The sequence below is a fragment of the Nicotiana sylvestris genome, chromosome 8 (genome assembly GCF_000393655.2).
Source record: "Nicotiana sylvestris chromosome 8, ASM39365v2, whole genome shotgun sequence".
Lineage (NCBI taxonomy): Eukaryota > Viridiplantae > Streptophyta > Magnoliopsida > Solanales > Solanaceae > Nicotiana > Nicotiana sylvestris.
This window is the reverse complement of record NC_091064.1, coordinates 74433611-74505699: the sequence shown is the minus strand read 5'-3', so window position 1 is coordinate 74505699 and position 72089 is coordinate 74433611. Positions and strand designations below refer to the sequence as shown.

Genomic DNA, 72089 nt, shown 5'->3' with positions numbered 1-72089 from the left:
ACAAGCTGGTTGGAGTAGGGAAAGACAAGAGAATCCGCATGAAGTTGTTCATGAGGAGTTTGAAAGGAGATGCATTATCTTGGCACATCAACCAAGATCCTAAGAAGTGGTCAAGCTGGGTAGGCATGGCATCTGATTTTATGGATAGATTCAGGTTTAATATAGAGAATTCACCAAATGTGTTCTATATACAGATTTTGAAGAAGAAGCCCACAGAGACGTTTTGTGAGTATGCTACTCATTGGAGGTCCAAAGCTGCTAAGGTCAGACATGCCTTAAAAGAGGAGCAAATGAACAAGTTCTTTGTTCGGGCTTAGGACCAGTAGTATTATGAATGACTGATGATGATCGAGAACCACAAATTCTCCGATATTATCAAACTAGTTGAAAGAATTGAAGAAAGTATCAAAAGCGGTATGGTTACAAACTTCGAGGCCTTGCAAGCTACAAATAAGGCCTTACAGTCCGGTGGTGTGTCCAAGAAAAGGGACGTAGGGGTCATGATGGTTGCACAAAGGACCAAGTCTCCCCTTAAATACCAAACTTATCCAACACCTCCACTCATATATCAGCCAACCCCAAATTACCAAGCACCTTCACCCTCATACCAAGCTCCGCCACCAACTTATCAGTCACCTCTACCTCCTACATATCAGCCTACTTCACCCAGATACTCCCAACCCTCTCATGTCTATCAAACTTATAATGCTCAACCATCCCACTATCAATCACCCCATGCACGCCAAAACTTCCCTATACCTCGACCTAATTTTGATCGCAGACCTCCAAAACAATATACAGCCATTACTGAACCTATCGACCAGTTGTATGAGAGACTAAAAGTCACTGGTTATGTCACCCCCATCACTGCTGCAACCCCTAAGAACCTTTCTCAGTGGGTTAACCCAAACAAATCCTGTGCATACCACTCCGGCATGAAAGGGCACACCATCGATGAGTGCCGCTCCTTGAAGGACAAGATACAGTCCTTGATTGATAACAAGATTATTGTGGCAAAGGAGCCCGCTGAAAATGTCCGCAACAACCCTCTGCTAGACCATAAGGGCGGAGGTATTCACATGATTGAAATAAAAGATGACTGGGATCCCGAGGGATCAATCGGGTTGATCGCAAAAGGTGACGACCCAAAGAAACCAATAATTACTCTCAATCTAATCATAGTCAAGATTCAACCGTCTGAGGGTGCTGAGGTGAATATCTTTGTACCACTTGAGTTTGAAGCAACATCATCCGCAAAGACACCACCACCAATTGAGGTTGAATTCGTGCCTCTGGCAAATGCACCCGCACCATTTGAGATTGCAATTTTGCCACCCAAGGCGCATGTTCCGTTCGGAGTGAGGATAGCCACGCCGATCCCAGTGGAAATGTCGACCATGACACCATTCCATACAAAGGTTGTACCCTGGGACTATATAGCCGAGGCGAGGAGGAAAGACAAGGTCAGAATTGAGGAAACTGTCGCAGCATAGGGCATGACAAGAACTGGTAGAGTCTATACCCCTGAACATCTAGTTGAATCAAGCAAGCAGGCCTCCAATCAGCCACCTATCATTGAGACAGGTCCAGATGACCTTTGGAGTAAGGTTCAGGCCAAGGAATATTCAGTCATTGACCAGTTAAACAAGATGCCAGCACAAATATCCATTCTCTCTTTGCTGCAGAATTCTGAGGCGCACAAGAATGCTCTGTTAAAGGTGCTGAGTAAAGCATACGTACCAAGCAACATCACTGGCGGGGAAATGGCTAACATGGTAGGACAAGTGCTGAAAAGCCATAAGATCACCTTTCATGAGGATGAGCTACCACCTGAGGGGCTGGGGCACAACAAAGCACTGCACATCACCGTGCAATGCGAGGACTATTTCATCACCAGAATCCTGATCGATGGAGGTTTCAGTCTCAAGATTTTTCCGCTGGTAACACTCAAGAAGTTGGGTAAAAGACTACACGAGATAAAAGATGGAGCAATCAATGTGAAAGCCTTCGATGGTTCTTAGAGGTCTACCATTTGTGAAATTGTTCTATGCTTGCAGATGGGACAGTTCGATGTTGATTTCCAGGTGATAGATGTGCCAGCGTCTTACAACTTGTTGTTGGGACGGCCATGGATTCATGTTGTTGGGGCCGTAGCATCAACACTGCATCAGGCAGTAAAATTCAAATGGAATCACCAGGAAGTGATCATTCACGGCGATGATAGCAACCCTATATACAGTCGTCGGACCATTCCGGCGATCGAGGGAAGAAGGAAGTTAGATGGAGAGACTTACCACCACATTGAACGGTTCAATGCTATTGACAAAGACAAATGGTGGGATAGCAAAATTGAGAGTATACTGAATTGGAGTGGGTACGAACCTGGCAAAGGGCTCGGCAAGAACCTCCAAGGAATCGCTAAACCCATAAAACTCAAGAAACATGGCACTACCTTCGGTTTGGGATATGATTACACCTGAGAAGAATTCAACAACTGGTCGCCACCATGGTGTGGTCCTTACTATCCACTAGAGCAGCCAATACCGCATCTGAAGCAGACTTTCCAATAGGCCGACATTATTTATGGGTCAGATGAAGAAGAAGTGCTTACAGCGGTAAAGAACTTGTTTCTGGAAGACAGTGATATGGATTGTTGTGATGTTCTCGAGGAGGAGAGGGAGGAAGGCCCTTCCATACAGGCTGTGAGCAGAGGGGCATATCTCAAGAGTTGGACCATCGGGACAACCAAAGCCCAACGAGCTTCAGGGTAGCAAGGCTAAAACAAACATTATTCATTATTTTATCTACTAAATGATTTCCTTTTCGCATTTTTTAATTCCCTCAATAAGATCTTCGATGTTCAAAGCAGTTGTTCAATTTATCAAAAGCATTTCTGATTTTCTTATGAATTAATATTTATTGCTATTATTTTCTTTCCCTACTAATACAGCATTACTATTACTTATTTTGATGAACTAACGATTGTGACGCGCAATGAGACAACGCAACAGACAGACATTGATTTAGAGGAAGATGACATACCTGATGAGATTGTTAGAGAATTTGAGAACTTTGAGAACAGACCTATGTCCAACCTAGATGAGACCAAAATTGTCAACCTGGGAGATGCAGAAAACGTCAAGGAAACACGAATCAGTGTTCACCTATCGCCATCAAAAAAGAAAGAATACACGGAATTTCTAAAGGAATATGAGGACATATTCTCCTGATCGTATGATGACATAACTGGTGTGAGTACATATATTGTGTCTCACAAACTCCCAACCGATCATACGTGTCCACCGGTAAAGCAAAAGCTTAGAAAGCTCAAACCTGATATGAGTCTGAAAATCAAGGAAGAAGTCACCAAGAAGGTCAAAGCTAAGGTTCTCAGGGTAGTAGAATACCCGACATGGTTAGCCAACATTGTGCCAGTGCCAAAGAAGGATGGGAAAGTCAGAATCTGTGTCGACTACCGGGATCTCAACTAGGCCAGTCCGAAAGACGACTTCTTCTTGCCAAATATACACATCCTGATTGACAATTGCGTCAAGCATGAGCTACAGTCATTTGTAAATTGTTTTGCTGGTTATCATCAGATTTGGATGGATGAGGAAGATGTTGAGAAAACGGCTTTCATTACACCGTGGGGAGTGTACTGTTACAAGATGATGCCATTCGGCCTAAAGAACGCAGGGGCCACCTACATGAGGGCCATGACTACCATTTTCCATGATATGATACAAAAGGAGATAAAGGTATATGTAGATGATGTTATCATCAAATCTAAGAAGGCCACTGATCACATAGAAGATCTGAGGAAGTTCTTCAATAGATTGCGGAGGTACAACCTGAAACTGAACCCCGCGAAGTGCACATTTGGGGTTCCTGCAGGGAAATTGCTTGGGTTTATTGTGAGTCGCCGAGGAATAGAACTAGATCCATCAAAAGTCAAAGCCATTCAAGAACTACCACCGCCAAAGGGCAAGAAGGATGTGATGAGTCTCTTGGGAAGGCTCAACTACATCAGTCGATTCATAGCACAGTCTACAGTTATTTGCGGGCCAATCTTTAAGGCGTTAAAGAAGGACGCTGCCACCAAATGGACCGATGACTGCCAAAAGACCTTCGACAGAATCAAGGAGTACCTATCAACACCGCCAGTCTTAGTTTCGCCCGATCCAGGTAGACCCTTACTACTCTACCTTATAGTGTTAGATGGAGCTTTCGGCTGTGTTCTGGGACAGCATGATGAAACGGGGAGGAAGGAACAAGCCATTTATTATCTCGGTAAGAAGTTCACCGCATACGAGGCCTAGTATTCTCTATTGGAACGCACCTGTTGTGCTTTGACTTGGGTAGCTCAGAAGCTGAGACATTACTTCTGCGCCTATACTACATATCTCATATCAAGGATGGATCCTTTGAAATATATCTTTCAGAAGCCCATGCCCACTGGCAAGCTGGCCAAGTGGCAAATCTTGTTGAGTGAGTTTTACATTGTTTACGTAACTCGTAAAGCAATCAACGGACGAGCACTAGCAGACCACCTTGCTGAAAATCCCGTGGATGGAGAATACGAACAACTAAATACATATTTTCCTGATGAAGAGGTATCATTCATAGGAGAAGACATCGCAGAATCTTATGACGGTTGGAGAATTTTCTTCGATGGAGCGGCAAACTTCAAAGGAGTTGGCATAGGAGCAGTCCTAGTATCAGAAACTAGTCAGCATTATCCGGTGTCTGCCAAACTCAGGTTCCCATGCACCAACACCGAGTATGAAGCCTGCATCTTAGGACTCAAAATGGCCATTGACATGAACGTTCAAGAGCTACTAGTAAGTGGAGATTCAAACTTACTTATACATCAGGTATGAGAAGAATGGGCAACCAAGAACTCCAAGATACTCCTGTATCTGCATTATGTACAAGAATTGAAGAAAATGTTCACGAAGACAGAGTTCCATAATGTTCCCAAAGTCTAGAATGAGTTTGCCGATGCATTGGCTACCATGTCATCTATGATACACCATCCAGACAAGAATTTCATTGATCCCATTCCAGTAAAGATCCATGATCAGCCAGCTTACTATGCCCATGTTGAAGAAGAAGCAGACGGAAAGCCTTGGTCTCATGATATCAAGGAATATTTGGAAAAAGGAGAGTACCCAGAGCTTGCAAATCCTACTCAGAAATGCATACTTCGAAGAATGTCCAACAACTTCTTCCACAACGGAGGAATCCTGTATAGGAGGACTCCCGATTTGGGACTATTAAGATGTGTTGACATGAAGGAAGCATCCAAGCTACTAGAGGAAATTCATGTTGGGACCTGCGGTCCACATATGAATGGTTTTTGTCTTAGCAAAGAAGATACTCCGGGATGATTACTTTTGGATGATTATGGAAACAGACTGCATCCAGTATGTTCGGAAATGCCATCGATGTCAAATACATGCAGACATGATAAAGGTATCTCCAAATGAGCTTAATGCAGCAAGCTTAACATGGTCGTTCGCCACCTGGGGAATGGACGTTATTAGACCAATCGAGCCTGCCACTTCCAAAAGACACAGGTTTATCCTAGTAGCCATCGACTATTTCACCAATTGGGTCGAAGCAGCATCTTACAAAGCAGTGACTAAGAAAGTCATGGCAGACTTTGTCCACGACCGCATTGTTTGTCGATTCGGAATTCCAGAGTCAATCATTACCGATAATGGCTCCAACCTCAACAGTGACTTGATAAAAGCTATGTGTGAAACTTTCAAGATTAGACACAAGAATTCCATAGCCTACAGGCCTCAGATGAATGGAGTCGTAAAAGCCACCAATAAGAATATCAAGAAGATATTGAGGAAAATGATAGAAAAGCATAAACAGTGGCACGAGAAGTTATCATTTGCTCTATTGGGGTATCGCATTGTAGTCTGCACATCAACCAGGGCAACCCCCTATATGATGGTTTATGGTACAGAGGCTGTCATTCCCGCTAAGGAAGAAATTCCTTCCCTAAGGATCATGCAAGAAGCTGAGCTCGACGATGCAGAGTGGGTAAAAAGTCGTTATGAACAACTATCCCTTATAGACGGAAAGAGAATGAATGCAGTTTGCCATGGACAACTCTATCAAAACAGAATGTCCAGAGCCTTCAACAAAAGATTCAAGCCGAGACAATTCACACCGGGGCAACTGGTGTTAAAGAAAAATTTTCCGCATCAAGATGAAGCCAAAGGGAAATTCTCTCCCAACTGGCAGGGTCCATACATGGTTCACCGGGTTCTGACAGGAGAAGCCCTCATACTTGCAGAAATGGATGGAGAAGTCTGGCCGAAGCCGATCAATTCAGATACAGTCAAGCGTTACTATGTGTAATCTTTATGATTTCCTTTTATGATGTAAATTAAACTACACCTGACCTGATTCCCATTTAAGAGGGGATACGTAGACAGCCCTATGGGTTCGGTCACAACTCAATTTTGAGAAGGACCCTCAAAATTCTGAAGTAATTTCAGCCGATTGTCGCACAAGCAACAGCCAGAAACGTCAACCCATTAAACTGGGGCAGAATTTTGAGGAGGACCCTCAAAATTCCGTAGCAAGAGAGGTTGCAATATCCCAAACCACTCATAGTCGTCGGTTCATCTAAAAGTTATTTTTAATTATACAATTGTGTCATACTTTTACAAAATCATGCATGATTAGTATCGAAACTGCTTTGTTTAGCAACGCTACCCCAATGATACAGATGATATCACCAGGTCAAAGCCGAACAAGTCAAGCAAAACCAGCAGGGATACAAACTAACCCCCTACAAAACTCACAATTTTTCTTTGGATGAAGGCACTAGGATTGCGAAATCTTTAAACACACTATATACCCATGGGACAAACATCGATTGAGAATACGACTCTCCGAATCGTTGCACTTGCCAATATTTGCTATCAGCATGCACAAGTAATGCTCCGCAGTCACAATGCTCCTAATAATCACAATGCCGCAATCTGTTATCAGCTAAGAAAACTATACTGTCATTTTCTATCTTATTTCTTGCATAAGGCTACCATTCTGCCTTCCGAGACTAAACGCTTTCTCTATCTATATCCGCATTGTATAAGGCTACCATTCTGCCTTCCGAGGTTAAGCTCTACCTCCATCTGCATTCACATTGCATAAGGATATCGTTCTGCCTTCCAAGGTTAAGATCTACCTCCATCTGCATTCTCATTTTTTGCATAAGGCTATCATTCTGCCTTCCGAGACTAAACGATGTCTCCATCTTCATCCGCATTGCATAAGGCTACCATTCTTCCTTCCAAGGTTAAGCTCTACCTCCATCTACATTCACATTGCATAAGGCTATCGTTCTGCCTTCCAAGGTTAAGCTCTACCTCCATCTGCATTCTCATTTTTTGCATAAGGCTATCATTTTACCTTCCGAGACTAAACGTTGTCTCCATCTACATCCGCATTGCATAAGGCTACCGTTCTGCCTTTCGAGGGTAAGGTCTACCTCCATCTGCATTCTCATTTTTTGCATAAGGCTATCATTCTACCTTCCGAGACTAAACGCCGTCTCCATCTGCATCTACATTGCATAAGGCTACCGTTCTGCCTTCCGAGGTTAACCTATACCTCCATATCAAACCTTAATCATTCCCGTAGACCCATCACTCACCCCGCCCTAAATATTGCATCTGTTTTTGAAATATCTTCATCGGCACACTCCGCAAGTGAATCCTGTAAAACCAGAGATATGTAGGCAGCTCAGAAGCCATTGTGCGGCCTAAACCTCTTCAAACCATTTCGCTCGGTCAAAATTGGCCATCATATCTTTACCCGACAACTCTTTCATCCTTCCCGTGTAAAGAGGGGCAGCTATTGATACCCAATTTTTTCTTATATATTTTCAATATGCAAAATACTTTCAAATTAGCATATATATGCATATATAAGCATGTCCAAGCATTTTATTATTTTCCCATAATTTTTTAAGGATTTTAAATTGATTTATTTCCCTTTTTCATCCATAAAATCCCCAATAATTATTTTTCAAAATTATTATTTTGGTAATTAATCTATTGATTTTCATATTTATGCCAAAAATATGGCGAAGGTAATTTATACATATTTTTACAATTTTATTTAGTATTTTTAAAAGCTAAATTGCATATAATTGCAATATTAGCCCTTTCAAGATTTAATTAGGTTTTATACTTATAAAATGGGGTCTTGTATTTTTAAATTATTAATTATATGTTATAAATTATTTTAGCTTCTTAAATTAATCTTCAGAAGCCATTTACTATTTTTTTATAATTTAAAAGGGGAAAATTGGCTATTTAAATAACAGCCCATTTGTATTTCAATTTTAGCCTACATTGAACCCCAATTCCCCGACCCAATTTTAATTTAAACCCGACCCTTGCCCAATTAAATCCTACCCAAACCCGGATCCCTACCTACCCCTTTTAATCTAGGTCGTTGATCATTCAGATCAACGGCCACCGTTTCACCTACCTAAAATAAACCCAAATGACCCCCTTACCCTAAATCATTTCCACCAACTCGCCGCCCTTGAATCCCCTTCCTCTCGAATTCTCTCTGCAACCTCACCTAAACCCTAGCCGCCGCCACCCAAATCCACCCTAATCCCTTTCAACCCCTGCCCAATCCATGGACTCCCATGGATATTTGAGATGTGTATTCGTCTCATATGTCTCCTTGTGGCCTATTTTCGTGATTCCATGGAAAGATCTCAAAGAGATCTAATCCAGATCCTGCTCTACTTCTGTCTATGGTCTTTTTCCGGCTATCCATGGCCGATCGAGTCAGATCCATGGCTTTTCCGCCTAGATCGATAACTTTTCGAAGTTTTTTCTCACTTTTCTGGGTTCTCTGAACCCTAACTTTTAAGATCTTTCAATTTTCTTTCAGATCTATCTTAGATCTGTGTATGTTATGAACCTCTTAACTGTTTTCCTCAAAGCTTTTCCGATTTTTCAAAGCGACCCTCCGTCTTCAAAAAATTAGGGTTTCTTAAATTCTTTTTAAAGATCTCTTCTCCGATTTTCAGTGTTGTTTTACTATGTTTAAATGATTTGCTTATGTTTTATTCTATCTGGTTCATCGTGTTAAAACCCTAGGTGTTTCTGGTTTTATCCGATATTTGAAACTATCTAGGTTTGTTTTGTATGTATACTTGTTTCGATTAAGTTTTTTGTGTTTAGATCCTCTTCTTTGTTGACTGGTTCAGAGTTCTTACCATTTTTAACTCGACTATTGTTAAAACCCTAATTTCTTAAAGATTTTCCTCACTGATTACTATGAGTTCTTTACTTGTTTCTGACTTTCTTTACCTATTAGACTGGTTTCTTCACTTTGGTTTTACATGTGAGCCATGACTGCTTGACCTTGCTGATTACCATGCTTTGAATAGTCCTTAGCCTATTCATGTCATTCTTGTATGTTTATGTTCATCTAGTTTGCTCCCTTTTGTCAATATGATTGAACATGCATGTCTAATACACCTATTCATTCCTTTGTATTTATATAATGAAGTGCAGAATCATGACCACCTCTTGATTAATCTTGATTTCCTTAAGTGACGGTTTAATTACAGGTTTTCTTATAAACCCTAATTTTAATCGTTTGTTTAAGTGATTGATTCCTTCCTTTATTTGTTGTGATATTTCACCCTACTGAATTCTTTCCCCAATTAAGTATATTTTTTTACTTAGACTCAATTATTTACTCTATACTTTTAATATCCCCTATATGGTCAGAAATCAATTTTTCTCAAATTGGTTTTCTTTCCTTAATTATTCCTGTCAGTATCCGTTTGAACAGTAATTCCTTGATTAAAGGAAAGTGCTCGTATTAATTGATTTTGATTGTGATTATTTCCATGTTTGTGTTAAAACTTTACTTGTTACCTTATTCTCTACTCATTTTCAAAGCTATAAATACCCTACCCTCTCTTCTTTAAACACACGAACAAACTGAGTTCAAAAACACACACTCACACACTCAAAACTCTCTCTTTCTTTACTACTACTTGTACTACTGCTTTGTCTAGCCGGCTGAAAGCCAAGGCTAGACTGTGAAATTCTACTTGCTTTACATTTATGCACCTTGCTTTCTCTACTGGTATGTCCTAGTTAATTTTAAAGCTTCAACAACAACATGTTTCTTTAATTGTTTCAGTTTCTCTCATTCTTGTCTACTTCTGCTTGTGGTTCTTCAGTCAAGTTACATTACCAGCATGTTATAATGTCTCCCCTTCCCCTTTAGATTTATGCACTCCCCTATGTGTGTTTCAAGGCCTACTCTGTCAGTCACTTATTGTGTACTTGCCAGCCCAAGTCCCTATCCCTTCAATATGCTTATGCTCTTTCTGACTAGCCTGTGATCATGTCAGTATCAGCTATTGTTGTGCATATCCAACTAGTCCTAAAGACCCTTGATGGAGTTATGTGTTTACAGTCAAATATCTGAGTGCCCAAATCCCTTGACCCCCTTGTATGACTACTGATTCTGTGTGTGATCCCATCTTGGGAGTTTGCGTTTTGTCTACTACTACAACTGCTTTCAAATCATCTCTGTTATTGATTACTTTCAACTCAGTTTTTAAACAAACTCTTTTTCAAACTATGTCAAGCACTCTCACCTATACTCTTAGAATTTAGGGTTCTGCCCCTTTTGTGTGAGCCTTGCCTTGGGACCCTTGAGCTCCCTCTGAACTTGGACACATAAGAGCTGGCCCTTCCACACTGCACTCATTCTGTTTGGTTATGCAAATATGGGTGTGAGCACTGCCCAGGATCCCTTGAGGTCCTTAGGTAACTCTAACACACCCAGATATGAGAAAGGCTTTGGAATAATATTGGCATTGAAGTGGTTCATTACATAACTTAGAGAGAAAGTCAAGATCAGGCTTCCTACGGTTGTAACTTCTTATTTTTGCACTTCATTTGTAATTCAAACATTTGGCCTGTAATAATTTGTAAACAAGTATGGGGTTGTCTAGTGAAAAGGGATGGAAAATATGCATGCTTTAGCTATCAAGCATTTCAACTGGCAATAATTCTATGTGCAGAACACCTAGAATGGCATGTTTTAGGTAATAATAAGCTCCAAACTATCTTAGCAATTTTGGATCATTACTGAATACTGCTTATGCCTAGGAAAGCCTTAAGTAATTACTTAAATAAAACTAGAGTTGCCTTTGTTTAATTATCAACTGCTACAACCAGCAGGCAGGCCTAATTCGGACTTCTTTTCTGAGTTATCTAATGAATCTGGTTCTAACTCAAACACCTTACTTTAGGATTTTAAAATTCAAACCTTAACTATGTTTAAGTCATGTTATTTATATGCATTATTTGTGGAGGTATACATGAGCCTTCTAATTGCTTATATGATTCCCCTTCTAAATGCAGTCCAACTTGTTTTGTATATCGTCTTAGAATTTTACCTTTAAACCTAAGAGTCAGCTTAGAACCTCCCTCTTATAGGAATAGGAGTCCTAAATTCCTCCGAGACTGACAGGAATGGGACGGGTAACAGCATGCAATAGAGGTCGAGACCAATCCTCGCTTTAATACCTTCACGAGGTGGGAAGGTAGATATGGATATGATGACCGGTGCGCTAATACCACGTGTATCCCCTCTTCTGAGGAGTGTCATACCGGGTATTTCATTGATGTGATCCATTACAAACAAACCTAGGACCCCTTTTACATTCACAAGCATGTTTAGCTTATAACTCTTTTCAAAACCTTGCCTTTCAATAATTGTTTTCAAACGCTTGTGTATTCAAACTTAAATCCCCTCTTATTTGAGCCCTACTTGTCGACTTGCTACTTGCACAAATTCACAAAAAATTATCTGGCCGGGAACCATACTAGTGGATCCTGAAGGGTGCCTAACACCTTCCCCTTAGGATAATTTCAAGCCCTTACCCTATCTCTGGTTATCAAACATATTTGTACCTTATAGGTGCCCTAACGCACTTTAAAATTGTTAGGTGGCAACTCTTCAAAATACCCAATTCCCAAAAGGAAATGTGTCATTACACCCCATGAATGTCGAAACCCGGACTACTCTCCGCGGAGGGAAAAAAGGGGGGCGCGACAAACTACCACCTTTTTTATTTGTTTTACTTGTTCTATTTCACCTTTTTCTAGCAAAGCAAATTTATTTCTTGCTTGTACTGGGGCCTTAGTATGATGTTCCACCTTAGTAACTTCCTTCCCTACTAACTCTTTACCCTTCACCTCATTATTCTTCTTTGAATTTTTCTCGACTTCCTCCACTGCTTCACCAATTTTGTCCTCTTGTAAGGCCTCATTATTGTTCTTTCTACGATTGTCTCTCACTCATGTCCATTTCCCATTAGGATAGCCAACTACTTTGCCACTAGTTAGAATTTTAAGAGGTAGATCAATATTGTTCAGCTTTTCTTTGTCTTTTATCATTGATTGCACCGTCCTCATTTGGAACTTCTGGAACTAATTCAGGATGTAAGATCCTATAGCCTTCTTCATAATGTCCTTGCAACTTGCACTCCTTACAATACTCATGTAGTCATATTGGATTTTTACCCATTTGTATTTTACCTCTCTAGTAGCTTCAATAAGCACTTGAATTTGTACTCTCTTAGGCAGTTTTGCAAGCAAATCAACCTCCACTTTCACACGGGCACAACTAGGTCTAGTCTTACTGTGAGTAGCAAGATCAACATATAATGGCTTTCCCACGGCAGAAGCTAATGAGAATGTTTACCGTGAAAATGGTAACAATAATTAAATTTGTTAATGGGATTCTAAAAATAAGTGATCTATTTTATGCTAGTTGTTAGAGCAGATGGTGCTAAGAATATGAAGTTTAACGACAAAATACAAGCTAAAATGGGGTAGTAATCAAACCGAGGGGCTTGCTGCCCTGGCTTCGGACTGGTCGATGGAGGGCCTCGAGGTCGATATCTTGGCTCGATCTCGAGCTATCGGGGGTAGTTGGGAATGGGATAACAGTTGGATGTGATCAAACAAGGCTCTTTATGGCCAATACCAAACAATAAATAAAGAACAAGTATGAAAGCTATAAACGCTGAGAGTGGCCTCGAGCCAATAAGGACGAGCAAGTTAGATAGAAAAGAGAGAGAGAGAGAGATATTATTGATCTGGTGGAGAATAGTTGTAGCAACATCATCCCCTTACAAAGTAGTGTAGGTTCCCTTTATATAGGAGGGGAACCCGGTTACAGTACAACATGCATTAATTATAAAGTATGGAGATGGGACAGCTAGACACGACGCTTCGACATAGGCTCTGGATAGGCCGGCTCTATTAGACTTAGTTGTGTACCTTGGGAACTTCCCCTTTCGTTCTATCCTTAACCTTCGTCTTCTTTGAGTCGGGCCTCGACGAGCCCCGAGGGAGGGGACTTGGTCGCAGCTCCACGTCCTCGGGGTCTCGAGGCATTCTTCTGAAATGGCTTAATAGAGAGAAATTAAGTCCTTTGATTTTGCCGCATATAGATAGTCTCTGCGTTTCCCAAAATGGAGCGATGGGAAATTATTTTGACACCTGATTCCTCGAGCTTCTTATGGTGACGTCATACCAATGACGCAACCTGTGGCGCGAGCTTTTGTGGCAAGCGGGGTTTCCCATGGACTTGTGCATTTTGACATCATTCAATGCACTGCTGATTCCCGTTCTCCAAGGTGAATGTACTGTTGTCGATTCGGTTCCTCAAAAATGCAGTAATTGCGTCTGTCGGTTAATCTTCCAAAACCTCGATGGCCGTGTCGTTACCCCTATAAATGGGGGTGCCTTGGCTTATTTTTTCTATCCTAGTACCTTCGTTGGCTCATTTTCCCATTTCTTCTTATCATCTTCCTCTATCCTTGAACACTATGTTTGGGGCCCATGACCTCAAGGTCGTTCGGCAGAGCTCCCGTAGCTGTGTTGTGGGCTATTGTCGAAGCTTCCCTTTGTCGAGCATGACCATGCTATCCTGTCACTGCTGCGGTCATTGTTATGTTTGTTGTTGTTGTTGTCGTTGCCCCGAGATGATGATGGACAGGGAGTCGATTTTCCCCTTTTATAGACAGTCATTCGAACTATGCACCGTTGCTCACTCTCTTACCTAGGCCTGGTATGGCACTTCATCCCTTGGGTTTTTCCTTTCCCAAGGGATAAAATGGCACTACCAGCCGTCGAGGCTGGGGCCCACCGAATCTTCAACCTTTGGCTTTGGCAGGCCATGTCTCTTTTCTCTGCTTCCTCTGCATCCCCTCCTTTTCCTCCTCTTCATCTTTTCCCTCGGTGGGGACCCCCCAGAGGATTGAGCTGGGAACCTAGAGGAGGTAGTGGTCGAAGGAATCACTCTCGAGGATGCGTGCTCGAGGGGGCGGTGCTCGGGGATGCTGATACCGGAGATGGACCTTCGAGGATGGACCGGGCTCTCGGGTTTCATCACATGTACATCCTTCTGTTCCTCTGTTTTTTTGTAGAGATCCTCTGTAGTCTTTTGTAATTGTATGTAAGGACCCTTCGAGGGCTATTGTACATGGATATTTATGAATGCAAAGATATTTCCTTGATTTCTGTTTTTAATTTTTGCCCTATTGTTGTATGTTCTTGTGTGCTTCGAGGCCTTTGAATGTTCCCCTTTGTTGTTGGCCGCTGACATCTAACTTGGATGTGAGCGTTCTTTCCAATCCTCTACCGATTGACATGGATCTTTTCCGAGCCTATTGTCATACCTCAGACCGAGCCTGAATTGATCTGATAGGCTCGGGTTGTCGGGCCCTCCGAGTTACGTGGAGATAGTATGCTGCATTTTGGAGCTTTTGAGAGTGGCATCCTGAGCAAAGGTCAGCTTCAGGTACGTGGGGGTCTTCTTTGAACTTGATGCAAATAGGTAAAGTGTAGTGGATAGACTTCCGTTGAGGGGTTGCCTATGCTTAGGCGATGCCTCAAGCCCTCCTAGAGCCTTCATGATTGGAGCTTCACGCGCTTATTTTTCTTTTTAGAAAGGGAAACCATGAGATCGGGTGCCGCCTCGAGTTAAATGATGGCGTTGAAGGCTTCCCGAAGCCTGACTTCTCTTTTGGCGGAGATCCTCGAGGTCGGGCACTACCTCGAGACTAGAGACAATATAGTTGACTCCTTGAGGCCTAACTTCTTGTCACTGGATGCCTCTAGGGTTGGGTACCGCTCTGGGATCTGTATCGAGGCTGTTGGCCTCCCGGGGCTTACTCTGGATAGGCGAATCGTCGTTGTTTCCTGCATATATGTAGGGTGGATTTTGTTTCTTTGGGAGATATCATTATCCTGGATAGATATCCCTCCGCCTTGGCATCAGATTCTTCGTCTCTTCAGGCGCAAAAAAGCATTGGAGCACGTCTTTCCCTTAGTCTATCAATTCTACCATAGCCATGGCAGCTACTTCGGGGCCGGGCCGGCAGGGAGAGGAGAGTTCCACTCCCAACGTTCAGGATCCGTGGGTGTTCACTCTGAAGACTGTGTTTTTGATAAGAGAGGAACATCTAGAGATGGTGAGGAGATATCGCGGATGGAGCGAGGGGATAGCGATGCAGGTGCTTTCCCCGGATGAGAATGTTACGGACTCTGCTGATGGATTTTTGAACGTATACCTATATCCCTTCACATTTGTCCCCCTTGACAGGGTCTTGCTTGATTTCTACTTGAAGTATCGGGTTACTTTGGCACAAATACATCCATCGTTCTGGCGAGTGGTGTTGATGATGAGGTTCTTTGCGGAGAAGGCTGGGCTTGAATTTACGCTCAGCCACCTCGTCAAGCTATACCGGACCTTTCATCACCAAGGCCTGTTAACCTTGCGGTGCCATTCGTCTACAACCTTTGTTGTTGATGACAGAGAATATGGGGACCAAGAGTGGGTCAGTCGATTCGTCCGGATTTGTACGGCTAACATTATACCCGTGGAGCTCTTGCCATTTCCCGAGGGATGGAATTACGCACGTGAGTGGGGTGTCTTGCGCTCCTTTTGATTTGATTTTAGTAAAAGCCAGTTGGATAATCGTGTCTCTTCCTGTTTCGCAGCAACTTCATGGACGCCGGGAGAAGTTCTCGATCTACCCGGCTAGGTCCGGAGGTTGGTGACCCATTCGACTTGCGATAAGCGTAGGTGGTGAATTGTGTTCCGTGACATATGGGGAGCGAAATACCAGGGTATGCGCGTATGCTGCTCCTACCTTAGCCTTCATATATTTGATATGACATTTCCATCTCTCTTTTGTACTGACTTTGCCGTTGCAGGTATCGGGCGGTTTCTTGGGGCGAGGTTGTGCTCCTCCGGAGAGGGGAAGGAGTCACCGGCCTCCGAGCTGAAAGATGATGGCGATAAATAGGATTTGCACCCGTAGTATGATGGAGCTTTAAATGGGGCTCAACGGGCCCGTGTCTTCGAGGAGAGGACATTGCCAAAGCTTGTTGTTCCCGGAGTGTTTGATTCCAGAACGGTGGTTCCTCCAAGCAAATATGCTTTGCCCGGAGTAGGTTCTTCCGGGGCCGAAGGGGCAGGATCAATAGGAGTGTGCTCTGCCTTCGAGAAAGTCCGCCGGCTTCACTTCATGGTGAGTTTCAGCGCAGTCCTTCTGTATTTCGCATCTTCCTTTCTTTATCAAGTTTTTCTTTCGCGGGCCTTTGATAGGCTCAGGTCAGAGATGCTCCATCATGGGGCCAGGCTTCAGAAAGCTCTAGATGAGGGTGAGTCCCTTAGGTTTCTTAGCGAGGAGAAGGGGGGTTGAATTGATGCACAGGCAATATGAGGTGTGTCGGAGCTCGAATTATGAGAGCTATTTGATAGAGCAGGTAACCTTCCATAGTACACGCTTCGCTCTTTTTGACCCTTAAGGTTAACCCATTTGCCTATCTTAGCTGCAAAAAATGACAGAGGCCTAGGAGTACCTTAAGGGCGAAGCCGACAGCGCCAGGAATGCTTACGATGAATTGAGGGCTCAGGTGTAGGCTCAAGCTTTAGAGGAGAGAAGCGCCTTGGCCAAGGTCCCTACCTTCGAGGCCAAACTCCGTTTGGCTCGTGACAATGTTACAGTTCAAGCAGATATGATTGGGAAGCTCGAATCCGATCTCTCGAAGATCCGGGCTAAGATAATTGATGCCCGAGCTAAAGCAGCATTAAGTCGAACTAAGGCTTAGCAGGAGATGGCGATTCATATGAAGGATGATGTTGATTCCCAAGCCGAGTTGAAGCGGGTCCTCCTCGTGAGAAGTGGATTGAGGAATATGTTCATTGCAGATCCCGAAGAGAGGTACTCGAGGAGATCGGTGCTAGGGGCTTCATTCTCTTGGAGGAGTTGGCTCGTGCTAGGGTGGACGAGCGTGATGCTCGGTCCTTCCTTGCTTACGTCACGGAGAGCGAATCTAGGGCTAGCAGGATGTATCCTTTTGGAGCGGAGCATAGATTTCGCCAATTTTCCATTTTGTATTTGATATTTGCAGAGCATGTTTGTAGATGGAGAGCGCACTTTTTGCGTATGTAAATAAGAGAAAACTTGAAGTTTTATCTCTTTTGTATCTCTTTCTTTATTGCTTTTGACCAAGCAGGCTGGTTTCGGTGTCTGGCGGGAGCCTTGTGGATTCGGAGCTTACTAGATAGGCCCGGAGGCTCTTAAGTGCGCTTTCTAACGTGAGTAGGCATTAGGGCATTTGCACTTTGCCCAGCTGTTTAGGCCTAGTCTTCGAGTTGGGCCTTAATTCGAGCTTACCTGACCTCCGATCTCCCGCGCCTGCATGGGCGGATAGTGATTGTCCTTATTCCTTTCCCTTAGGCATTTGTGTTGCAACTATCTCGGGTCCAGTCTCCGAGTCGCGTTACGACTCGAGCTTTAATTGACCCTCAAGTTTTTTCGTGCCTGTATGGGTGGGCGACGATGGTCCTTGTGCTTCAGATTGAAGCGACCTTTTAAGTGTGTGGCCCGTAGGCTTGTTCGGCTGGCGACAATGGCTCTTACGCTTTTGCCCGTAGGTATTTTGTAGTTAACTATTTTGGATCTGGTCTCCAAATCAGGTTACGACTCGAGCTCACTTTAATCCTCAAGTTTTCAATTTTCAGGCTGGCGATAATGGCTTTTGCGCTATTTGGTTGTTGAGACCTTTTAGTGTGTGGACCGGAGGCTCGTTTGGCTGGCGACAATGGCTCTTACGCTTTTGTCCGTGGGTATTTTTTAGGCTTTGTTTTCCTCTCGTTAAGTTCTTTTTGAAATGATTTTGCCTGACCCGTCGTTGGTTCTGAAAGAACCTCGATTTCAAGTCGTTAGGGGTGATGTTTGAGCTCCTTGTAAGGTTCTTAGCTCGTAGGCTGAGTAGCTCAAAGCCTTGTGTTTTTGGAGCTGACATGGTTGAAGCCCATTTGCCTGTTGAGGGAAACCTATTTTAACTGGTTCTTTTCAAAGTATATTCGAAGTAATGACCTGCGATTTTGTTAGCGACAGTCGGGCGTCCCCGAGTCGCGTTAATTTGGCTGGTGCAGCCGGTTTGACCGTAGTCATATGTGTTTGGCTGGAGCCATTTTTGATCTCAAGTGAGAGTTTAGGCATCTACATCGAGGGTATGCCCTTTTGGGATTCTTACAAATGCGACGTATAGCCTAAACTTTGGGATTGAGTTTTACGCTTGTAGTAAGGTCTTACAAAATTTTCATGCATGTTGAGGTCTTACAGTTTGTCATGCTTGTTGAGGTCTTACATTTTGTCATGCCTGTTGAGGTCTTACAATTTTTGTTGCTATGTAGAATAGATCTGGTTATACCGAGTCTGCTTGCTCGGGGTCTTACAGCCTCGGGTTTTCCAATGTACGGCGATTGGAGATAGTCTCCGGTTCATTGAGTTTGCTTCGGCTCAAAGGCCGTTATTTGTGAGCTCGGAGTTACCTTGTTGGGGCTTTATGAGCCTGGAGTTCCAACCCTGGGGTTGTGCGGGAGACAAATTATTGACGCTAAGTCTACGAGTATTTCGGGATGCATTTGGTGGAGGGATCCCTACAGAGAGTATGCTGAAATTCCCTTTCTTGGAGTATGAGATGCTGAAAGATATTCTTTTATTGCTTGGCGTAAATACATATCATTTCATTGTTGTGAGCTCGATCCATGCGGGCGCGGCTCCTTGGACCGTTTGGTCCAGTACATGATTCCCTATTGAGGCTCAGTCTGTCGTTCTCCGGCCCTTTCGAGCAGACGGCGCCTTCAAGGAGGGGGGTGTCCTTCATCGTTTGATTGCATAAGAAGGCCTATGATCTTGTCGGTTCCTCCTCAGGGGTACGTTGCTCCGCTAAGCACCTTGCTGGCGAGACCCTCTTTGGGGCAAAAGTCCGGCCGAGGGGAAAGAGCGCGGTGGTTTCTATTAAGGCCTTGAGGTCTACGGGTAGAGTTAGAACTTTCGAATGCCCTGACCCGGTGTCTGCATACAGGTTAGTGAAAAATAACGAAGGAGGGAGGTAGTTTTTCTTTATCGCGGGATTTGTAAGCAATGTTCCGAGGTTTGGTATATTCCTGCTGTTTTAGGGTGTGGATTCTAGTACAACCCTCCGCTGTGTTTAATCGAGCTTGGCCGATGATGTGGTTCGCTTACCCTTTGACTCTTTCGAGAGTGGAGATATTGGTGCTGGCGATGCGTCATGTGATGCGGGATTTCCCCTTGTCGCGTATTACTTCCTGCCGACGGTTTTAATTCCTCCCCTTATGTGGGATTTCGTCCTTTTGGCGAAGTGGAGGCGGACCTATCCTCGGGTGATGCACCCGTGGTCGTCTGGATAAGGCGTTTGTGCCTTGTACCTCCTTTGATGATATAGAACTCGACATTCCGGTCTGGGCCAGTCATGTCGTACTGAGAAAATGGTCTTTCTCCTTGTCGTAGCGATCGCCGTTTGGAATCTATTAAAGATTCAATAGGTGGTTTTGTTTTGACCCGGCGGTCCGAGCCGCCCCATCATCCTTGGCTCGTCAGTGCTGATCAAGACACCTGCACTCATGTGCACATGTTTTATTTAAAATGGATCGAGTAAGGAAGAAGGTTACCAGTACGTCATTGCGAGGTCGAGATGAGGTTTCGGTACCCTCTTTGCTGAATGTAAGGGCGTACTTCCATTCGTTCCATCGGGGGATGAGGTGTGAATCCTCGTAGCATTTCTTTCTCCCTTTGCTCGTCCCTGGATGCGTCGGGCTTTCTCATCGTTGTTTCGATGGCACCGGCTCGTGCCTTTATGGAGGAATCTGTCGGTTCGGTTGGCAAGTTTGTGGGGTCGGGCGCTAGGTTATGACGCCACATCATGGTTCCTTTCGAGAGTGTTTCCCCGAACCTCTTCAATAAGACGGGCTCGATCTCATTATCTTTTGGGTCGTTGCCTTTTCCCTCGCACATATAGGTGGTGATGTGTTCGTTGGGATATGAGGTCCCGCTGTACTTTGGGGGTTCTGGCGTTCTAGGCTTCTTTGAAATGGGTTTCGGGGCCGCTTTCTCGGGGAACGGCGGTTGCACAAACTTCCACGAACCTGATTCGATCCTTTTGGAGAGATCCCCAAGCATCTTTGCTATGGCGGGGTCTATTACCGATCCATTGTTGCTCGATCTCTCGGGTACTTGCTCGGCGGGGGGAGCTGTTTCCGGCGTTGCTGTACTGGGAGTCTTCGGATGGCTTTGTAACTGAGCAATGGACAACTGTTGTGCGTGCAACATTTCAAAAATAACATGAAGACTAACTTCCTTTTCTTCCTGGGCTGGGGTCTTTTGGGCGTCCTGTTGGTCGCCATGTTGTACGCTTCCGTCGGTGCGCGAGGTTTTGTCGGCTCGCTGTGCGTTTTGCAAAACCGCGTCCGCTGGAATCGGTCCAGGTGCATTATCGGGGTTCCGCGATGGCGCGCCAGCAACTGGAACAGCCATACTATTTTCTCCGTGGTTTTCGAGATTGTCATTCTCGACTCTGTTTACCGAGCCAGGCATTTTGACCTGAAATCAAGAGATCTTGGACAAGAAAAAGTGTGAAAGATAACTTGCGTTTTTTAATGAAACCAGCAAGAAAATAATCACTATTATTTTTAGCCCCACGGTGGGCGCCAAACTGTTTACCGTGAAAATGGTAACAACAATTAAATTTGTAAATAGGATTTTAAAAATACGCAATCTATTTTTATGCTCGTTGTTATAGCAGATGATGCTAAGAATATGAAGTTTAACGACAAAATACAAGCTAAAATGGGGCAGTAATCAAACCGAGGGGCTTGGTGCCCTGGCTTCGGACTGGTCGATGGAGGGCCCTGAGGTCGATATCTTGGCTCGATCTCGAGCTGTCGGGGGTAATCGGGAATGGGATAACAGTTGGGATGTGATCAAACAAGGCTCTTTATGGACAATACCAAACAATAAATGAAGAACAAATATGAAAGCTATAAACGCTGAGAGTGGCCTCGAGCCAATAAGGACGAGCATGTTAGAGAGAAGAGAGAGAGAGAGAGAGAGATTATTGATCTTGTGGAGAATATTTGGAGCAACATCAGCCCCTTACAAAGTAGTGTAGGTTCCCTTTATATAGGAGGGGAACCCGGTTATAGTACAACATGCATTAATTGTAAAGTATGGAGATGGGACGGCTAGACGCGATGCTTCGACATAGGCTCTGGATAGGCCAGCTCTGTCAGACTTAGCCGTGTGCCTTGGGAACTTCCTCTTCCATTCTAGCCTCGGCCTTCGTCTTCTTCGAGTCGGGCCTCGACGAGCCCCGAGGGAGGGGACTCGGTCGCAGCTCCACGTCCTCGGGGTTTCGAGGCATTCTTCCAAAATGGCTTAATAGCGAGAAATTAAGTCCTTTGATTTCGCCGCATACAGAGAACAAAGATTCCTTGACAAAGAAGGTAGGTGGTGGTGTTGGAAAGGAAATCCAAGCCATAGCAATTGAATTTTCTTCATCCGGATTAAACCAAATATCATATTTCAATGGTCGCATTTGATATTCATAACCATCCTTAGCTTTGACATAGTAAGCAGCTCTAGACATAACATTCACATAGTCGTCTAATAATGTGCATCTAATTAAGACATGTCTAAAACATAACAAATCAATTTGGACTTCACCTTTAATCCCACATTAACTGGGAATCAGTTTACGTAGTTATTGAATTTCTTACTAACCAGTAACCATACGAGAACTTTCCCACGACAGAAAAGTCCAAGCTCTCAATGCTATTCATCGTCTTCACCTCCGAACTTGTCCATTGAATAAATGGTTCACCATATAGAAAAGCGACATGCTTGATGGGAATTGAGATTTATGTGAGTTTTGAACTAGACGTGTGGTGCATGGGAGCATTTAATGAAGTAGGTTTTAGAATGTTTGAATAATTCAAGGATGGATTAGAGTTTGTGATGGGTTGTGCTTGTTGGGAATAGGTTGTGAAGGCATACCAACCGTGTAAGAGAGCTAGCCACCGGCCGGCGAGGCCATGGGAGGGCTCGCAAAGGGTATCGCCGCTTGGATTTATTTTATTTTATCTTAATTTAGTAGTTTTAGTTTATATTATTTTTATTTCTTTTGTAGTAATAGACTTTTCAATAAATCTTCTTGGATTTTCTTTATTCTACAGTTCTTTTCCGAAGAATATTTTTGTGTTGAACCGGGGAACCTTTCCCTATGATGAATGACGTAACAACTTTCTTAAGGGAATTAGTCTTATTTAGTTATATGGAGACTTTTGGATTACTTGGTACTAATAAAATTAGTCTTTTTCATGTGGGTTGTGAACTGACAATACCCCTTCGAAACTTTGTGTTGTGAATTGACAAAATAAGTTACATGGGGTAAAATGATTGTTATGATAACTTTTTGGCTCGTTTTGTGACTTTTTGTCAACTAGTTGGCATGATATTGCTCTAATTGTTCGTATTAAGAAGTAAAATTAATCCATCTTGACTAGTTCATGTGCCATGTTTGTTGGGTTTTGTTAAAACATTCTTGTGCTTACTTTTATCATCTAGAACTTGCCCGGTTGGTCTTTCAATGCTAATCTTAGCTTTCTTAAGCATTTTTTTCCGTCAATTCAGCAGTTGCTATTAAGAGCTCAAAGGTAACGGAATGACCGGACATCTTATCCCCAAAATAAGCTAGCAAATCAATAAAAGTATTGAAATTGGCAAAAAGATATTGCAAATATAGCTATTAAGAGAAAAAGGATATGAGAATGACAAGAAACCTATTAAATACACAAAGGCTGCACCTAATGTCTATACTTTCAACAAAAGCTTCCTCAAACTAGTATGGTTCACAAGGAAACTGTTTGCTCATGGTGACAGAGAAAAGACCTTCAAAGATTGGAGAACCTGCAAAATCACAAACGGAATTTACTTCAGCTGTCAATTCCAGAAGAAAAAAAAAAGATGAAAATGCTCAGTCTTGAGTGAGATCAACAATCATAATCAAGACCGTAAATTTGTCCCAGATAGAATCAGAGCCTAATAATCAATCATAATATCATATGAAGGAAAGCTCCTAGTCTTAAATAACAGATGTCAAGAATAAGCTGATCTATCCTGTGGAAATTGTGGAACATGAAACCAGTGCCTAAGCTGATCTAACCAACAACAACAACCCAGTATAATCCCACTTAGTGGGGTCTGGGGAGGGTAGTGTGTACGCAGACCTTACCCCTACCCTAGGGTAGAGAGACTGTTTCCAAATAGACCCCCGGCATCCTTCCCTCCAAGAACTTCCCACCTTGCTCTTGGGGAGACTCGAACTCACAACCTCTCGGTTGGAAGTGGGGGTTGCTTACCATCAGAGCAACCCCTCTTGTCTATAATCCCACCTAAGCTGATCTAACCAATTTTAATTAATCATTTTTCTTGCTCAAATTGCCAATCAATGAATAAGTACCTGATACTTTGGAATAGAACCAATCTAAACAGAGACCAGAATGACCAGTTCTCATATGGCCTCAGCTCTCTTTGATGTCTTCAGAGACCTTAGCTTGGATGATGACTTAATAGATTGTATTAGAGGGACCTCCTCTTCGTCATCTTGTTTTTCTTCATCTGCGTCCTGGTCAGATCCACAGATTGATTCCTCGTCTTCGCTAGAAGTGTGCTTGTTAAACAGCTTTTTTCCTTGTAAGTTCTGCCTCTTAGGAGGACGACCTCGACGTCTCATGGCCGAACCTTCCTTACCATCTATAAAAGAACTCACATTAGCCGTCAGTTCCAACAGATCCTATCATTGGACAATACGAAAGTAATGGGCTTTTATGACATTCATCCCTCTATATGATCAATCAACATGATAGCAAGCAAAAGTCTTTGACACCAACACCATGCTTGATGTATAAAAATCAACCCTGCCCATCGTATCTGATTTCACTACCTTAATTTCTGCAATCTTCGCATAGACTACTGACAACTTCGTTCCAAAAAGCAAATACGGTGAGTCAAGAGATGAACAAGAAATTTTGACAGTCAGCAAGGAAACCTCAGAAACAACTAATTATCCACAAGCAAGCCCAAAAGTATTACACCACTAATACCACCTGATTGGATGGCCAATGTTTCACCCCCAATACCCTTTTAAATGTAAAGCTGTCCTACCAAGCACATGTTTGACATCCTCATCTATAGATAGTTGACACCATCAGAATTTCAATATATTTCAGAGATTCAATGTTCAGCTCCCTTATGGAGCAGTTTTGCAGAAATAGCTATTGGCATACATTTTTAATGCAAGATGAAGTGACTTCAAATTCAGGAGATTCTCTAGTAATTAGAGCCGGAAAGGTCTATACAGATCATAGGCACAAAAACAGGAATTGCTGAATGTGCCTTCTTTAAGGAGTGGACAAACAAATTGTGAGAGTTTGCTCCCAACAAAAAAGATTGTGAGTAATTGTGAGACGACATAAAGGAGAAGTCCACTGTTTGTACATCATTGCAGTGGACAAATGTGCATCAATCCTGTGTGCTAGAGCAATTCTTTACAATAACGAGTGATGCCAGCTAACTTAAGAAAATAAGATGACTGGAAGCTGGAAGTAGATAACATATATTAGACTGAACAACTTTCAAAGGCAACATACTGCAGGAGAAGTTGGGGAGGAAAGATAAAAGAAAAGGTATTTCAGTGTGAAACACTGCTAAAGTCTACTAAGTAATGAGAAGAGTTCATTAGCACCAAGTCACGCTTGGGACTCTACAGGGTCTACGGAAACTGCTCTTTTGGTTGGGGAATACGGCTGTAAAATTAGCTAAGATCAGTTCAAGCTACTTGGTTTTGTTTGCAATATAGGCAGACCGCTCGCTGAACCGAAATCAGTTTGGTTTTTTCCCTTTGGGCCTCAATTTAACTTCTAGTTTTTTTTTTCCCTTTTGGTCTTCATATCTCCAACTAGCATGAAAGTGCAGAAACAAGTTCAGTTCCGTTGGAAGTATTACTTTGGTTGATACACACTCAATTGCAATGACTTGATGAGAATTTATCAGCATCTTCATTGTTCTTAAATGTGAGTTCAAAATCTTAAAGTCCTTTGCAGATACTAAAGGTCATGTATCATGTGGTTTCGTTAATTCAACATATCCTGCCATGAAGTGCCACCGATATTCAAAGGTAAGTTTTATAGAGCGGTGGTTAGACCAGCCATGTTGTATGGGGCTAAGTATTGGCCAGTTAAGAACTCATGTATCCAGAAGATGAAAGTAACAGAAATGAGGATGTTGAGGTGGATGTGCGGACACACTAAGATGGATAAGATTAGGAATGAGGATATTCAGGAAAAGACACGCTTGACCCCCATGGATGACAAGCTGCGGGAAGCGAGGCTCAGATGGTTCGAGCACGTTCATAGGAGAAGCCTAGATGCCCCAGTAAAGAGGTGTGAGCAGCTGGCTTTGGTGGGTACGAGAAGAGGTAGAGGACGGGCTAAGAAGTATTGGGGAGAGGTGATCAGGCAGAACATAGCGTGGCTTCAGATTACCAAGGACATGGCCCTAGAGAGGAAGTTGCGGAGGTCGAGCATTAAGGTTGTAGTTTAGGAGGTAGTTGTGCATATCTACGACACATCAGAGTGAGGCTAGTCTGATAGGATTTTGTCTTAGACTATTAGTGGTTAATGTCGTGTTCACACTGCTCTTTTGTTTCTCATAGTGTTAGACCTTATCTACATGTTATTGTTTTGCTTTTCATATATTTTTTGGTTCTTGTATTGCTGTTATTTTTTATATGATTTCTGATGATGGTACTGATATATTGACTCTTGAGTCGAGGGTCTATCGGAAACAGCCTCTCTACCGCTCGGGGTAGGGGTAAGGTCTGCGTAGACACTACCCTCCCCAGACCCCATTAGTGGGATTTCACTAGGTCGTTGTTGAAAATGGTGATAACGATACTGTTATTGAAATCTAAAAAGTGTAGGGTTGCACTGCTAAACTTATTCGGCAAATTGCTTAGGAACTGAATCATGTTGTTCTGTTGTATAAAAATGTCTAAAACTCAATTTCATTCCTCTTAACTGTTCCCAATACGCATAGTTTTGATTGATGAGTCGCCAGCCGATGTTAACGAGAAGCTGGGAGTTTGGAGACAGACTCTTAAGTCTAAGGGTTTCAAGCTGAGCAGGACGAAGACGGAATACCTGGAGTGTAAGTTCAGCGCTGAGCCGGGGGAAGTGAGTGTGGATGTGAGGCTTGAATCATAGGTCATCCCAAGTAGAGGCAGCTTCAAGTACCTTTTTTTTTGTTGGTTTGTTGGTTTTGTGGGGGGGGGGGGGTCGGCGAGGATGTCACACATCGTATTGGGGTAGGATGAATGAAGTGGAGGTTAGCATCTGGAGGCTTGTGTGACAAGAGAGTGCCACCGATACTCAAAGGTAAGTTCTATAAAGCAGTGGTTAGACCGGCCATGATGTATGAAGCTGAGTGTTGGCCTGTTAAGAACTCACATATCCAAAAGATGAAAGTAGCAAAAATAAGAATGTTGAGGTGGATGTGCGGGCACACTTAGGAATGATGATATTCGAGAGAAGGTGCACGTGGCTCCCATTGATGACAAAATGCAGGAAGCGAGGCTCAGATGGTTCGGGCATGTTCCGAGGAGAAGCTCAGATGCTCCGGTAAGGAGGTGTGAGCGGCTGGTTGTGAAGGGCACGAGAAGAGGTAGAGGGCAGCCTAAAAAGTATTGGGGAGAGGTGATTAGGCAGGATTGGGCAAGGCTTCAGATTTCCGAGGACATGACACTTGATAGGAAGATGTGGAGGTCGAGTATTAGGGTTGTAGGTTAGGAGGTAGTTGAGTCTTACCTTACTTTGTACCTTTGTAAGACTGGTCTGGTAAGGTTTTTGTCTAAGATAACTAGTGGCAATATTGTGTCTTACTATTTCGCTTTTCAGTGTAGGCCCTATTTACTAGTTATCTCTTTTGCTTTGCATCTTTATTCTGGATTTCATATTGTTCATATTTTTCCTATGATTTCTGTGGTGATACTAATATTGTCTTCTTTTGTCTTTTTATTTTCTTGAGCCGAGGGTCTTTCGGAAACAGCCTCTCTACTCCTTCGAGGTAGGGGTAAGGTCTGTGTACACACTACCCTCCCCAGACCCCACTAATGGGATTTTACTGGGTTGTTGCTGTTGTTGTATATATTCCAAATTTTTCAAGTTTTTAGAAGAAAAAAGCCAAAACATGAAATTTCATCCTGAACCAAAAGATGCCTTAAAGAAATGAACCTAGTAAAAGTTGAAAATTTAGGCTAATTCTGTGTAAAACCCCGTAGATTTGAATCTTCATCATGCTAATTAAGGGCCTAAGCATGTAATTAAAGTGTTACAAAAGTGTTAACAACATTACATGATGCAGGTGATATGATCGAGACATGAATACAAGTGTTTGAGATAGCTTGAAAGGTATTGAAATTGAAGTAGTGGACTAGCCAAAGGAAACCAAAAATAGAAGTTGAAAAAATGAAATTAAGCATCAAGGGTGTCTCTTGATAGTCTCGCGCCGCGAAACACCTGTCCTGCCCATCATCAGAGTCTCGTGGTGGCATCGCGACGTTACGGGACCTCATCTAGGAAAATAGATATTGCAACCTCGAACAATACAATTTGCCAATTTGGCATATCGTAAGCCATACCGCAAGGGAGGGGCTTCGCCGGGACAATGGCGTCATGCCCAAGGAAAGTGAATTGTGGCAAGGCAAACACGCGGATGCCCATGACTATAAACCGACAACAATAGCATGGAGAGAGAATGAGAGGTTGGTTTTTGAGTTAGGGCTTGGAGTTTAGAGTGAGAGCTCGGCCAAGGGATTAATTCCACATTTCCATCAAACAAGATTCTCAATTCTCCCCAAGAATTCTTCAAAGTAGAAATTTTCAAGATTTGTCTCCAAGAGAATGAACATTGTTGGACGTTAGAAGTGTCAGGGATTGAAGATGAATAAGCTAAGGCTAAGGTAAGTTGAGGCCTAACTTTCTTGTGGCGCTTTCCTCAAACTACATGATCAATAAAGCTTTTAAATATGATTTGAATTGCTTTCTCAAAATATATATATATATGATTTGAATTGTGGACACATGCTTGCCGGGAAGTGGGTGGTTCTCGCACTTCAAAAGCATGGTGCGACAGACAATTACTTCCCCACAAGCATGGTTGACACATGCTAGAAGCTTTCAAAAAGAGCTATCTAGTTGACAATCGAATTTGTTAAGCAAAATCATTGAAGTGATTCTATAAAAGTTGCATGATTTACATGACACTTTTTTTCCATTTTTTTTGGGAAGGTAAATATTTATTATAATAGTACCAAGATGGTACTATATTAAAGATACAGAGAACACTCCAAAATAACAAACACTCCCTACACCACACCTAGCAAATCCAAGAAATCCATAAACTGATACAAATCCATTAAGGAACCACCCTTGCACCAATAATATAAATTATGAATACCCCAATGGTACATAGCATAACATATTAACAAATAGGCTTTATTGTTTTTACACCAGAAAAACTAAAACCAGCCCTTTTCTATCTCTTTCTCTGCAGATGACCCCTTCTCTCCCTCTTTTATTTCTCTTTTAGAACTTAGAACTTCCCTTCTAGTTCTCTGCATTTAATCACTTTTCTAAAACTAAAAAGGGCATCAAGCAAAACAAAGAAGTAAACGATAAACTTAGTAGAACCCCAGATATAGGAGAAGCCATTTTCAGAACTGTAGCTCAAACATGTAAATTTACCAACTTCACACAATAGCCAGCTAATAAAACCCAATTGCAAAATACTTATCACATTTCCATGTTTGTCTTGTTGGGTGTATGTATGTATGTAGGGACATAGAGTCGATACCTTAGCAGATTTCTGCTGTGAAAGAACTTGAAAAGTTATCATCAATTTTGACTCCCTCTTCTATAATTTTCCAAAGCACAGTTTAATTCATGCCATAGTCCAAAACAGATTGACAAGATTCTAAAACCCAGATCAAGTTTTACTTCTAGAACTCAGAAAATGAAACACAGTAGAAATCACACAGGAAAATTGGAACTTTTTAAAATATTGATCAGATACTTCAACAGAAACTTCTGGTTCCTTCTCATTAAAAAAATTTCGAGATTTTGCTGCATCAAACTTTGATGCTAGGAGTAAATGGCAGAGATAAAATTGGATATAAAGACTGAAAAAGGTGGAGAAGAAATTGGGAATTTTGGTGAAAGACCAAAAAGGCCCTATTCTAATGAGTTGACAGGTGTTTTGGCAATTAAAGCTCATTTGAGCTTTATTTAAAAATATTAGATGAAGCTTGAACATCATTTTAAAATTCAGACCAAATCTAGACATCCTAATTTTAGATCTGCATGTACACATCACTTATGCGCAAATTAATATCAAGGATATGTTTTCAGGGTTCTTGGACTATAGAAGAGTTGTTTTCGGAAAAAGAACCCAACTGCTTGCTTTTACAAACAAAATAACCACTTGTTCTTCAAAAACAAATGGAAGGAAAAGTGGAAAAGAAAAAAAAGACACCTCTTTCTTGAAAAATAGTGGGTCACATTAGGGCACACTGCCCACAAAACTGGCTGCTTCATTTCTTCCCCTTTTTCAGTCTAGCAAAATTGAAATTTGGCCCTACTATTTTATTTCCAACAAATTTTTTTTTCCTCAACAAAAGAATATCCAGAAATACATTTAGAGATTGTTTGGTTCACATATTAGTTATGCAAGTATTATAATGCAAAGAGTTTTTATGCCGTGAATCATAATGAAGGGATTGTTATACAGTGAATAATAATGTAGAGATTGTTATGCAATGAATAATAATGCATGAAATGTTAAGTAAGGTTATTTACTTTAAGGGCGTCCGTATTAAAAAAACATGTATTCTTGTTTCAAATTATCCCGCATAAAATACATAACTTCTAGCGTAACTTAATGCGGGTATTGTTTAATACCACAAACCAAAAGCTGCATAAGCCAACCAAACGCCGCATTAGTTAACCGGGAATTATGTTTCCTAATCCCTCCAAACAGACATTGTATTAAATGCGGGATTCAATGCTGGAATTATTTTCCTAATCTCTCCAACAAAACGACCCCTTAGTAACATCCAAAGATATATGACCGGTCTTAATCAATCAATTTCACAAAGATAGAGATTAGGTGACATTATTTTCCAGAATAAACCCCACCCAGTCCTCCAAAATTGTGTTAGGTAACATCCAAAGATATATAACCGGTCTTAATCAATCAATTTCACAAAGATAGAGATTAGGTGACATTATTTTCCAAAATAAACCCCACCCAGTCCTCCAAAATTGTGTTAGGTCACAAAAACAGTTAACAAGCAGCAGAAAAATACTATGTAGCCGCGGGAAACAGAACCAGTCGCCGGAAAATAAAAAAGTTGTCGGAATGTGATGAAACTTGGAGGGTAGAGTCGGAATTAGTAGGCGAGCAATCTGTCCTCGAGGAACTTCTCCAAAAAATGATCGGAAAAGGTCGTACTCGTCGGCGCGTGGGACCATGCGCTCGCCGAAACCCTAGCTTCTGACAACGCGTGAGGGCGTGTGAGGCTGCTTGTACCGGAGAGGTTGAGTGGGGTTTGGCCGTCGGACGATGATGGATCTTTTGGTGGTGTTGGATTTTGCACAACACTGACGGAGAGAGAGATGACGCAAGATAGCCGTGAAAGTCACCGGAAAATTGAGGCACAGTGACTTTCTAATGCGTTCTATTTCTCAGATGTGTCTCACCACCAAGACTCTGATACCATGTGAGAAATAATACACAGAAAAAATGTTATGTTATTGATCTACCCTAACTATAATACAAGTACCCCTATTTATAACAAGACACAATACCTACGTTACTCACTATTGAAGAGAAGATCTCCTTGGCTCACGACGTGGCTTTAAGTGATAGGGGATTTTAACCTAAAGACAACATAGGAGGGAGGGGGGTCAAAAGAAAGTCAGGATATGGCAAAAGCATCTTTTTGGATTGAATGGGCTTTAGTGAATCATAATGAAGGGATTGTTATACAGTGAATAATAATGTAGAGATTGTTATGCAATGAATAATAATGCATGAAATGTTAAGTAAGGTTATTTACTTTAAGGGCGTCCGTATTAAAAATACATGTATTCTTGTTTCAAATTATCCCGCATAAAATAATACATAACTTCTAGCGTAACTTAATGCAGGTATTGTTTAATACCACAAACCAAAAGCTGCATAAGCCAACCAAACGCCGCATTAGTTAACCGGGAATTATGTTTCCTAATCCCTCCAAACAGACATTGTATTAAATGCGGGATTCAATGCTGGAATTATTTTCCTAATCTCTCCAACAAAACGACCCCTTAGTAACATCCAAAGATATATAACCGGTCTTAATCAATCAATTTCACAAAGATAGAGATTAGGTGACATTATTTTCCAGAATAAACCCCACCCAGTCCTCCAAAATTGTGTTAGGTAACATCCAAAGATACATAACCGGTCTTAATCAATCAATTTCACAAAGATAGAGATTAGGTGACATTATTTTCCAGAATAAACCCCACCCAGTCCTCCAAAATTGTGTTAGGTCACAGAAACAGTTAACAAGCAGCAGAAAAATACTATGTAGCCGCGGGAAACAGAACCAGTCGCCGGAAAATAAAAAAGTTGTCGGAATGTGATGAAACTTGGAGGGTAGAGTCGGAATTAGTAGGCGAGCAATCTGTCCTCGAGGAACTTCTCCAAAAAATGATCGGAAAAGGTCGTACTCGTCGGCGCGTGGGACCATGCGCTCGCCGAAACCCTAGCTTCTGACAACGCGTGAGGGCGTGTGAGGCTGCTTGTACCGGAGAGGTTGAGTGGGGTTTGGCCGTCGGACGATGATGGATCTTTTGGTGGTGTTGGATTTTGCACAACACTGACGGAGAGAGAGATGACGCAAGATAGCCGTGAAAAGTCACCGGAAAATTGAGGCACAGTGACTTTCTAATGCGTTCTATTTCTCAGATGTGTCTCACCACCAAGACTCTGATACCATGTGAGAAATAATACACAGAAAAAATGTTATGTTATTGATCTACCCTAACTATAATACAAGTACCCCTATTTATAACAAGACACAATACCTACGTTACTCACTATTGAAGAGAAGATCTCCTTGGCTCACGACGTGGCTTTAAGTGATAGGGGATTTTAACCTAAAGACAACATAGGAGGGAGGGGGGTCAAAAGAAAGTCAGGATATGGCAAAAGCATCTTTTTGGATTGAATGGGCTTTAGTGAATCATAATGAAGGGATTGTTATACGGTGAATAATAATGTAGAGATTGTTATGCAATGAATAATAATGCATGAAATGTTAAGTAAGGTTATTTACTTTAAGGGCGTCCGTATTAAAAATACATGTATTCTTGTTTCAAATTATCCCGCATAAAATAATACATAACTTCTAGCGTAACTTAATGCAGGTATTGTTTAATACCACAAACCAAAAGCTGCATAAGCCAACCAAACGCCGCATTAGTTAACCGGGAATTATGTTTCCTAATCCCTCCAAACAGACATTGTATTAAATGCGGGATTCAATGCTGGAATTATTTTCCTAATCTCTCCAACAAAACGACCCCTTAGTAACATCCAAAGATATATAACCGGTCTTAATCAATCAATTTCACAAAGATAGAGATTAGGTGACATTATTTTCCAGAATAAACCCCACTCAGTCCTCCAAAATTGTGTTAGGTAACATCCAAAGATACATAACCGGTCTTAATCAATCAATTTCACAAAGATAGAGATTAGGTGACATTATTTTCCAGAATAAACCCCACCCAGTCCTCCAAAATTGTGTTAGGTCACAGAAACAGTTAACAAGCAGCAGAAAAATACTATGTAGCCGCGGGAAACAGAACCAGTCGCCGGAAAATAAAAAAGTTGTCGGAATGTGATGAAACTTGGAGGGTAGAGTCGGAATTAGTAGGCGAGCAATCTGTCCTCGAGGAACTTCTCCAAAAAATGATCGAAAAAGGTCGTACTCGTCGGCGCGTGGGACCATGCGCTCGCCGAAACCCTAGCTTCTGACAACGCGTGAGGGCGTGTGAGGCTGCTTGTACCGGAGAGGTTGAGTGGGGTTTGGCAGCCAACCAAACGCCGCATTAGTTAACCGGGAATTATGTTTCCTAATCCATCCAAACAGACATTGTATTAAATGCGAGATTCAATGCTGGAATTATTTTCCTAATCCCTCCAACAAAGCGACCCCTTAGTAACATCCAAAGATATATAACCGGTCTTAATCAATCAATTTCACAAAGATAGAGATTAGGTGACATTATTTTCCAGAAAAAACCCCGCCCAGTCCTCCAAAATTGTGTTAGGTCACAAAAACAGTTAACAAGCAGCAGAAAAATACAATGTAGCAGCGGGAAACAGAAACAGTCGCCGGAATCTGCCAATAGCCGCCGGAAAATAAAAAGGATGAAACTTGAAGGTAGAGTCGGAATTAGTAGGTGAGCAATCTGTCCTCAAGAAACTTCTCCAAAAAATGGTCGGTAAAGGTCGTACTCGTCGGCGCGTGGTCTCACGCGCTCGCCGGAACCCTAGCTTCTGACGACGTGTGTGGGCGCGTGAGGCTGCTTGACCGGAGAGGTTGAGTTGGGTTTGGTCGCCGGACGATGATGGATCTTTTGGTGGTGTTGGATTTTGCACAACACTGACTGAGAGGCACAGTGACTTTCTAATGTGTTCTACTTCTCAGATGTGTCTCACCACCAAGACTCTGATACCATGTGAGAAATAATACACAGGAAAAATATTATGTTATTGATCTACCATAGCTATAATACAAGTACCCCTATTTATAACAAGACACAATACCTACGTTACTCCTATTCCATGTAGGACTATGCTTATTTACATAACAACTAACTTACTAACAAGAACCACCAAGGAAAATCAAAGAGCTATAAAATTAGTAAAAATTGGAAAATCGGGAAGGGGAAAAAAAAAAGACGACTTCCAACACGCAACATGAAGACTTCTTTTAAAGTTGTTTTACAATTCAAACATAGCTTCTGAACTATTACTCATGCTCGTTTTTACACTCATACCCTTGTGACTTCCTTCTATCAAAGGACACTTGGAACTTGGTAGAACAACAATGGATAATCAATCTAATAAAATGTTTTAGTGACTATTCTCTAGAGCTCATGAAGAGTAATGACATTACCACCACTAAGATAGGAATTTTAAAAATAAAAAAAAAATTAAAGATAGGAATTTGCCAAATAATTGTTATGATACTTGAGGTAGTGGAGACACTTACATTAGGAACATTGGTGTTAATTACGAGTCTGCTTAATGTGTTTAGGAATTTGTATGTTAGTGACTTAGTGTTCAGACAAGTGTGAGATAAAGAGTATTTCTAGTGTTAAATAACTCTGATTTGTCTTAAATAACAATGAGTATTAGAATGAAACATGTCTAAATAGAGCGGAATGCACACAGAGTGCTCATATTCCGAGCCTAACTAATTTTTATGATTGAGGTATTGTTATTATTGTCGACTAATGTGGCACACAACAGGATTGGACATAATCACTTTCGAGTTTCACTCCACTTACCATCACGGGCTATCCCAAAATGACAAGGAAGTGAACCGCATGGCACTTATTTAATAGTCAAACCAACCTCCTTTTCTATTTATAGCCCATCAGGCATTTGTTAGACTTCGTGAGCAAACCAACCTCTTTTAAGTTTTTGATCCCCCCCCCCAAACCACCCACCCACCCAAACACAGTTTCAAACATCCTAAGCATGTGCTTACATACATCAGTTCTCCTCTTCCACAGGAAAAAGAAAAAGAAAAAGAAACCCTTTGGGAGTGAACTCAAACTAGGACTCACTGGAGACCAGAGCCATTTACGAGGAGTGAAACAATAAAGAATAACTCGCAAATTAAAGAAGCACACAACATAAAATGGGAGAAAGACAGGAGAGGACAAACTACAGCAAAAGATAAATTCAGAAAATTGAAAGCATGTGTACCTTGTAAACCTTCATCCTTTGCATACTTCTCACAGACTGTGTCTACAAATATATGATAGGGTCGCCAACCACTTGGATCTTCATCCATATTAACATTTTCAGTTCTTTTCTCAACATCTTTCAAGCTGATCACATGAAAGTTGAATTGATAGTCTGTACCGTATGATACTTATAATAACAAAATAGCATTGAAAGATTAAATGATGACAAGACAGGATTGCTAAGGCCGCTCTCTCAAGGACAACCTTAAAAAAAATGAAAGAACGCTAAAATGTAAAGCCAATACAATATTCACCATTGACATGCCCAAAAGCAAGAAAACATTTCGTCCAATGAGACAGCTATAGCTGATCATTAGTAAAGTTTCATTTATTTCTTTGAGACACAATATAGAGTCCAAAAGTATCAACCTCCTATATCCTTGATCTCAGACACCAGTAACGCAGTAAGGCTGTAGTTGAGAGTAAGCAGCAGTCATAGCTAATTTAAGTTCTGGGCATCCCCCTACTTTTTAGCTCAGTAGATCTTGCAAGAAGGTATGCCCTCTTCTTTATAGGTTAAACATGGTACACCCTAACACTTTTCTAGGCTGTTGCTTCCATTTTCATTTTCTTTTTCGCTAACGGACCAGGACAGCTGAAAGTAGGATAGACAGAACAAGGAACTCTTCACAATAAACTCATTTTATCATAGACTATTGAGAAGGAAGGACATTTTTTTCCCATCCCTTGGTATTGGTTCCTATAGGCACCTAAAAGGTTTGCTTTTTTCCTTAGCCATTCTAACAGCTGAGAATTTGAAGAAATAGAAGATACTTCACATCTACTGGTGCTTTGGGTGCAAGAAGTCGCGATAAAATGTCAACCACTTGCATTTCACAGTCATATCGAATGCCAATTGTGGAACACAGCGTGGAATATGTTTGGCACCAGGTAATGCCGGCTACCATAACAGACTTATTCTGAGTTGGGAATTCAAGAGGAAAAGGAGTAGATATGGAAATGGCTCCTCTAGCACTTATGCGGCTAATATGGAAAGAAAAAAAAAAAAAACTTTGAAGAAGCTAAACTCCTATGTGCATATCAGAGGATCATTTAAATTTTCTGCAAGTTTTTGGAGCAGATACGCGATTCCAATTGACAATGAAGATTGGGTAATCTTTGTAAGAAATCACATTTTCTCTAGAACCTGCACTTCCGCATACTGCTTGTATACGGCTAGTCCCCTATCATATCAACAAAATACTTCAACAAAAGCACTTCATATTCTTTAAACCAAAAAATGAAAAAGAAAGGTTTCTGAGCCTGCCACAATCACGACAGTTCAAGCCCCAAAATATTAACGGGATGTCTCAATTTTCAGGCAAATATCTGACCAATCCACATCTAAATCCCACCCCTGGAACCAAGCCGAATACAGTGTTTCAAGCTCCTTCAATATTCAAAATCCGAGGAATGCCAGAAGATAATCCCTTATTTTCTCAAGTTGTTACATACCAGGACTCATGTACAATTTTAAAAACCACACTTGATAGATCATCTAACATGATTAAAGTCAGGATTACACAGCATGTTAACCTTTCATTATGTGACTAAAAAGGGGGAAAATAAGTTAAGCTCTTACATGTCCATAATATCTGGCGGAGGAAGTTTGGATATGAAATGCAGCACGGCACCATCTAAGAAAGATAAATGTTCTGGAGCATCTGAAAAGGCATATTGAATGCCTCCTGTGACAATATTTAGAACATCTGATCGATGCTTGTTTTTAGCAGCCTTTCCAAAAGTTTTAGCAAGCTCACTCGCAAGATCTTCACATTCTTGAAATGTCTTTCTTGCTGAATTGTCATCATCAGAAGAAAGTACCACTAAGTACCGTTGATATGCCTGCAGAACCGGAACAAACATGCTCAACCACTCAATGAGGGGGGAAAAATACTATTTTGCTGCCAAATTACGACCTTGCTTCCTTTTTGAATCTAACATGTATACTTTCTTTCCAAACAAAGAATCTAACATGTATTCTTTCCAAACTTTATTTACTCTGAATCATGTGGCTAGCTGAGTTAAAGTGTTGAAAGCCACCCAAAATAACCAATAAACTGCCAGGAGAAAGGCCACCACAATAGCAGACAAGGACATAGACATGCCTCTTTTTTAAAAGCATGAGATTTGTTAATCCTAGCTCTTTGGATCATAACACACCCAACTTAGACACACCCCAATAACATGAAAGATATACACCGACAACATCTCAGCCAAACCAAACTGCTCAACCATATGATTATCCAATTTTGAAACAATTTTTTTCTGCTGCAATTTCATCAGAATGCTTACCGGTAAGCCAACCTTCCAAGTGACCAAAATAAAATAGAAATCATCTCAGTTAAGAAGTAATGATACTTACCTTCTTTAGTGCCTCTAGGAACAGACATGCAACATCTGCACCTTTATTCCTTAAGACTGTTAGCAAATGCTTAATGACCTCAGACACACTTGTTCCATGCATCGCGAAACGAGATACTATCTCTGGAGCAAGATACTCCTGTAGACATAGTTTACATTGATGAAATATGTCAGCAGCTGATAAAGAAAATTAATGGTGAGGCACCAAATCCCCAAAGTATATCTAGTAATTAAGTTCGGAACAATCCAACTATGAAAAGAGAATCCACCTAACCTTAGGAACTGCCTCAACAGCAACCAACTTCGCCACAGCAATGATTATAGCATCTCGATTTGTCTCCTCAATGTATTCCCTATTAGAATCATCTTCTTCAGTCTCATCTGTTTCCACGTTAGAAGATAAATTAAATACCCCAAAGCATCCATCAGGTGAAAAAAGAAACCCTTTCCAGGGTTGAATGGATAGGTAGTGTTGGAGGCTGTTTTGGAAATTGAAAACACTTTATTTGGTTCAGTTGAAAAGAATGTTATCCTTTCATTGACACCTCTAGATGGACAGTGGAGATCTATTTTTCCACCACTACTCAAAGGTATATTGATGATCTTCTGCTTACAGATTACGTGCTCAAGTTTTTGCAGCATCTTTTTTTACGATATATAAATAACAGATTTTGTGGTCAAGATCGCTCATGAAAGTAGCAGAGATGAGGATGTTGAGATGGATGTGTGGGCACACCAGGTTAGATAGGATTAAAAATGAGGTTATCTACGACAAGGTGAGTGTGGCCCCTATTGAGGACAAGATGCGGGAAGCGCGGCTTAGGTGGTTTGGTCATGTGAGGAGGAACACAGACACCCCGGTGAGGAGGTGTGAGAGGTTGACATTGGAGGGCCTGCGGAGAGGTAGAGGTAGGCCAAAGAAGAGGTGGGGAGAGGTGATTAGGCAAGACATGGCGAGCTTCAGCTGATCGAGGACATAACCCTTGATAGGAGATATGGAGGCCGAGGATTAGGGTAATAGAGTAGGTAGTCTAGAGTGTTCATAACAGTAGTATTGGCACGCAGTCTTGCCTTGTGTTGGTAGTAGGTTTTTATGACTAGCCGTTGTTTTCTTTCATTGTTGATCACCTTACTATCTTGTTGTTTTTATTCTGCTTTTATATGGCTTTTTGGTGATGTCCCTTCTTGTCTATATTTTCATTGATATGGTGCTTATGCTTTCCTGAGCCGAGGGTCTACTGGAAACAGACTCTCTATCCTCACAAGCTAGGAATAGGGTCTGCGTACACACTACCCTCCTCAGACCCCACGGTGTAAGATAATATTGGGTATGTTGTTTATAAATAACAGTTTTGCACGTGTCACACTACTTCATGATGTAAGAGCGCATACAACAGAAAAAGGAAAGTAAAACACCTCTTTTCCTCCTGTTTGGTTGTGTTGGGAGCGGAGTGTACTAGTTTCTTCTTAATGATCCTTTTCCATCAAACAAAAAAAGCTAGAATCTTCATCTAGGAAGTAATGCTAGAATAAAGATGGATAAAAAGGTCTCCTTTTAGAAATCAGGCTCCACAGCATGAAGTAAACAAATATAAAAATCAATGCACAACAACTAATTCTTTCAATTAAGATACAGCATGAGGAAATGAATTGACTTCAAGAAAAATATACATTTAGCACTCAAGTTCATGTGACTACTCAAGCACCAAAGTGTTTCCATAGTGACCATAATAATGATGATTAGTTTATATCTAAAAGCAAGATTTATCTAAAATTGAAACTACTAAACTTAGCCATAGAGCTTTAGTGGCACCTAAACAAGCAAGTACATATCAGCACTACATGGCTTGCCAATTCCAATTCCAGCTTTCTTTTATAATTAAAAGTGCTGCAATATGAAGTACGATTGCTCTAGAATCAAGCTATTCTATAGTTAAAATAAAACAATAGTGTTAGAGCCGTACTATTATTCCTATTTACAACAGTAAGATGTGAGCTAGAGCTGTCACGCCTTTAGAGTAAATAGCGAATGAGCAAGTTAAGACCACCTGAAATATGTAGTTGGTGTTCACCAAGCTTCCAGAACTTTTGAAGAATGGATTCATCTGGAGAGTACCCCAAAACTTCTAGCTCAGTGGAAGCAAAGGTTGCTTTCCTGAACAGACACCATTGTTCTGAAAGAATAACACAAACCTGGACCAAGAAAACACAAACTCAAATTAACCAAAAGAGAACAAAGGCACTAATAGGAGATAGCTGAACATAGATGTTTGGAAATTACATATGGTCGGATGCGGATATTTGAGAAACAATGCTTACCCTACATGCAAGATGATTCGCACGAAGACCTTCAGGAGATTCAGTAGTCAGGAAGGACTCAAGTAGTTTAAACAAGGTACTGCGCTTGGAAATTAAGGAAGACACTGATTGCTCGGGGACTGTGCCAGAGTTTATGATAGAGTGTAGGCACCAGCAAACATGCAGATGCATGTTGAGAAGCAGAAATCCAATTACCTGAACAGTAAGCCAAAGCAGTTGTGTATTGGCAAGATTGCAAAAAAAATTAATTAAAACAACACCACCCACCTCGTCATCAATACTTCTGAAGTTTTTAAGAGTCTCCGCAAAATCTTTATACAAGCTTTCAATGGAAATTTGCCTTGACAATTGAAGTTCATACAATCTTTTCAAATTAACAAGCAGTGAATATTCATCATCACCATCCTGCAACAACAAAGCTTGTAGATTTATCCAAAATGCACCAATAAAACACATAGAATAGCAATTGAGCCCATACCACAACTTCTTTTATTGCAGATTTAAGTTTGACAATGAGCTCATCCTCAATCTCCTTTAATTTGTTAAGGGCAAAGTCCTGTAACTCCCCTCGACTCTCAGTGGCACAGAAGCCCACAGCTTTTACACAAGATCTCAGAGCTTCCTTCTCACCATGCTTAAAAAATGCCTCTTTCATCAGAAGGACAGCAGATTTAAAATTCTGGAAAAGAAAAAGAAAACAAGTTACTTCGTATTGGCAATCCCTAAACAATTCATCATCATAAAAGTTCCTCAAACGCACCTGATCTTGTCTTTTAAGAGAATAGAGCTCAAGGTTCATATGAACAATGATTTCGAGTAGATAAGGAATTTTTGCTTTGTCAGACATAAATTTGCGAAGAAGCTGCGGATAATTCCTCATCATAGCAACGGTTATATCACGTTTACAACTTTCAAACATTTCCTGCCGATTACAACGTAAGAAGTCTAAGAATTCTGTGTTCAGGAGTATAGTATGCTCTAAACAACACCAATATAATTTGTCATTGACAAAGAACACTAATGAACAAATCAATCTCAAATAATCTAACACCATTCTGAACTTAAGGTAAGAAAACTCAATGACCACATAATATCAAAACGACAGCATCTGGAAGATCATCCTGTAAACAGCTTTTGACACTACAAAGCAAAAAGAGTTGCTGTCCTTGTTCTATGGTGTACATGAACATAAATTGACTGAGGGCACTATATTATCACTCCAAGCAAAATAAAACGTCTTAATGCTGGAAAGTGTGAAATATGGTAACATGAAGGAAAAAAAATGAAAATGGCACCTCTACCATTGAATAATACTAGTAAGTAATAAGCTTTTAAAAACGTAGATGGGTGTATTTTTTTGAAAAACCAGATGAATGTATTTAAGCAACTGACCTGAAAGATAAATTGTGGCACAGACACTACTAAAACAGTACAGATCAACCAGGTTGCAGAAATATCACCAAACTTATTGTTTCACAAGCACTTTGTTGGAATCCATAATCAAGTGTAAACGGTGAAGTTTGAAGCACAAATATAGCAAGTGTAAATGGTGAGGTTTGAAGCACAAATGTAGCAATTCGCAAAGAGAGTATCAACTAGAAGAACTAAAGAACCTCACCTTTTGTGCTTTAGTGTAATATTGTTTTCTATTATCACTAGCAGGAACAATCTTCTCCCCGACTGCCTTTCTAATTGATGCAGCAAGCAACCGAATTAGGTTTGTCGCATCTACATCACTTAGTTCAGCTGATGGCTCTTCCTCCAAGAGCATAGACAGGATACACTTCCAATCCTGCAGGGACATAATTTTCAAGTAAATACTTTCCTAGAGTCCACCCACGGAAACCAGGATAGGCAGGAGACCCTTCTCAAGTTATCGTATGATAACAAGGATAATAGCTATCTAATCAATGGAAATAGAAAATGCAATTTAAGGCAAGTTGTAGGAAATACTAGTCTGACCAAACTACAGATAATGTAATTACAGCAATAATACTAAAAATCATAGGGAATACTGGTCAATTCCAGATATCATACAGTAATTTATAGTGTGTATAAAACTAAGTTGAGCCACTAGATTCTGGAAGTCTAGGTATAGAAGATGTAGACTCACTGAAAGTTGTAGGGAAATACTACTCTGACCAAACTACAGATATAATATGGTGATAGTAATTTGTTCAGATAACATCAAGCCTTAGATCAAAAGATGGTGTACATAACGTACTTTCATGGCATCCATATACTCCCAGATATCATCAATGACATACATGCTCAGCATTTCGTCTTTTGAGAACTCTCTCAATATGCGCAGCAGTCTACTCAGATGAACCTCAGAAGAATCAGTATTATCCCCTGACAACTTTTTGTTATCAATACAATTGTATTAATCAAGCAAATAGAAAGCACATGATGCAGAACAGGGTGATAAAAACCTGAACTAGATTGTGAACTGTTCAATCGCTGGGCAATCAGATTATCATACACTAGTGCTCCAATGGCACGCCTGATATCTGGTGGATCATCAATTAGCAAATCATATAATGAACTTAATTCTTCCTCGGGAACAAGTTGATGTCTGCAAAATAGAGAATAGCTTGATAGTAAAGCACAACTAACAACAATCTGCTGGTAACAATACTAAAAAGCAAAATCTTTGCCCAAAGCTAGAATTAACATTACCTTATCAGTTGTTTCACAAGTCCTATAGCACATACTGCCACGGAAATATCAACATCATCAGCAAGCTCGATCATTCTTTTATAAAACCTCTCCGTGAAAAGGCCAAGAGATGGAACATTATCATTCACCTCATAAAGATTTTGCAGTGCAAGGACTGAAGCCTTCCTTACACCATGACTCTTCAGAGGGGAATAGTTAAGAGCCAAATGCACAGTTAGAATTTTCAAGTTTATCAAAAGAGGATTGAAGATAAAATCAAACTGGATATCCACTTACTTTATCATTCAATGTCCATCCAAGATATTTCAAATACAAATCCTGCAAAAACAGGGAGGGGTATGACAGGATCCAAACACCCAATGACTGTATGCATGCCATTCTGATATCTGGTTCGACATCTCGATAACGGTGCATAAATAGCCTACAAATTCAACATACAAAAAGACAAAACAAAATCGGAAATGTCCCTCAAGTGATCAAAAAAATATGTATCATTAACATAAGGTCCATACCCGGTAAATATCTTCCGCATCATCTCCTCTATTATTGTTATCTTTTCATGGGTCAAGGATAATCTTTTATTTAGTGATTCAACTCGAGGCCCATCCACTTTCTTCTTCTTTTCAGCATTTAGCTGCCTCTGAGTGGTTTCGCGCTGCGCACCAAGAACTTTGGCAACGTGTATAAAGGATGTAACAAGTTGTAGCCCCATTAATGAAGCAACCTGACGATATACTCTAGGAGGGGTGCTGAAATGCACATCACAAGACAATCAGCCAAAATAGTCTACCTTAAATTTCGAACACATGAATACAAACTACTTACCACGATAGTGCAATCACATAGTCCATGCACTTGTCAAACAAGACCTTATCAAAAAGTGGTCCATTTTCACATTCAGCAACCAAAGTATCCCAGAAGTAGACAAGGTTATCTTTGAAGTTGTTGAAGTCCTTCTTTTTTGAACTTTGATAATCTTCAACTTCACCCTAAGGTCCAAAGGAGATCAGGTAAAATAACAACCACATGTCTATGCATGAATGTCATGGGCTTAATGCATATTGAACTGACACCAAATAATAACACCGACCAGAAAGTTCATGTTTAATGCACATAATGAACTGACGCAAATAATCTTTACCAACCAGAAAGTTAATGTTTAATGCATATTGAACTGACACCAAAAAGTAATACTGACCAGACATATTAAGTAAGAAAATCTCATGAATATGATGGATGAAAATACCCTCTTAGCCATGTTTACAAGAGCAACTACTACATCATCAACATCAGTTTGGTCCAAGAAATCTTCTTCAATATGATATTTTACTCCGCAGGCCTGCAAAACCACAAATTTCCACCCATCACGTCACATCATCAAAATGGAACCTATTTATGGCTGATACGCGGACAGAGGAAAAACAATACTCCCTCCGTTTCAAATTAGATGAGATACTTTCCGTTTTAGTCTGTTCCAAAATAAATGACACGTTTCTTAATTTGGAAATAATTCAATTTTAAACTCTTCATTTTACCCTCAATGAGAAACTTTTATAATCACACAAATGTCGTGGCCCCACAAAACTTTTACCCCTTAAGCTTTTAAGACCACAAGTTTCAGAAGTCTTCTTTTTTTTTCCTTGAACTCTATGCCGAGTCAAACTACCTCATCTAAATTGAAACGGAGGGAGTAGTATGCAAGCCGTAGAAACATCCACATATTATCAGATTACCTCAAACATCATGCTCAAGAGTCCAGCTATTGCGGCTTTCGGGTTCTTCTCATAGTGTTCCACCCAATGCTTAACCACTAGAGGAATTAGTCTCCTATCACCTTTGACAACATCTGCAAATAAAGGAGTGAATGCCCTATCATCAATGTGAGCAAACCACCATAATAGTACAATAAAAGGAGTCAACAAAGAGAAGATAAAATCTAATTAGAATCAGATAACGAGGAACTGAAACAAGCAAGCAAGCTCAAAAAATACTGACTACCAAAGCTTCCAATTGTTTCATTCCATGAATAGGAAGTATGTCACCTATAAAGAACAGGATTAGCTGAAGTGGCCATTTTTTTTGGGACTGGAAAAGAATAGTTGAAGTGACTTTTCAAAGAGTAATGAGTATTTCTTATGGGATAATAACAGAAGGCCTTTGATTATGGTTTTGGCAACTTCAAAATGCTCCCATAGGATTCATAATAGTATACAAACTGCCCTTTTCTGAGGTCATATACTTGGGAAGTCACTGATTGATAGAAACATCGAATGGAGCAGGGCAAGCTAGCTGCTTGACCAATCCAATTCATTGGTCCACTTTTACTTTAAAGAATCTGGAGCAGAATGAAAAATCACCAGGAAGTAAAGGACTGAACCTAAAGGATCAAACAAGACTCCTCTTGTCGACATCCTCCATTGCTTCCCAGGACATTTGCTTCAAACTAAACATCTAGATCGATAAAGGTGAAAGTGCAAACACAACATGTATTTGGGAGGTAAACTTGACGAGTACAAAAATGCTTTCCAAAAAGTTCATAAAAAGGAGATATAAAGATAATAAATATAGAAATACTTGAAGCATCTTCTTCACCAACTGAAATACCCATAATGATGAGTGTTACATTTGTCCAACATTTCATGGATGAAATACGCGTTTTTTCATTCAATAGGTGGAAACGAAATGCAATAGTAATCCAAATTCTACCACTTGCTATTGTAAATTAGAGAATTTTCAGAAAATTAAAGGACCATTACTTCCACTAGCAATTCAAAGCTTTTACATACTCTCAAAGTCTTCTTAATTCAACATTAACCTAAAATCACCATAAGGAAAATGGCAGCACAGTAGTCAAACTCAAAGCCATAACTTAACTCACACTTTCAACTATAATTGAGTAGCAAACGCCTAAAATTTCCATAAAATCTCAAAATACCAAATTTGCCATAATGAAAACTACACAAAATTGGTGAATAAAAAAACTACATAACATTAGTCAAACTAGACAATCACAACCTCCATTCAAGTTCTCAGTCAATCGAGTAGCAAAAGCCTAAAACTTCTCTGGTATCGAACTTCAAAATCAACCAGAAATTACCATAATGAAAGCAACACAACATTAGTTGAACTAAAATACAAACTTCCATATCCACTTTCAACATAATGGGCTAGCGTAAGCCTATAATTTCTGTAGTCCCAAAATCACAATAAACCTGAATTTAAAAGAATGGTATTATAACATTAGACAAACTAAATGACCACAACTTCCATCAGCAGTTTCAACATATATAGTAACGCAATCCTAAAACTGCTTGTCTCAAAATTCAAAAATTAATCTGAAATTACCAAAACAATACAAACTAGAAGACCATAACTTCCATTCATTCTTTCAACATAATCGAGTAGCACAAGCCTAAATCTACTCTACTCTCAAAATTCAAAAATCAAACTGAACTTACCTTAATAAAACTAACAGGACTGTCTAAAATAGAAACCATAATTCCACTCACACTTTCAACAATAATTGAGTAAACCAAGCCTAAAAATTCCATATATCCTCAAATTACCATAGTAAAAACTACAGAACACTAGTTAAAACTAGAAGATCACAACTTCATTCACACTTCAACATGATAAAATTTCAGAACGGTATGCAAACTAGAAGCCTATAACTTCCACGGCGCCTAAATTTCTATAGATTCTCAAATTCAAAAAATAACATCAAAACTATAGTTATAAAAAATAAAATAAAAATAAAAATAAAAACAAAAACTACACCACAGTAAGTAGTCGAAATTTGTAGTACCAATTAAACTGAGATGAGCATTTCTAGAAGCAGCAGCCGCAGCAGCTGAAGTGCCTGCTACAGCCTTACTCCGCTTAGCTCTACCACGAGATTCTTCAAAATCGTCGGACGATTCTTCTCTCTCCTCATTCACATTTTGCTCCTCGTTAACCCTAGTTTGAACTCTCGTTCGTTTCTGTACACGATTAACTCCATAATTAGGGCTCAATTTTTTACTTACTCAAGGAATATGCATAAATATTGTAGAAACTGGGGGGGAAAAACTCACCGTACGGCGATTCGCCGTTCCCGACACCACTGGTTCCTCCTCCATGAACTGCTGGTACTGTTAAACCCTAGAAAGTAGAACCCGAATCAAAAAAAGGGTGAATGCTCCAGAAGAAGGAGAGATTAAATTAGAAAATTGGTGAGCGAATGCACCGAATTGTGGAATCGGAGAGCGTAATGCATAAACTTCTGTGGCCATTTTGCCGGTAAGGATAAAAGGAATGCTAAACTAAAAATAAAAAAATTAATAAAAAAAATGATTATACTTTTTATATATAATAATTTGAATTGTTAATTATCATAAATAACTTATAATACTTTTTGTATAATTTTTAAATATTTATATTTTGTTTCAAAAAACTTAAAGAATTTAGGTTCAAATTTACTTCGAAAATTAATCAACTTAACACACGTACTCCGAAAAAGTTCAAACAAATTGAAACAACTAGAGTATAATATAATTCTCTTCGAAAATATCACATTCTCTCACTCCATTTCGAAATACTTTTGGGTTATACATAAAAACCCTCTTGAACTTTACTTTTGCAACTTTAGTACGTGAACTATAAATCATTGTTATTAATTGTTGTCTTGAGAGAAGCCACGAGGGGAGGGTTATCAAAGAGAGCAAGAGAAGGAGAAGAGGTTTTGGATCTGAGAAGGACGATCTATACAGACAACCTTATTATGACATTTTCTTATGATTCTCTAAAGGCATTACTTGATTGAAAGAGTGATTACTTGATTGAAAGAGTGTTTATATTATGAGGGTTTCCCTTCTAGCATTTGACTCTGAAAAATATATATAAGTTACAATTTACCTCAATTCATAATTTTTTGCGAATTTTAGAACATCAGAAAGGTATAAAAGAGTCATAGCATTCTCTAATGCAGTTCAGAATCAAAATGGTAATATATGGTATTCTAGGAACGATGAGTTCAAGGTACACTGTTGGAGAATGAAGAACAAGAGATGATTCTCAAACTTAGCATACTAGAAGAAATGACGAGATCTTTATTATTGTGCTTTATGCTAAAACGAAAGCTTACCTAAGCTCCACTCTGGAATAATATTATTCAACTTTCAATAACATTAGGGGCCCTTGGGCAGTCTATGGGGACTTTAATATTATTTCAAACTTTGAAGGGAAGGAAGGAGTCAACCCAATAATACTAATGAGACAATGTCTTTTCTAAATTGTGTGGAGGCATGTGTCTATATCGATGTTGGTTTTCATGATTCTGCTTTTACCTAATGTAATGGACGAGGATCATCTGCAAGAATTTGAGAAAGACTATACAGGATGTTAAACGGCAATAAATGGGTCTCTAAATTTCCTATCATTGTTGTTAAACATCATTCTAACATAGGATCAAACCACAATTCCCTATTGATTAAATTTGGAGGGAAGGAGGTTGATGCCAGGAAATATTTTAAATTCTTGAACATGTAGATTGACCAACCAGATTTCATTGATGTAGAAACTGATGCTTGGCAATTCAGGTTGGACACTTCATCAAAAATTAAAGAATTTAAGTAGAACTTTGAGTGTTTGATCCAGAAATTTGATAGGAGATATTTTTTAGTAACCTCAAAAAATGGAAGAGTGGATCAAAAGTTTAAAAATTAAACTTCAACGGCAAAATTATGATAAACAATATAACAATCCTAAACAACAAAAAATTATTGAGTATATACAATTGTCACACCTCCTTTTTCGCCCGCGCCGCCTCAAAGGGGCGCGGAAGGGAGTTTTTCCAATTAAAGGACAACCGAAACGAGATTTATTTATTTATTTTCAGAGTCGCCACTTGGGAGATTTATGGTGTCCCAAGTCACCGGTTGAATCCCGAATCGAGGAAAAGAATGACTCTATTTAACAGTCTGCGCACCAGAAATCCGGATAAGGAATTATGTTAACCCGGGAGAAGGTGTTAGGCATTCCCGAGTTCCGTGGTTCTAGCACGGTCGCTCAACTGTCATATTCGGCTTGATTATCTGATTTAATACAATTATGAACATATGTGCGAATTTTAACTGTTTACCACTTTTGTTATTATTTATTCAAAGAATTGCAACGTCGTGAGAATGCATCTCGAATTGCGCCACATAAATGTACCCGCAATTTTTGATACGTTCCAACTTCGTTGAGATTTGGATTTGGGTCACATAAATGTGCACCCGAGTTTAGGAAAATAACATTATTAAATACGCGCCTAAAGCGACTAGCGTATCATTATTTAGGGTAGGGCCGTGAAATTGGCTAGACGGCCCGCCCCTAAGTCTAAGTATTTTAAAGCAAATATTTATCGAGGGCCCCGCAATTTTGTATTTTTATTCGGCGAGGCTCATCTTATTTTTATTCAAGGATATCCTAAAGCGACTATATTTTCCTATTTATTAGTCTCTAAGAATAAAGAAAAATCCTAATCAATTAGCATTAAAAGTTCGGGCTTCAAATTCAAATCCGGGTCCAAATAAAAGGAAACACCTTCTAGTTTGAACCCGCTACCTAACTTAAGATCTGCCGCCTGCCGTTGTAAATATTAACAAACCAGCTATCATTTCGATCCAGTTCAACTTTAGCTTTATTATATGAATTGGATTATTGGAGTTAATCTACGTGAATACAAAGCCATTTTTTTTCTCTTTTTACGGTTTGTTAAAAATGCATCAATGCTTAAAACTGACATCAAGTTAAAATTAATCACTAACATTCTAGAACTAACAGTAGTTACTAGCATTATTTACATTGCTATTTAAAATGATATTATTTACTCAAGTGAACTCGCGATTTCAGAATTAGACCTATGAAACAAACATGCTGATTTCCATAAACTATTTGAACCTGTTTTATGACATAAGCTTTTGGAAACTGTTTCACGACTATTAAACAAAAGAATTAAATACAGTATATTTCATAACTAGTAATCACCAACTGAGATTAATTACGATTGATATTCCATATTTGTAGAAATAGATTTAATCAGTCCAGTTTATGCATTTCCAAAATCATTCCAATACATACTATGAAATATCAAGTGAGCTATTGCTTATACATCAAATTAAACACAAAGAAATAGTTATTTTTAGAAATCCGTTCCAACAACTCTTTACTTCCTTTCCTTTAAATTTGAGAGTCGTAGAACATGTACCTGGATAACGGAAATACAAGAAGATGAAGGAGGAGTCAGCAACAGTAATAACACGGCAAGACAACAACAAACCAACAGCAGCAATTCAAACCAGATTCGCCCGGGAAAATTTGAAGAAAACCAAACAAGCTCAATAGAACAACCCCAAAAGTTTGTAAAAGACTAAACAGCAACAACCAACATTACCACAAACAGACTCAACCGCGCGTGTATTAAACCCAAAACTAAACTCGTAGACTACTTTGTTTTTGTTTTCTCTTTTTAAACTCTCTAACACTCTCTTAAGATTTTCAGAATGTCTTCCTCTCTCTCAATGTTCAGAAAATCCCCCCTCTTAACTTGTGTCAAGCTCCCCTTCTTTATAGCCAAACTTGAAGCACTTAAATTAATCCCACCATCTTCTCCCCATCCCCCTTTTGAATCCCACTACTTAATGTTTTGTTCCCCACTATATTAAACAAATATATTAGTTCCCACTACCACATGTCTTGTCCCCCACTATATTAAACAATGCATTATTGCCCACTACCATATGTCTTGTCCCCCATTATGCACTAATTAATTCCCACTATCATGTCTTGCCCCCACTACGTATTATTTTAATATTATTAGTGCCTAGTGGACGGAGCACTCAAATTAGTCATTTTTTAAGACTCAAAATCCCGAAAATGCCCCTGAAACTAATGAAATTACCATTTTACCCCATCAGCTATATCCAATCCTCCTAAATCAATTAACCAAACTATAGCAGCTATAACCAAATCAAGCATGACAATTGACAAATTAAACACATGAAACTAACTCCCAATCCCGTTTATCATGGTCAGATTCATATCAACAAACTTAATAGGACAAACAAGTAGATTCAAATCACTAAACTCAATCATCAGTTGACCTCAAACTAGATCAAACAAGATCATAACAAAGATGAATCATTCAGAACAAAACTATGCTGAACTACTACGGTCAGATTTTAGACTACGATTGATACACAAATACATGGGCTGATTTAACGATTTTCTAAGTTAAACCTATACAAAAAATGTAGGAATATTGAAAGTATATCGACATTAAATCGTAGTCTATATTCCTGGGTTCGAATTCAAACTAATACAAACTTCAAACTGGGGTTCCTACATTTAAACCAGAACTAACAAACTTCAAACAAAAATGAACATGAATTAACTATAATACAAACAAAGACCTGGGTTCGAATTCAAACTAACCCATCGAAACACAAACACAATCAGAGAAGGAAGAAAGAAGGGGAAGACGAATCTGCTGAATGAACTAAAAAGAAAAGAGAACGGAAACCTACTAGTTTGAAGTCCGAGTTCGAATGGCAACCTCGATTTACTACCACCATACTGATAGATGTTGTAATAGTGTATCCAATGGTAACTCCGACGAGGTTAGCATATTGTGAAAGTCCACACAGTGTCACCTTCACACCTCCTAAGTGAGAACGAGCAACGTCCATGTAAGTGTAGTTTCTCTTGCCGGAGATGGGGTTGCTGACGAAGAAGAAGAAGCAGCAACAACAGCAGCGCTGCTTGACGTGTGGGAGCTGGTGGTTCCGGTGACGAAGAATAAGAAGGCAGTCATGGGAGGGTGGTGGATTGGTGTTGAAGACAGGCCGCTGGTCGATGAGCTGTTGGTCGATGACGATGACAGTGCTCGTTGAAGAGTGGTCGACGAGGGGGTCGTTGGACTGCCTCACGTCGCTAAAGAGTGGTCGACGAGGAGGTCGACGGACTGGTTGAGCTTGACGAAGAAGACGAAGATGAAGAAACAACAACCATGGTTGCTGGTCGTTCATGGTGGAGCTGGGGTGGTGACGACGAGAGGGCAGCAACAATGGCTTGGAGATGTTGTTGCTCGCTGCTGCTTGACGGAAATGGAGGTGGTCGTTCGCAGGAGCTGATGGTTTTGGAGGACGATGAAGAAGATGAAGCGGAAGGGGTGGGGTGCTGGGGTTGTCGTTTAGGACAATGGGTGAGGATGGCAGCCATGGAGGTGAGGGGTCAAGGGAGGGTGCTGCGAAGAAGACGATGCAAAAGGGGGTGGGGTTGTTCGGAGAAGATGATGCAGCAAAGGGGGCAGGTGGGTTTTTAGGTTTTTGGGATTGGAAAATGAAAAATGAAAATGGAAGAAGGGGGGTGTTTGTTTGGGTTATGGGGCAGACTGGGTCGGGTTGACCCGATAGGGGTTTGGTTAAGGGGTTATCTGGTTTTGGGCTTGTGGTTTAGAATTGAAGAAAAGGCCCAATCCGATTTTCTTCTTCTTTTATTGCTTCTTTTTTCTTCTTTTATTTTTTCCTAAACTAAAACTAAATTCTAAAAATCCTAAATTATCCTATAGAACTAAATTAATTTATAAAAGTGCTAATTAACTATTAATAACATAACACACAATTAAATAGCAATTACGATAAAATCACACAATTTGGACATTAAATGCTAAAAATGCAACGTACCTTATTTTTATGATTTTTTGTTCTTGTAAAACAAACTTAATTGCTCCTAATTGTAGAATCAAATCCTAAATGCAAAAATGCGACATATTTTTGTATTTTTATTAATTTAACAAATAAACATGCGCGGACAAATACAAATAATTATCAAAAAAATGCCACGAAAATTCTCAAAATGGCACACAAAGGAAAATTATTTTATTTTGAATTTTTGGGAGTATTTATCACATAGGGCAAAAATCACGTGCTTACAACAATGTTTAAAAATATTTGTATTGTTCTCATACCAAATATCTCATCTCCTAAAAACTTCTCTCATTTTAGGTTGTAACGATCCGAGCGGTCGTTTTGAGTGTTATCATTTCGTTCAGTAGTTTGAAACTTTAAGTAGCTTCATATGATGTATTATGACCTGCGTATATGGTTGATTTTGATTTTTGGGAAATTTGGGATTGATTTTATAGAGTAATTCTCAATTTGGAAGCTTTAAGTTGGAAGAATTGACAAAGGTTTGACCTTTGAGTAAACGACCTTGGAATCGAGATTTGAGGGGTTCAATAAGTTCGTATGGTAATTTTGGACTAGGGCGTATCTTTGAATTTGGATTTGGAGGTCTTTAGAAGGTTTCGTCTCTATTTGCCGAAAGTTGGCAATTTGAAGGTTTGGAGAGTTTATAAGTTTGACTGAGAATGAAATTTGGTATTACTGGGTTTTGATTGGTGTCCCAAGACTTTGAATATGTTCATTTGGCTGATTAAAACTTGTGTGCAAAATTTGATTGTCATTCGGAATGTCTAAGTGTGATTCGAACGCATTCAGGCAAAGTTTGAATGTTTGAAAGTTAAGAGATAGATTTCGCTCTTCGATTCTTGGTTTTGATCTTGATATTCGTATTTTGAAACTTTAAAAAAATTTATAATAATGTGTTTGTACTTGTTAGTATGATTGAACGGGGTCCCAAGGGGTCTCGGTATGTTTTGGATCATTGGTTGAGAAACTAGTTAAGTTAAGGATTTAGAGTTTGACCGTGATCAACATCGTATCAAGATGACCTATTTTTGGTATTTTGAGTAAACAAGTAGGTTTGTAACGTATTTTATGATTGAAATACATATATGATTTGTATGCGGGAGGTTCCGGATGAGTTTCGGGGTGGTTTCGGATTATTTCGGGTGAAGTTTGAAATTGTTGGTGCTGATACATCGCCAATTGTAACTTTATGTTGCAATTTCTAACTCCGCATTTGCGAACTTCTGGTTGCAATTGCAAACATACTCAATTGCAAACTTATGGTCGCATATGCGACATCTGCAGCTGGGTTAAGAGTTGGAATTTCGGGATTTTAGCTCATTCTTCTATATTTTGAACCCTAGACTTGGTGATGGGCGATCTTTATGAGATTTTTATACAAGACAAGAGGGTAAGTTATTTCTACCTATTTGTGATAATGTTTCAAGAATCGATATGGATTTCTGCACTAAAAACATGGAATTTCAATGTGAAATTCGTTTTTTTAACTACACTTTAAGAAAGTGTATTTTGAGGATTTGAGTATCGATTTGGACTCAAGTTTGGAATCTAATCTTATATTTGGACCCGACATGCTATGGATCATCAAATTTTAGTATTGATTCCAGGTTTCGGGCACGCGAGCTCCGAGTTGACTTTTGTTGACTTTTGAAGAATCTTTTAGAGATCGAGGCTTTGTTGATTGAGATTACTTCCTATGGTATTGGTTGACTTTCTTGATTGATGATTGGCTAGATTCGAGCCGGTTAGAGGTGATTTCTCAAAGAAATGCGATTTTGGAGCTTTGGACTAGTCCGGATGAGGTAAGTGTATTGCCTAGCTTTGGTTGAGGGAATTTTTTCTAATAATTAATATTGTTTGCTACATACAGGGGTAATGTATATGTGAGGTGACGAGCGTATTTATGTCCCATGAGTATTCATGCTCGGGCTCGACATATTTGGTTTGAGAAATTTTTTCCTAATAAATAATATTATTTGCTACATGCCCGAGTGATGTATTGCGAGGTAACGAGTGTATATGCATGTTCCATGGCTATTCATGCTTGGGGTAGATTCTAGATTACTTTATGCCTCGTTTAGTCGTGTGTTCTACTTGTTCTATATTTTACTTGGTTGAATAACTATGTGAGCACAATGATACATGCTAGAGTAACCGTTTAGGTTAATTTTGAGCATGATGAACTGCTCTTGAGATCTTTGATATACTTGGTTTAGACATAGTCACACTTATATTACGAACACACATCCGTACTTATTATTCTTGTGTTATGCCTTAAATTGATGGATGACAACTTGAGTTTTCTTACCCACGTTAAAGACTATGATTTGTCTTTTGATGCCTATTTAGGAAATGATGATTATTTGGATGGCATATTACATGTTGAGGTCATGGTCCTACATATATATAGGAATACATCTTACCTAGGGATCATCCCTTGTACACATGCATAAACTCATGCATGGTTATTTCTCTATCCATGTGCATTATATATGCTTATGTTTTATTTATATGCATACATTCCTACATATGGTTTCATGGATATGGACTGACGTTATTGCACGAGTTTTCTGTTGTGCGAATATAGTGATATTGTTATTGATATAACACGAAGTCTTTGCCGTGCGATGATTTAGATATTGTTATGGTTCTGACACAAGGTATTTGCTATGTGATTACTGTAATGTGATATTGATTTGGCACGACATCTTTTTATGCGGTGATTGTGATGTAATATTATTATGGAATGAGGCTGTGGTTGTGCAACGTGTGGATATGGATCCATCCCCCTAGGGTTGCCCTTTCATGTTTCTCTCTTGATGGCGTACACATAGATTGTGAAACCAACGGGTTTTTGGTTGATTGTAATGTAGGATCCTATGTGATGAGTTATTGAGCATAACGATGGAAACTTTGACCATTTAAGTAAATCCTTTGTGCATATTCATGCATTTTCATGCTTTACTCATGCATATTTTCTATATATTCTTGTTGAGAATTTTAGATATGCATGGGACTTGTTAGTAAGTTGTTGGACACTTGGAGAGTGTCGAATTTATGTAAAGGGAGAGTTATCATCATACAACATGTTGGACTCATGTAAAAGTTTTCATAAACATGCTATTTGGAAATTGATATGAAATTGGATCATTGACTTGTGTATACCCTTGGCCTTCATGTAGAAGTATTTGAGTAAATGCTACTTGGTGCATCTCTCTTTTGTAAGCGGAGTTGGTGCAAGTTGCATTTGCCTTGATCTGTTTAACTGGAAAAGCTTGTTTATTACCTCTACCTCAATTGTGCACCTTTATTATTAATATCTGTTATTTGTGATTGCTTCTTTGGATACTTCTCTGTATTATACATGTTATTGACTTGCACTTGTTACATAAAGTGAGTATCTTTTGACTTAAAAGCCTCGTCACTACTTTACTGAGGTTAGTCAAGATACTTACTAAGTAAATAGGGTCGGTTTTACTCATACTACACTTCTGCACCTTGCGTGCATATCTTGGGGCTGAGCTGTTGTGGAAAACGAAGGCTAGCAACGAAGATGTATAGCGTTCCAAATACAAACTACCAATTGTTCATGGTAGTTAAGGACTTATATTTCTGTTTATGTAAATTTTAAACATATGATGTATCTTTTCTCAATTCCAGAGTTGTATTCTTATTCTTAGTCGCTTATGACTTGTACTACAAGTTCCTTTATATTATTTTCCATATTGTTATATTAATCTTTATTTGATGTTTTTCAGATTAGATTGTGTTTGTGTTAGTTGGCTTACCTAGTAGTTTGAGTTAGGTGCCATCACGACTTGGTGGGATTTTGGGTCATGACAAGTTGATATTAGAGCTCTAGGTACATAGGTTCTATGAGTCATCATCGAATGTCTAGTATAATTTTGTGGATTGGTATTATGACGTCCATACTTATCTCTGAGAGGCTACATAGCATCTAGGAAACTTCTCTTTCTTTCTCCCCTTATCGTGCGACTTTATATCAGCTTGAAGTCTATATCCTCAGTTCTCTCTAGTTCGCTCGAATGTGTTGTTGAGCACTCGATATCTGTCATGGATAGGGTGTAAGATATTTTCACGTGTCGTGAGTTAAGATGGTCAGGAGGACTTGAGGCTAGATTTAGACCGCAGCTTGGGCTCGGCAGATTCAGTTATGTAAGCATGTGATTTTGGACTCTTATGTCCGATAGTGTCTCTAGTAGGGGAATTGATGGCTCAATGAGTGGGAAAATAGCTATGTGATAGGTATTATGTGATTGAGGGCTACGCTTAGATAGTGTGGATGTGACAAGAAAGATTTTGCTTGAGATGCAGAAGAGAATATGGAAGTTTGATTATCATCTTGATGTACAATACCGTTTAATGTTGTGATTGTGGTTATGGACCTTTCAGTTGTTCATTTGTGGAATAAAGTGGATGTTTGTATCTTGTTGACGAATGTAGACATTAAAAGATAAATTTATTTCGTAATGGTTGCAACCATGGTAAGATCATGTGAAGATGTCGATATGGGGTTAGGCAGGTGGGCTATCTCCTACGAGAATGTTTGAGGTCGTATGATTCTTAAGAGGCTTCTATGAAGAATTTTCCTTCCATCTAGTGGAATGCATGTACTACTATTTCGGATTGCTTGAGGAAGTTGGCTCGACTGTCACGAGAATGAGTATGGACTCGGCAGATGATTTGGAAGGTATGATGACTAGTGCTGCATAAGTTTATAAGGAGATTCAACTAGATAACATCGTGAGGTCATGGTTGTTAAGAATGAAGAGTATGTGGGTTATTAGATGATATGTTTTGTGGCTTCAAGCCAAGTGGGTGAGTCTACCATCAACGATCTAGTTATATGGGCATATGTTGCTGCCACGACCCAATTTCCACTATAGGCCGTGATGGCGCCTAACGTCGCTGTTAGGCAAGTCAACAGTGAACTATCCATTTAATTATTCATTTTATTACTTTAAAATTCATGACTTTTACTAAAAAAGGAAAGTAATGCATATAGAATCATGAATGTATAAAACATTATTAAAAACATAAAAATAGGAAGGTGACCATATCAGGCAAAAACCATAAATATCTACTAGAATTTTTCAAAATCCGATGTCACAAGTGCACGAGCAATCTAATAGAATATACAAACCAGTATAACTACTATCTATAATGAAATAGACAGAAATAGTAAATGCAACAAGAAGGAGACTCTAGGTGCGGCAGATTGGAGCATGGAGAATAGCTCACCACTAAGTCTTCAAATAACAGGAATGCGCCCGAATGACCACCAGATGTACCTGCCTCGATACATGCACAATTAGTGCAGAAGTTTAGCATGAGTACGTAAATCAATGCGTACCCAATAAGTATCTAGTATGACCTCGAAGAAGTAGTGACGAGGGGTCAACATCGACACTTACTAGTGGAAAATAAGGTACAAGAACTATAAATAGGCATGAAATACAATAGTAGTAATGGAATTAGAAACGATAAATAACATGATCTTTTAACATAATGATAGTTTAAAATCCCCAAATATCATGTGCTATCTCAACAAATAAGAACCATCAAGTAAATATCAAATCTCATGTTAGGCAGTAATTATCATGTATATTTTGACTTCTAGCAATACTACGGACGAGTTATGCCGAGGTCGTACGACCCAATCCATAATAATCGTGTACATACACTACAGAGGTCGTATGACCCGATCCATAGATGCATCTCAAATACACTGCCGAGGCATTCGGCCCGATCCACAGGAATAGAGAAACTCTTCAAACTACGGGTCAAACAACTACAACACAAGGATGGCACACAAAGAAGGCATAATTTTTGCCAACAATCACGTATTCCGCCAAAGCTCTAGGTAATAAAGCTCAACCTAACATAATCCCTAATCAAGTTTCAATTACAAATTTAAGTAATTTAATTAACAAGTTGAGTTCAAAATATACAAATATTGCATGATAAAGTCCTAACTATCCGGACATAAAAATGATTTTAGCTACGTGCGGACTATCGTCACCTCGTGTGTATGTAGCACCCACAACTAGTAACAAATAATAATGTAAGCACCTACGGGGATAATTCCCTCTTACAAGATTAGGCAAGAGACTTACCTCGCTTCCAAGTTCACTTCCCCTCCTTTAAACCACTCAATAGCCTCAAAATGACGACGAGCAACCCGAAACTAGTCAAATATCGTACAAACTAATCAATATGTACTCAAAAGTTGATAATTCATCTATTAGAGTAATTTTCCAACCCAATTTGGAAAGTTCCTAAAAGTCACTCCTGGGCCCACATACCCGAATTCCAGAAATTTTCGTAGATAAGTATTACCCATGACCTTACGAATTCAAATATATATTTTATACCCAATTCTAACATGAATTTCGTGGATAAATCCCACTTTTACCAAACCCTAGGTTTTCTAACAAAATCTTATAATTTTCACAATTTCTATGTTAAAATCTACCCATAAACTATGTATTAAAATCATATTATATAGAAATTACTTACCTTAAGATTCTAGGTGAAAATCCCTCTCCAAGGAGCTCAAATTTTGGCCAAGAAAAGTGAGAAATGAAGAAAATAAGCGCATGTCCAGTGTTTTAAAATGTTACTGCCCAAGTATTCCTACTTCACGATCGCAAAAAGTCCCTCGTGATCGCGAAGGAAAAATTGCCAATGCCCAGAAAAGCCTCTTCGCAAACGCGAAAGGGCCATCACGATCGCGATGATCAATGTGGCGTACCCTTCACGAACGCGATCAGCCCTTCGCAAATGCGAAGGCTAATGCTTGCCTTTTCCCCAAGCTAACCTCTCTCTATGCGAACGCGACCCAGTGATCGCGAACGCGAAGGCCAACAGCCCCAAAGCTTTGCGTTCATGATTCCACTACTGCAAAAGCGAAGGACGAAGTCCCTCAGCCCAAATCCTTCATTGGGAACACAATACGCCCACCACGTTCGTAATGAAGGAAACCAGTATCAGTAACTTCTGCAATTTGGACTTAACTCTAGGCGGTCTAAAATACACCCGAGCCACCCGAGACCCCATTCAAATATACCAATAATTCATAAATATAATTTGGACCTGCTCAAAGTATCGGAACACATAAAACAACATTCACACCCTTAAACCAAATTAATCAACTTTTGAACTTCATACTTCTTCAACTAGCTCTGGATGTGAAGAATCATGCTTAGACAAAACGAACCTATTTCCAGGCTCGAAATACCAAGGAGACATCGATAACACCAAAGTCTACTTCAAACCAAACTTAGGAAACTCTAAAACCTTTAAGGTACCAACTTTCAACAATAAGCGTCAAAACACTCCCAGTTCGCCCGAAATCAATCCGCACATACGCCCAATTACAAAATTATCATATGAACCTATTAAAACCTTCAAATACTGATTTTGAGTCGTTTACTCAAAGTGTTGACTCAAGTCAAACTTGGCCACCTTAGGCCACTATTACAGAACTAAGTGTTTTGAATTCAATCCGAACCCTTCCAAAACCAAATCAACCATCTCCACAAGTCATAAAATAGTAAAAGCACATATTAGAAGTCTTAAATAGGGGAACAGAAATCTAGAAAGCAAAACGACTGGACATATCGTTACATTCTCCACATCTTAAACAAACATTCGTCCTCGAACGGGTCTAGAATCATACAGGGAGTGCTGAATGTGTGAATATCTGCTCCACATGTCCTCCTCGGCCTCTCAAGTCGCTTTCTCGACTGGTTGACTCCCCCACTGGACGTTTACCACTGAAATCTTTTTAGACCTCAAGTGACAAACCTGCTTGTCAACAATAGTAACTGGCTCTTCCTCATAACCCAAGCCCTCATCTAGCTGAACTGTACTTTAATCTAACATATGTGACTTGTCGTCATGGTACTTCCGGAGCATGGACATGTGGAAAATTGGATGAACCCTATAAGCAACCTCCCCAACTGACGCCAACATCTCAAATGGGCCGATGAACCTCGGACTCAGCTTTCCCTTCTTTTCGAACCTTATGATACCCTTCTTCTGCGAGACTTTCAAGAGAACCTTCTCTACCACCATTACTGATAAATCACACACTTTCTGATCCGTGTAAATCTTCTACCTGGATTGAGCTGTGTGAAGTTGCTCATGTATCAACTTTAACTTTTCCAAGGCATCCTTTACCAAATCACTACCATATAACCTAGCATTGTCGGGCTCAAACCAACCGATGTGGGAATGACATCGCTGACCATACAAGCCTCAAATAGAGCCATCTCGATGTTGGACTAATAACTATTATTATAAGAAAACTCGACCAAAGGTAAGAATCGACCCCACTACCTTCCAAAGTCAATCACACATGCTTTGAGCATATCCTCCAGAATATGAACTGTCCGCTCCAACTGCCCATCGATCTGCGGATGAAAGGCCATGTTGAGCTCTACCCGATTACCCAACTCACTCTGTACTGCTCTTCAGAAATGTGAGGTGAATTGAGGGCCTCTATCTAAAATGATGGAAATAGGCACACTAGCAATCAGACAATCTCCTGAATATAAATATTGACAAACCTCTCTGAAGTGTATGTAGTCACCACCGAAATAAAGTGTGTAGACTTGGTTAGTCTGTCGACAATGATCCAAATAACATCAAATTTCCTCAACGTCCGTGGCAACCCATGCACGAAATCCATAGTGATGCGCTCCCAGTTCCACTTCGGTATAACCATCCGCTGAAGTAGGCCACCTGGCCTCTAGTGCTCATATTTAACCTGATGGCAATTTAGACATCTCACCACATACTCAACTATGTCCTTCTTCATCCGCCGCCACCAGTAATGCTGCCTTAGGTCACAATACATCTTTGTGGCACATAAATGAATAGAATACTGCAAACTATGTGCCTTCTCTAGGATCATCTCACTCAGGCCATCAATATTAGGAACACATAAGAGACCCTAGAGTCATAGAACACCATCATCACCGATAGTAACCTTCTTGGCATCACCCCGTAACACCATCTCTTTAAGAATAAGCAACTGCGGATCATCGTACTAACAAGCCTTGATCCGCTCTAATAAAGAAGACTGAGCCACAACATATACAAGAACTCGATTGGGCTCTAAAATATCCACTCACAAGTATGTTAGCTAAGGACTAAATATCCAAAGCCAATGGCCTCTCCCCTACTGAAATGAATGCCAAACTAACCACACTCTAGGCCTTTTTGCTCAAGGCATCCGCAACCACATTCGCCTTTCCCGGATGATAGAGGATAGTAACTGAAGCCACCTACGTTGCCTCAGATTAAGATCCCTCTACTTAAACAAATGCTGCAAGCTGCGATGATCGGTGTAGACCTCACATGACACTCCATAAAGATAATGCCTCTAGATCTTGAGGGCATGAGCTATCACGACCAACTCCAAAACATGCACGGGGTAATTCTTCTCGTGGGGCTTCAGTTGACGTTAAAAATATACAATAACTCGCCTCTCCTACATCAATACACAATCCAAGCCAACACATGAAGAGTCACAATACACAATTTACATCCCTGAACCGAAGAGCAAAACTAACACTAGTGCTGTAGTCAATGTGGTCTTGAGCTTCTGAAAGCTTTCTTCACAATCATCGGACCATCTGAGCTGATCACCCTTCTAGGTCAATCAAGTCAAATGAGCTGCAATAGACAAGAAACCATTCACAAATTGACGAAAACAACCTACTAGCCCCAAGAAATTCCTGATCTTGGGCGCTGTGGTAGGACGAGGCCAACTCTGAACTGCCTTAATCTTCCTAGGATCTAACTTGATACCCTTACATGATACACCGTGCCCCAAGAAAGCCATAGAATCTAACCAGAACTCACACTCCGAGAACTTACCATATAGCTTTTGTTCCCGCAAGATCTGTAGCAACAATCCTAAAATGCTACTCGTGCTCCTCCATACTACGTGAGTAGATCAATATACCATCAATTAAGACAATGCCAAATGAGTCAAGATATGTCCTAAACACCCGATTCATCAAATCCATAAACGTCTTCGGGCCTTATTCAAGCCGAAGGACATCACTAGAAACTCATAGTGCCCATATCTAGTCCGAAAAGCTGTCTTCGGAATGTTCGAAGCATGAATCTTCAGCTGATGATACCCAGACCTCAAGTCGATCTTTGAGAATACTTTATCACCCTGTAACAGATCAAATAAATTATCGATGTGCGGCAACATGTACTTATTCTTGATATTGCTTTGTTAAGCTGGCAGTAATTAATGAGCATATTCCCATCCTTCTTCTTCACAAATGTAAGGCCCCGTAAAGTTTTCCTAATACCCGAGATTTTATGGTGCCGAGTTAGGCACCAGACTTTTGGGTTGAATAGTGCATTGAGGAGTTAAAGGAAAATATTAGCAAATATAGGGCATTTCTGCGGACCATTATGCGGTCATAGAATTACTCTGCGGGCTGTAAAATGGCCGTAGAGTGAGATAGTCATTTGGGCCATTTTTGGTGTCATTTTTGCGGCCCATTATGCGACCACAGAACCCTTTTGTGGGGCGCACTCTGATCGCACATCATCGTTGAGATTTGTCAGATGGAGGTTCTACGGTGCATTGTGCGACCGTAGAACAGGTTTGCGAATCGCAGACTGGTCGCAAACTGAAGCAAAAATATTAGTTCCGGTGGGCCAATTATGCGGCCCATTTTGCAGACCGCAGAAGCATTATGCGGTCGCATATGCAACCGTAGAACCTGTTCTGGAGCTTCATTTTTGGGTTTTACAACCCGACCCTACTTCATTAAAATAGATGTAAATGGGTCATTATTTAGCAAAACCTGATACTTTAGAGTGAGAGAAAGAGCCCTAGAGTGAGAAAGTGATTTTCATCAATTTACTCTCTAATTCTTGCTTAGTCCTTGAAGATTATCAAGAAAAGTCCTCATTTTAAAGATTGAAGTTGCTAAGAGTTCTGGAATATAGTAGAGTTTAAGGAAGATAAATTGAGGTATGTATGGCTAAACCCCCATCTTCTTAGAATTGAATCCCATGGCGTTCATGCAATCGGTGTAAGTCCCAAATTGATCATTATAGAAATTGCTATCTCGTATGCGCTTGTGTTGAAGAATATATGTGCAATGTGTATTCCAATGCTTTCATCATATTATCTTACCATTTGGGAATGTGTTAAAAAATGGAATATGTGCTAAAAATGCCTAGACTTCAAGTCAAATTTAAATAAAGGTTGCTAGAGCAAATTGTGTGAACAATTTCTATGCATCTTAGATTCTAATTGCTCACGTGTAAACAAAGTCTTGAATGAAAAGACTTATTGTAGTTGTTGATGATAATAACGCTGGGATGTGGAAAAGAAATTGAATTATGAAATGCGGCCAAGAACCAAGTATGAAATGAGATGATTGATAGAAAATGGTAATGTCTTGGGCAAGACGACCTAGCCGATCGGGCCGTGATCAGACTTCATGCCGCACACATGGTGGTGACTGTGCTAAAAATTTAAATTGGAAATTTAAATTGAAATTGAGATTGTGGTTGATGTCTCAAAAGAGACGGCCTAGACGATTGGATCGTGATCGAACTCCGTGTAAGAATCCGGTGGTATTGTGAATAATGGTGTATTGATACTCAAGACCTCCTAACCTAAAATCATGGAAATTACTTGAAAGCTTATGTGATTCTTAATTTGATGTTATGGTATTGTTTAAGGTTTCTATTGATTTCATGATTATTCCCTATTGTATTATTGTTCATTCTAATAAGATAGTGTTTAGTTATACATACTAGTACCATTTAGCGGTACTAATGTCCCTTTTGCCGGGGCAGCTGCGTCTTAAATGGATGCAGGTGGTTCCCTAGTAGGTAGTGTTGATCAGCTTTAGCGGTACATCCTCCTCCCAGCAGACTTGGTGAGCCACATTTCATTTCGGGGTCATGCATCTTTTGTTCCTTATGTATTGCACTTAAGGTATAGCCGGGGCCTTGTCGCCGCACTTTTGTAGTACTCTTTTGTATCTATTTAGAGGCTCTGTAGACATAGTGTATGTTATTTGTATATGGGTGATGGGAATGTTAAACGAATCATGCTGTGTTTGGATTATTTATTCCACTTCATACTATGAAATGGTGTGTATTTTGAGACATTAACTAATGAAGTAACCAAGGAAAAATGACTTGGAATTGTATTCATGATATCCTTAATATCTAATTAATGAAAATGTGTTTTATCTTAATGCATGAGCGAGTTGGGTAGAAAGAATCTAATAGGCTTGCTTAGCCGGGTTCTCTTGGTTGAGCGCCGGTCGCGATCCCCGAGTTTGGGGCGTGACAATAAAAATACTGGTGCACCCTAAGGAGACAAACTCAGCATGATGAACCCCTTCTCGAGCAACTCCTCAAGCTGTTCCTTCAACTCCCTCAACTCCTTCGGAGCCATGTGATACAGTGAAATAGAGATAGGCTAGGTGCCTGGCGCTAAATCAGTGCTAAAATCAATATCATGATCAGGTGGCATGCCTAGTAGATAAGAAGGAAATACGTCAGAGAACTCCTGCACCACGGGCACTGAATTAATCATGGGAGTCTCCACCGTAGTATCCTAAACATAAGCCAGATAAGCTAAACAACCCTTCTCGACCATATGTCGAGCCTTTAAGAAAGAAATGACCCGGCTAGATGTACTGATAGATGAGCCCCTCCACTACAATCTAGGCAACTCTGGTATCACCAAGGTAATAGTCTTGACATGACAATCAAGAACGACATGGTACTGAGACAACCAATCCATGCCTAGGATGACCTCAAAGTCGGTTATATCAAGCAACATAAGATCCGCTCTGGTCTCATAACCATAGAAAGTCATAACACAGACTGGTAAACCCGATCCAAAACAACAAAATCACCCACTTGCATAGACACATATATAGGAACACCCAAGGACTCACGAGAGATAATTTGATAAGGAGAAAATAGAGAAGACACACATGAATAAGTAGATCCTGGATCTAATAGTACCGAAGCATCCCTACTGCAAATAGAAATAATACCTCCAACGTCCGAGGCTATTATATATGGTCTAGCTGGAAAGACATAGAACCTAGCCGAAGCACCACCTATCTGGCCTTCACCTCTAGGGCGACCCCTACCCACTCGCCCTTTGTCTCTGGCTGGCTGAACGTGCGGTGTGACAGTTGGTGCGGTAATCATGGGGTGATGTCCCTGCTGTACTTCCTTGCCCTGGAGCCTAGGGTAAAACCTTCTCATGTGACCAATCTTCCCACACTCATAGCATCCTCTCGGTGGGAAAGACTATTGACCCTGAGTCTGACCCTGGTGACCTGAATACCCACTAGAGGAACCCTAGATAGCCGATGGATTGTAGGTACTCTCTGGAATGGCGCTAAAGTAGGTTCGCGCTGGAGCACACCAAGCAGGCGGTGGTGCTGAATACATGGGCCTGCTAGACTGGCCCCTTATAAACCGACTTCTTCCCCTAGATGGGGTGCTACTGAATCCGCTAGAATGCTGATGCCGCTTCTCCCCCATCGTATACAATCAGCCCTAGTTTGCAGATACCCTCGATCCTCTGAGCTATCTCCACAACCTGATCGTAAGGAGTCCCCTTCTCAACTTATCGGGCCAGAGTAACCTGGATACCATAATGCAAGCTCGCAATAAACCTCCGCACTCTCTATGCATCTTTGGGGGGTATCATAAGTACGTGGTGAGACAACTCAAAGAATCTTGCCTTAAAATCGGTCACAGACATCTGACCCAGCTGGAGCTGCTCGAACTGACCCCGCAACTCTTACCTCTAAGAGAGTAGAATGTAACTCTCCAAAACGAGACGTGTGAACTAGTCCTAAGTATAGGGAGGTGAACCTGCTGGTATGATATAGAGATAAGAATGCCACCATCTAGGAGCCTTCCCCTCTAGCTGAAATGTGGTGAAGTCCACCCCGTTGGACTCAATACTCCCATATTATACAACAAGTCCTTGCAACAATCAATGAAGTCCTATGGGTCCTTTGACCGCTCAACTCCAAAGACAGGAGGATGAAGCCTAGTCCATTTATCTAGCCACTTCTATTGCTCAAGGGTCATGGCTGGTTTGGGCTCTTGTATAACAGCTGTAACCGATTGGGCTCGCCCCACAGGTAGTGCACCTAGGGTCTGATAAATAGTAGTAGCGTGCCCTGGAGCCTGAGCGGTAGGGGTCTGTGCTCCCCCTCCCGCCTGAGATGTGGCCAGATCAGTCGGAAATAGCCCGGCTTGAGTCATAGAATCCATGAACAACATTATACGGCCCATGACCTCCTGAAATCCTGGCGCTCATAAAATCCGTCGAGGCCAGCTCAGCTACAGGCGCCTCATCCTACTCCTCAATTACATGATCCTCCACTGGATCCATTGGTTGTACAACAGGAGCAACTCTAGGATGCCCCCACCCTCTAGCAGGAGCTGTGGCCCTCCCTCGGCCTCTAACAACAGGGGAGCAACTCCTCTGGTACCGAGTACAGCCGTAGCGCGCGTTCTCACTATCTATGAAAGAATAAGATAAAGATACTTAACATAACATTAACTGGGAGATGAAGAAATAGAAGTTTCCTAACACCTTATAGCCTCTCAAAAATAAGTATGGACGTCTCTGCACCGATCCGCAAGACTCTACTAGACCTGCTCATGACTCGTGAGACCTATGCGAACCTAGTGCTCTGATACCAAGCTGTCACAATCCAATTCCCACTATAGGATGTGATGACGCCCAACGTTGCTGTTAGACAAGCCAACATTGAACTATCCATTTAATTATTCATTTTATTACTTTTAAAATCATGGATTTTATTATATAAGGAAATTAATGCATATAGAATCATGAATATATAAAATATTATTAAAAACATAAAAATAGGAAGGTGACAATTTTAGGCGAAAACCATAAATATCTACTAGAATTTTCCACAACCCGGTGTCACAAGTGCACAAGCAATATAATAGAATATATAAACCAGTATAAGTACTGTCTATAATGAAATAGACAAAAATAGTAATTGTAACAAGAAGGGGACTCTAGGTGCTACGGATCGGAGCATGGAGAACAGCTCACCACTAAGTCTCCGAATAACGGGGATGCGCGCTCGAATGGCCACCAGATGTACCTGCCTCGATACCTGCACAATTAGTGCAAAACTGTAGTATGAGTATGTAAATCAACATGTACCTAGTAAGTGTCTAGTCTAACCTCGAAGAAGTAGTAACGAGGGGTCAACATCGACAATTACTACTGGTCAGTAAATAAGGTACAAAAACTATAAATATGCATGAAATACAATAGTAATAATGGAATAAGAAATGATAAATAACATGATCTTTTAACATAATGATAGTTTAAAATCCCCAAATATCATGTGTTATCTCAACAAATAAGAACCATCAGGTAAATGTCAAATCTCAAGTCAAGCAGTAATTATCATGTATATTCTGACTCCTAGTGATACTACACATGAGTTATGCCGAAATGCTCCCGATTCACCGAAAACTCAATTCGAACATGTGCCCAAGTCCAAAATCTTCATACGAACCTATTGGAACCTTCAAATACTAGTTTCGAAGTCGTTTACTCAAATTGTTAACTCAAGTCAAACATGACCATCTTAGGCTACTATTATGGAACTAAGTATTTTGAATTCAACTCGAGCCCTTCAAAAAGCAAACCAACCATCTCAGCAAGTCATATAATAGTAAAAGAACATACATGAAGTCTTAAATACAAGAACGAGGATCTAGAAAGTAAAATGACCAGTTGGGTCGTTACCGTTGTTGTAGTTCTTAAACTTAGATACACTTGTGGATTGGGTAAGGGGTTTGATAGATGCATTATGTAATATACTTTATTGATATGTGAAGGTTGTGGAATGACTCAGGGTTAATATTCGTAGTGAATATGGTGTTCAAGGAGAAATGATTTACTTGGTTTCTTAGGATGAGGATGCTTCTTAAAGTATTTATGTGCTAATAGAGCACAACCATTCGGTGTGTATTAGCTGTGCATCAGAGATTAGAGTAAAGTGGATTACCCTCAAGAAAGGTTCTAGCGGGTTTAAGTTGCTAGATTTTATTGTATGGCTAAAGACTTGAGATTTGCATTGGATTGTTCTAGAGACCTGCAATATTTTTATATCATTATTGATTCTATATTTCAGTATTAGAGAGATAAAAGGAATAACTTTAGATTCATTAAAGGTTTCTTTGGGCGAGCATTTCAGTTTGAGGTACGTTTGGGTTTGCCGGCCTGCACGTTTGATTTAGAGAGATTCAGCTCTAATGGCTTGGTTATGTGCAAATAGGTTTAAGGGCTTATGATGGTTTTGACCACGACTTGAGGTTGATGTCTTCTGCAGGTATGGGAAGCAGGTTGCGTGTTGAGATTCTCCCGAGTTGATTTAAGTGGAAGGTCTTTAGTTGATGAAGTGTTTATGAAGAGGACCATCCTCCTTGTGATTTAGAGTTTATAACAGGATTGTTGTATTTTCATATTGTAGCATGATAGATGTGGTAAGCCGTGTGAGAGTGAGATTGAATGGACAAGGTTGTCGTTCAGTTTTGAAAGGAAGGTTATGAGTTGGCACGAGAGATTTTAGATTCTCTAAAGAATGCCAAGACTATTATGTATGGCCTGAGAAGGATGTGTTTTGTAAAAACACATTGTGCATTGATTTGCAGATGCTTGACTAGTACTACAGAAATCACGTGGTTGATAACATTGATGTTCAAGCCTTGCTACTCGACGTAGAAGATTTATGGAAGCATTTTCATGATGTGATTGTATATGCATGACATCATAGTCATCTAAGTGGGGGGGGGAGTTAGAGATCAAGCATGAAAAGATTCTTGTATTCTTGGGATTAGAGATTGGATCTTCTTAGAGGTAGACTATCACTTTCATCGCGGACTGTGAACATGTATTAAGGGTTAGATAACCGGTTGTACGTGTTATGGATAGGTCATTGTGGACCTTTGGACTATTTACCTATTTCGAAATGGTTGGGATCAGTTTTGGGGCAAAGTGGTAGTACTAATGAGAATGTGTATTCTACACTGGATTGGATTTGTTTACTCAACACAACATTTGCTAGGGGTGTGTCATTGGGTAGAGTTGATCTTATTCATACCCTGATCTGTTTCATGTGTTAACTCTCTTATGCTATGATGAGTTGTGATACTACTTGATTATTCACTTGTGTGTTATGGTCTTGTGTGGTCCTTGTGGTGATATATGAGCGAAATGGCTCTTGAAATATTGATTTTCTTATTGCACCTTTGTTGTTCTTACCTTTTTGTAGTGTATTATGCTACATATCTCCCCATGGTTATGTTTATGCACTTCACGTGCTTGTGGTTGATATACGTGTATTTGGTGAGTATGAGAATTTTAGATTAGTGGATGTTCCCATGTGAATTGACATGTTTAGACTGGATTTCACGCTGCAACAATATGATATTGGATCGAGTTACAAACTGCAACGCTGTTATGTTGGGATACGACTATTTGTGTTTATCTCGAGTGTTTTGTTTCATTCTTGTGGTATGGGTTCATAAAGTTATGCATTTATTGTTATATCTTTTGAACTTGTTGGGTAGTTCTCTTATTTGGTTCTCTTTCTATTATTGGTCGTATAAGGTTCTAGTTAGCATTTGGTGTGGCATGTTGGCCTGGTAGCTTATATTGGGTGAGACAAGGTTATTGTAAGGCCCCGTGAAAACTTGTACTCAAAACCGGGTAGCTCGTGGTGTTAAATCCCGAATATATGTTAGGAATGTGTAATATTAAGCGAGCCGCGGTCCGGACCCTTTTGGTACTGATCTATGTTATAAAAAGTCAAGAAATACTGTTTTCCAGGAAAATGCAATTCTGCGGTCTAGAATGCGGTCACATAACAGATATGCGGACCGTATAATCGCCGCAAAGTGAGTCAGTGTGTTGGTCGAATTGGAGGTTAAATATGCGGTCCAATATGCGATCGCATAACGAATATGCGGACCGCATAGTCGTCGCATATTTCCCTTGGGATTTTGTGAGGGGCAGTTCTGCGGTGCACTATGCGACCGCATAATGGGTATGCGGACCGCATTTCTGCCACATACCTAGGCAATGTGTTCAAATTTTGGGAGCACTTTTGCGGTCCATTCTGCGGACTGCATTTCCACTCTGCGATTGCAAAGTGCGATCGCATACCTAACTCGGGATCCTATTTTTCTAAATTTTAAACCCGACCCCTTCTTCAATAAAACACCCCAACCCCTTATTTTAACATATTTTCTGAACAAAACTAGAGAGAGGGAAGAGAGAATTCTTGAGAGATAAAGTCCTACCTTCATGAATTTGATTCTTAAAAGTCACTCGGGTCGGGGAATTTCAAGTAATAGTCTTCATCTCCGTTCTTGCAGGTAAAATCCCCAACCCTTTTTCATTGTTTTCAGATTTAAACAAAAAGGGGGATTCTCATGCGTTAATTCTTGAAAATGAAAGTTGAAATACACATGCATGTCCTTTAAAACCTAGATTCTAGTAAGAGGAATTAGGTAGAAGTAAAGATTTGCAAAAGCGGGGTTGATAACCTAAGTAAGTTCGGGTTGAGTTTGTGAACTTTAATTCTAAGTTATATGTGTTAACTTGTGAACGAGATTGACGGTACTAGGCTGTTGGTGAATTGAAAGTAGAAGTTAAAAAGGGAATTCGACTCCAGGTATGTAAGGCTAACTTTAACCTTTGTAAAGTCACCTTGTTTGGTGTACGAGTAATTGGTATGTGTCACTTATGTGGACTATTTGCAAATTCTTGTGATTAATATGCCTTGAACGTTGTTGGTTAAGTCTCCCGATATAATAGTGTAAGTAAATGGCAACAAACCAAGTGTGTGTATGTGAATGTGTTTATGTGGTAAGAGATGTGTAACAAATGATGGAAAGAAATCGTAATTGATGCAATTGAAACAACTGTGGTAATATCATATGTGACTTGTCGGGGGCAATTATCGTTTTGACTTAAATTGTGTACGGGCTGTTGCATATGATGGAAATGGTATTGATGTTTATGAAAATTCTTTATGAATTGTTGTTGTTGTCGTGTGAAATATGATTGTCCGGTGGGATCGGGTTGCGCGCCGCAACACGAAGTTATAAGGTGTGGGTTGTGGTGATAAGGGTGGCCGAGGTAATAAGGGTGGAAAAGTGATCGAAATCACTATTGAAATAAAAATATGTGAAAGTTGTGAAATCATTGATGTGATGAAATAATGTTGAAAGGGGAAAATGAGAGATTGTGGAGTTTGT

The 72089-nt window shown here is 40.1% G+C and overlaps 1 protein-coding gene across 3 annotated transcripts; it reads right to left on the bottom strand.

The window, feature by feature from the left end:
- Window positions 1–23202: 23202 nt before the first annotated feature.
- Window positions 23203–47265, bottom strand: LOC104214069 (sister-chromatid cohesion protein 3). Of its 3 annotated transcripts, none has more exons than XM_009763674.2 (22): window positions 47058–47265; window positions 46790–46964; window positions 44718–44830; window positions 44183–44323; window positions 43810–43973; window positions 43497–43733; window positions 43261–43405; window positions 42985–43163; window positions 42738–42880; window positions 42530–42657; window positions 41924–42097; window positions 41066–41227; window positions 40784–40984; window positions 40573–40710; window positions 40306–40500; window positions 40035–40179; window positions 38261–38367; window positions 37988–38125; window positions 37205–37467; window positions 35582–35706; window positions 23934–24226; window positions 23203–23380 (listed from the first exon to the last, which is right to left on the bottom strand). In XM_009763674.2, exons 1-21 carry the CDS (start codon window positions 47100–47102, stop codon window positions 23985–23987), a joined length of 3360 nt encoding a protein of 1119 aa, XP_009761976.1. In that variant the 5' UTR covers window positions 47103–47265; the 3' UTR covers window positions 23203–23380; window positions 23934–23984. The 3 variants fall into 3 exon arrangements, with proteins under 3 accessions (XP_009761976.1, XP_009761977.1, XP_009761978.1); XM_009763675.2 differs by having other exon boundaries at window positions 44231–44323; XM_009763676.2 differs by lacking the exon at window positions 23934–24226.
- Between the last annotated feature and the right edge of the window lie 24824 nt (window positions 47266–72089).

What these genes read in the sequence shown, in the direction of transcription:
- LOC104214069 (XM_009763674.2), bottom strand. Translation starts at nt 47,102, where the DNA reads ATGGAGGAGGAACCAGTGGTGTCGGGAACGGCGAATCGCCGTACG. An exon ending in ATGCGGAAGATATTTACCGG is followed by an intron (nt 43,406 to 43,496) that starts GTATGGACCTTA and finishes TTGAATTTGTAG; the next exon opens with GCTATTTATGCACCGTTATC. An exon ending in CTCTTAAAAGACAAGATCAG is followed by an intron (nt 40,985 to 41,065) that starts GTGCGTTTGAGG and finishes TTTCTTTTCCAG; the next exon opens with AATTTTAAATCTGCTGTCCT.